Genomic DNA, 71,501 nt, shown 5'->3' on the forward strand with positions numbered 1-71,501 from the left:
GTTTCACCATGCCGTTAAAACATAGTGGTTACACTTACTCAGTGTTTTGTAACATTATCACAACATAATCACTGTTTTTCTGAAACGTAATACACTTCACAAACAAACAAAAAACAAATAATTTTCCCCGTGAAGTCCACTTCCAACATGTAGGGGGGATTTTTCACTGCGCAATTCACCCACAACCGGAGATAGTTGTGGGTGAATTGCGCAGTGATAGATCCTCCCTACATGTTGGAAAGGGACTTCACGGGGAAAATTATTTGTTTTTTGTTTGTTTGTTACTACCGGAGATAGTTGTGCTGCTGAGCACGAGATCGCGGGATGGAATCCCGGCCGCGGCGGCCGCATTTCGATGGAGGCGAAATGCAAAAACGCCCGTGTGCTTGCGTTGTAGTGCACGTTAAAGAACCCCAGGTGGTCAAAGTTAATGCGGAACCCTCCACTACGGCGCGCCTCATAATCAGAACTGGTTTTGGCATGTAAAGCCCCACAAAGAAGAAAAAGAACCGGAGATAGTTACGATCGTTCTGAAAAAACAAAAAAACGTTTGCTTACCAGTATCTGTTGCGATGTACTGCTTTGCAACCTTCATCGATTCTTGGTTATCCTGTGCGAATAAAAGCAAAAGTGAGCATCCAGCGACCGCCGCAGATGTGCAGATGCGACTGCCCAGGCATTATGCACAAGCGACCGAGGTTGTTTACTCACCTTGCGCTACGCTTTCAGAGTTTCCATGATGTTCACAGCTTCCGAAGTTATTCTCGGGCGAAAGCACACCACGGAGGCCGAGACTCATCTAATCGTGCAGCGTTACGCGCAAAGGCACACAAATGCGGGCCACGGCCCTGATCAGCTGCTTCTACGTAGCCGCCATCTTACCTGTGCACAACGAAATGGCTCGGACTGGCTCGGATGCGGAATCGACGCGTTTGTGGCTATGGCTCGAAAAATACGCATACTTGCAATTAATTGGAAACGCGCTTCAGCCACTTGCGCGTCAAAAAATTACAAAACAATTTTAGTGTCAGCAAAAAACCATTATCCATTTATTAGGAGTTTATATTTAAAATGAAGTAGCTATACAGCCCCTTTAGGAGTAAAAAGCAAGACAAACGAAATTCCGGTAAAGATGGAGGCTGCTGATTGGCCTGTTTGAAAAACGTCGTCGTGTCCCGCCCCCATAGGCATGTTCTGCGACGTCATTTTAACGTCAGGAGTTTGGAATCAAACCATTTTGGAATCACTTTACGTTATAGCGCCCCTGAACTCGCTCCCCTGCCTGCACCTACCCTCTCTATTATCACCGGTTCTACTTTTCGCATGTGTCAATACCCAAGAAAGACAACTAAACACTTTTTCCTCCTCCTCGACGCCGAAAGCTGCACCTGGGGCCGCGATGTCCTCCTCCATCTCATCCTGACACTTCGCTTGATTGTTTACCGTGGTCGGCACGTCTGTGGTATCCCCTTCGTGACACTCACTGGCGTGTCCACCACTGCTTTTCGGCGAGGTAGTTTCAGCTCCATTATTTGCTCTCACTTCGGTGCCAGCCTCGTTCACCATGCTCGCATCGAAGCGTTCGCCGTTGCTTTGCTTAATGGCGGCCCTCAGCTTCATTTCTACTTTGGCCAGATTACTTTCTACCACCTTCCTCTGCTTCTGTTCGCTCATGAATCCCTTTTCTAGCTTTCCAACCCGCTTAGCTAGCTTAAACGTCGGCTCTAGATAATCTATTCGCAACCCTAGCACATTTATCCTACAGATAAGAACTGCGCCGCTTGTTTCTCGTACTGACTCAAACCGCGTTTTTTTTTCAACGCAAGTCAACGCTCGCACTCGAATAATGGACTGTGGGTTCCTCCTAGTACTAACCGTCCTCTTGTACTAATAAGGTGTAATACAAAGGTAACCCTACTTGTAGAAACACAAAACAATTATTAAGGCCAAATCCTTAGATGGCTCATGGATCGAAAATTCCCATGTCCGGCGTTATGCACCAAAATTCAAGAGCAGCAAAATTATTGGTGCCACCATGCCAAATGATGCCATTATGTGTTCGTGCCACCATGGTGCCACCAACAAAGGTCGTATGTTCGAGTCCCTGAATTTACTCTACCTTAATTAACACAGAATTATTTAAGGCACTCGAACCAACGGTGTTTGCTGGGAGTACGACAGCGCACAGTGAAGCCACCAGCCATCTCGGCAAGCCCAGTCTATGTAGCTGCCGCAGATCATCTGTAGATAGGGCGCGGGTGGCGTATCGCCGCTAAAGCCCCAACCACAGGCACGCTTCGCCACGCGTCCGCACACGCCAATGCGTCAAAAGCGTCAGGCGTGAACGGGGTGACGCGTGCCGACGCGCGGTGATTTTGCCAGCTGCCGATGCTAGAAAATCAGCGACGCGAGTCGACGCGACGCCGGCGTCCACCAATCAGAGGCTGCAGACCGTCGACGGCGTCCACCAATCAAAGGCCGCGAAGCCTCTGGCTGCTACGCCTGATGATGGCCGCCGATGCGAAGGCACCGACACCAACGATCGTCCGAGTGCTTCGGACGCACGACGCGCGCGACAGTGTTTCTTCAAGACAATGTTGGGATACTAGGCCGACAACGACACGACCGACGACCGTGGGGGGGGGGGGGGGGTGGAAGTGCGACGAGAAATCGTGCTGCGTTCGAACGACGCCCCCGAACCCAACCTGCAGGCCCGCTGGGTTCCGCCGATCTGAATGCGATCCGTCTGCTAAAACATCCAACCGAATCACGATTGCGGCAACGCCTGTGCTTGTTGTAAGTATATGTTCTTGTGCTCGAAACGAATGGAAACATGTTTTCCAAGTGCGAAGTCGGGATAATCAACACTCGTCTACCGCCGATGTTGTTTACATTACGCGTAGGCCTGGCGCATCCGTCGAGTTCAACCGGTGGTGACCGAGCCCAGCTGAGAAACTCTGCCGGAGGAAATGAAATTTCAGTTATGTTTTGCGCTGCTGTGATTTGAAATATGACACTCCTGACTTCGTGTGGTGTGTGGTGTGGTGTAAATGAACCGTGTGGAACTTCAGGTAGTGAACCGCGGCGTGTTTCGTGTGGGAATTATGTGGTCTCAGGTGACTCGGGTTTAACGGCCGAGCTCTGCGCTGTTTCCAGCGGCAAAGATAACTTGCGAAAGCGAAAGACACTAGTAGCCGAACAATGGGAAGTACGCGTACTGTACATCTTCAACCATGCCGTCCGTTTAGCTGAGAGTGCACTCTTCGATTTGGCATGTGAAATCTAGTTCAGGGGTGCTATGCAGGATGCGCCGAGTTTCTCGTTCGCACGAGCTTTACCCGAGTTTGCTTACCCGAGCTTACCCGAGTCAGTGAACGGAGATAGCAAAGAAGGTGCAATAACAGCAGGCAAAAAGAAATGTCGAGATAAAGCTGCGTATGACAACATGAGCGCACCCTGCGCGGCCGTGTGCTTCCGCGCTTCAAGCACAGAACGCGCCAGCGCCGCGCAACAACTTCAAGGAACAAAACGCGCCAGCGCCGCGTATTGTTATCAACGTATTATCGCAATTTAATACCGTCACTGTCCCGCTGTCTATCTGCACACTTGCCGTGAGCCGTTTGCCACGCCGTTCTCGGACGCGTCAAGGGCGTTCCTCCTCTTTTGAGCATTATCTTTCTATCCTCCGTCGAATGCGAACAGGGCACATGCGGTGCATTCTTGCACCTACACTTTCCCTCAATCGAATACTTTGAAATACAGCAAATAAAATAACAAACATTTTATTCATTAAAGTACCAGTTTTTCGTTTTGAATGCTATAAATGTGTGATGACAAGCGGACATCAAGTGAATTATTAAATTTTGCACTTTTTTGCTGCGAGTGGCGACGGGTGAGGCGAAAGCTTACAAGCGGGTACATTCTAGAGGGTCACACTCCACTGTAGTCGCACGGACGGGGGAGTTCACACGGTGAGCAGTCGCCAGGGGCGCTGCAGTGCTATTCTCGATAAAGTCGATGCGATGACGACGCACGAAGTCAGTCATGACAATGATCTGCCCATTCCCTGTCTATTAAGGGAATGGCAACGCCGCACTGCGGCATGGCTGTTCACCGCAGGTGCTTTTACTTAGGCGGCTGTTAAGGCCGCCACTTTACCAACTGAAACGACACTCTAGCCGTAGAGACGGGAGCAACGGCTGTCGCTGCAAAATGGCTGTGTGGTATTCTAGGGTCCGTAGTGACGCAGCACAGTGAGAATGCACCAGTTTATCGGCGTGCGCGAAGTCTCTGCGATGCATTGCGAAGATCGTACTGCCCAGCGACACAATTCATCTACTGTCACCGCTGGCCCAGCGAAGGTGCCTCCATGCGCATGTACGCAGAATTTGAGTGTGTTGTTCACCCCAATGTGCTTGCCGATTGCCTCTGCTGCCGAGCCAACAGCGATCGCAGATGGATATCGTAACGACAGCGCAGCAATCGCATTTTGGCGGGTGAGGGCTATTGTGTGCAGCTAGAAAATTAGACTTCGAACGCAGGAAGGTGTTGCAATTGTTTAGTGTGCCGTGCCTGTGACGAAGCAATGCCATCGCACTGGGTGTGTTTGCGCTTGACCGCTGACCGTGTTTGCGACACTGCGGCTCCGATACATCACTGATGACAGAGCAGCCATCTCAAATGACAGCTGCGATACGTTGTCGTTGGAAAACACTACGTACTGCTCAGGATCGTCGTCCGCCACGGCGCATCGACACCTTGCAAGCAGCAACCAAGGTAGATATACTTGGTAGCGAAGCTTCCATAGAAGCCCATACGTTCAAAACATGGCGGTTCATCGGCGGTTCATGGGGCTTAGCGCCATCTGTGTGAGGAGGGAACACTTCCGGCGGAAGAAAAAATAATGTGACGACATATCCGTTAAAAACAGAAGTGACGTCATTTTATTCTCAAAGGCGCGAAATTTGTTTTCGGAGGCCTGCCACTACAGCTGTATATTCAAATGCCCCGCCATACGACTTGATGGGCGTGACGAGCTTTCAGCGCGGAAAGCGATGCAGGAAAAGGTCAGCCGTACGGGTGTTTAAATTGCACCCCTGCACAAAACATACTTTCTTTGGAGGCCGACGAACCCTTTGGGCGTAGAGCGCTCGTCCTTTCGTAGGACGCCAAGCCCGCCGGCCAGCGCTGTCGCACGAAAACAACTAAATTAAACAATTATTTGGCGGTCGCAACTTACTGCTTTTGACTGAACAGGTTAAGAAACAATGAGACTACGCACGTCACCAAATTCAGACAAACGTCAGCAAGCAAAACAACACAACATGTAAGGGGGGCGTATTGTAACAGGTGAGCTTTACGACCGCGCCTTTTTGCACACTTCAAGAGCTGCATTGCATTGCAGTGATAGCGGCTTCAACGCCCGCCGCTATCGGTGGGCGCTCTTACGGTGGGCGCTGAAAAAAGGTGTTTATTGATAATGATCAAGTAAAACAGAATTGTCTCTTCTTTTCTCGCCATCCTATATAAAATTGATTAGGAACTTTATTTTCGTTGAATAAATCTAACTGTGTCTCTCTTTATTTATAAAACGCTTCTTTCTTTCCCAATGTTTATTCCCTCCAAACATAGTCGCGCTTCAATCGCTGCTCACATAAGCACCCTTGCTGATGTCGGTGACAATTCGTTCTGAACCACTTTTCGTCCGAAGCTTCGCGACCTATGTGAATCGACCTTGCAGCAACAGTGACGTGCTGATAATTATATGCTGTGCGTTACGTCGTCACAATGCAGGCAATGAACCGTGTTGTGGGGCCATCACAGCCCAAAAAGATATATGCATAAGCCAGCGATAGTCCACGCTTTTATATATATATATATATATATATATATATAGTGGTGCTCAATAGATCACCGATGACAGTGCGTTGTCCGTGTTTTATTTCGCCGGTTAAGATTGTTAATGCCTCTCAGTTCCGCACCACGTCGCTGTTGCCGAAAAATAAGTTGGGCGCTTTCCAACCGTGGTGGGCGCGCACAAGAGTTACATGCCTCGCACGGGGCGTGACTATGGTTTTGAGTGACAAGCGAACTCGTGCCAAACACGTACATCGCGAAACCTCCCTCGAGTTAACTCGTGAACATGGCGGCGGCAGCAGCAGCCTGTGTCATCATATCCAGCGGCGGTAAGTGTCAATAAGACCGTCTGGACCCGTTCACCTACATGACCGACGTAGAGTTTCAGCGTCGTTTTTGCCTTTCCAAAACGGTCAGTGCGCCGGCTGTGTTACGAGTTAGGCGAAGGCCCTCGTCTTCGCCTATGCTTTCTGAGCACAGACTGGCTGTGACTAGGCTGCGGAGGAAAAGTTCGTGCGATCGCTTCGGCTCTCTCCGGCTTCAAGCGCTGTTCGTCCACCGCGCCACAGCCCCAGGCCAGGTCCGGCGGGGTCATCGGAGTACTGGGGCACCTGCGAGCACCTGGGGTTCAACCCGGACCAACCAACCTGCGAAGGCGAAGTGGTCACATTATATAGGAAGACTCAGAATCCACGCCGGCCTGCTTTCCGGTGAAACAGGTGCCGAAAGCAGTTTTTTGCAGTTACACGGTACCGCTGCACGGCACGGGCAGAGAGGTGAAGGAAGTTACTTCACCAAAACGGACCGCCTCGGCCGTCCGAACGACCACCTCTCCAGGCAGCAAATTATTTGGCTCACGTACTACGTGAGCAAAAGCATAGACATATGGCTGTTGAAGGAGATGACCGGCGACTTGTTTCCTCTATAGGAACACGCCATCGCCGACTTGGGGAACTACACCCGGAGGTGCCGAGGGACGAGCTGTTGGCGCGACCTCCACTCAGTGGCCCCGGGAAGATAGCGCAAATTTACGAGTGCCTTCTTCGCGGCGAGCAAAAGCACAATGGGGGCCGCCTAATGACGGGCGACAACGTTCCGCCAAACCACCAAAATTACGGTGGTGTTAAAGATGGTGGCCCATAATTCTTCGGCATGTTGTGCCCGACCAAAGGGGTGCTGCGACTTTTCAAGGTCGACCTACGAAAGGCGGCGACATTAGGTGCCATTAGTGCAGCCAATGTTAAACCGGGGACCATTATTATAGACGAATTGGCCACATACAACTGTATCCCAAATTTAGTGGATGCTAATGGGGCTATGCATCAATCTACATTAAGAGACAGTCAACCACAGCGTGAACTTTGTGGACTCCATCACGGGCGTTCACACGCAAAGAATAGAAAGTTATTGTAAAAAAAAGTGAAGCGCCACCTCGTCAGCGGTGGGTACACGGCAACTGCACCGATGCTGGAGTCCCACCTGAGATGGATGTGGTGGCACTCAACGGCCACGTGCGCTGCAAAGACCCTTTCTTGCGTTTGTTAGAAGCCACGGATCGCTCGCGCTACCCAGTATAAAAATTCTTTCTTTCCTGCGGTTGTTAGAAACCATCGCTCGGCGCTATCCAGTATGAAGGTGCATCATAAAGTAAAAAAAAAAATAAAGGTATCTTTCTGACCCTTGTATGAGTGCTTTCCGGCATTCCTGAGTGTTTACACGGTAAGCGCACGGCAAACCACTTCTGCACTAACCGACGCTCACTTCGTCTCGCAGCCTTACTTTGGCGCGAGCGACGAGTGATCTGTTTAAAGCCTAGTGTGAAAACCAGGCGCACACCAATCTGTGCTCGAAAATGCTAGCGCAAGCACGTAGCGAGCCGCGCCAATCCATTCCAGAGGGGGAAAAAAGAGGGCGAGCGTCCCCTCGTGGTATAACACGAAACGTATTACATACGAATTAGTCTAATACACATTCAGTGTACACCTTGTAATCTTTAAAATGCTTATAACCCACGTTATTGTGACTAATATTATTGTACTGAATGCATTTATTTCATAACTTGCTTGTGCCTGTAATGCACTCGGTGGAATGACAAACAAGTGAAAGAAGGCACGACCATGCACCGTCCGTATCATCACGTGAGCCCCAGTTTGTCGACCGCCCATATGGCAACACCCAAGGGATGATAGCCACCCAGAGGGAATCTAGATAAACCAAGATAAACCATCTGAATCTAGATAGATAAATCTAGATAAACCATCTGAAGGCGTGCCGACGGACAAACTTTCTCTTGTTACCATTAGTTCTTTCATCTTGGGGCGTCGCCAGAGCTCGTGAAGATCCCGAGTTTCGCCAAACTCAGCGCACCCTGCATAGCACCCCAGTACAAGTTCACAGTACTCCTTCACTCACTTCTTTCAAGTGCAGGTGTCTTATGGGCTATTGGGGATAAATCGCTCGTGCAGCGCTCAAGAACGCTGACACACTGAAGGAAACGTGACAAAGCACTGTCATGTTTAAGTCTTTCTGTTCTTGTACTTCAGCACTTCAAGAAAGAATGATCCGTTTGCAATATGTGCACCGTGTGCAATGCATAGGAAGACCTGCATCATACAAGATTTATGCATGCTGCTGCCAGGATTGCTTCGATGCCTGCTTGACAAGTAGCATGTACTGAGTCAGTGAAACTGTAATTGGCTTTTGATATTTTTTTTGTTTATATTTATGAAAAGAGCAGATGGTGTGAGTGCCCTGCAGGGAAGGGGTAAAGGTGTCATCAGTGCTTTGCGCAGTCGGTATGCTTAAGCTGCCCAAATCTCTTCAGCTTGCACTAAAATGCATCTCGATGTGATACTATAAACTGTAGTCAGAAAAAAGATTAACTCAAAACCAAGTTCCTAGTGCATCTTTGCAGAATGTGTTTAATTAACTAGTTAACACTTGCACTGCAACATTATGCCAATACGCAGTGCAGCATATGCGCTTGAAATAAATACATTTTGTAAAGGTGGACGACTGGGCCTACAGTAACAAACTTTGTGTTAGCACCGAAAAAAGTGCTGCCATGCATATCAGCCACACCAAAACCACTATGCACCCAATCTACTTCCTCGGTGGCACCCCCATGACGACCGTTCGGGCCCTTCCCACCCTGGGTGTAATACTTAGCCCTTCTCTCAACTTTTCTGCACAAGTCACTAGGCTCGTCGTATTCTGCGATTTGTGACCTGTCCCTTTGTTCCCTGGGGACCTGAGGTTTTCATACTCTATACTTCTCTTATACCGCCACAGCGTGAGTACTGCTCATCAGTATAGTCCCCCTACCAAACTCACCTTGCTGACAAACTTGAGCTTGTTCAGCGCCGGGCAACGCGCACCCTCTGCTCCCATCTTTCGGTCATCGCAAGCTCATGCCTGCCTACAAAGATCCCCTCGAAGCCCTTAAGTGGCGCACCCTGCAATACCAGCGCAACATTGCACTTGTCCGTCTATTCTGCAGGGTGCTGTGCGGCTCTATGGAAACACTTATATTTCTTCTTCTGTCGTCTGAACATCAGGACAGCCTGATCCCCATCACATCTGTATGGTCCAACACCACAACTCTATGCTTATAGAGAGCTTTCTCTCCACCCCCTTGGCCATTAGGACTCCCCTTCCTTGCGACCGTACTGAACCGGCACTCCTGTGCATTGTGCAACGTCGACTTCCCACTGTTGCCCTGTATGTGCGTGTGACGTGATCTGGAAGTGAGCAAGCGTGTTTGTGTGTTTGTTTGTGTGTGTGTGTGTGTGTGTGAGCGAGCGTGTCATCTAGAGGAAATTCCTGCTCTAGATGGATGAATATCAGACGCTGTAGCGTACAGGCATGAGCCTTATTTTTTAGCCTGGCGAGCTGTCTAGAGTGCCATATTACTGCTAAGATTATTATTATTATAATTATAATGATCCCTACAACCACAATGATGGTATTGAAGCCAACATGACACATAATTCAAAATATTTCTGGAGCTTCGTGCGCTGTCATTCTTCTAAAGAGAGCACCAAAGAGGTGTCTTCTTGATGAAAATGGCGATGTCTGGAACACTGTTGATGCCTTCGCAGAACATTTCTGTTGTATACATGGTGTAAAGGATGCTTCAAGTAACTTTCCTCCAGAGCCTGGCACAGTGTTTATGCTATCAGTCAATGAAGACCTTGTTTTAAAGTGTATGAAGTGCCTCAAACCTTCCCTTTCTTGTGGTGTTAATGGTATTCCTCCCACACTGCTTAAGACGTATGGAAACGTCCCTGTTGTCTCAAGCGTCTTCCATAGTTCCATAAAGTCTAGCATATTTTCTAGCACTTGGAAGGTAGTATGGATATTGCCCATGCACAAATCGGGCGCTAGGAGTGCAGTTACTACCTACCGGCCTATATCTATCTGCTGCATTGAGTCAAAAGTGTTTGAATCGGTATTGCACTGCTTGATTTCTGTTAGTGCTAAGAACATTTTAATAGATGGACAGCATGGCTTTGTATGCGGACGACTTAAGTATATTTAAGTCTGTCAACAGTGTTCACGACTGCATTGACCTCCTCACTCTCAAGCTGGTGCAGAAACATTAATGCTACTCTTAAATGCTTCCAAAACTATGATGTTAAGTTACACGCGCAAAACACACCATGTACAATTTTCATATGCCCTTCGGGATGCTCCACTGCCCAGGGTCGATGAAATAAAAGTTCTTGGTGTGTACTTCGACAAAACACTAAGCTTCTGTTCACAAATTAAACATGCACTACATGCCCTTCACGCTCTTGGAATTGTATGTCGTATATTGCATGATGACCACTCACCTGTTCTGTTTCTGAAATCGTATGCTGCTCTGTGCCTTGCACTACTAGCGTATGTCTCTGTAGATTATGCAACGTGCAAATCTAATTCTGACCTCATTGAACGCGTCGAGAATAAATTGATATCTGTCTTCAAGCACCAATTTTGCCATTCTGGCGACCATAGTCCAGCTCTCTAAAATGTACCTCAACTTACACCTTTAGACTCTCCTAAACCTCACCCCTTCGATTAATAAAGTTGTTACCCATTCATTCAAGACTTATTAAATCAGACCTTTTCGTTCCTGTATAAGGTGGTCCATGGCATTATACATTCCCAAAGCTGCGCAATTTTTCGTGCTGCAACAGTATACCAGGTGACATTCCGCATTCTTTGCCTGGCCTTGTTCCATTAAAGACTGTCCTATATATGGCTCGCCTCCAAAAAACATAATAAGAATTGTGCCTGCATTGACATATGTCAGAGTTCATTTCCAATGTATTCTACATATGTAGATAGTCATGTATGATTAACTGCAGTTTACGCTTCCTCGTTTTCTTTTTCCCTATGTGTTTCTCTATCTCACATTGTTTTGTCTTCCACATTTGTGTTCTCTTTACATTTTGTCTCACACATTGCTTTTTAGGTGCACAAGTATGTAGGCCCTCTAGCTGTTCCTGGGCCCTATAATAAACACTTCACTGATTGGTTATTGTTATTGTAGTATGAAATTGATTTTTAAATATGTACTAGTATATTAGTTTAGTTCAGTAGCTTTTGTGCAATATTGTTATAGTGTGACAGTTGTTTAAAGCATCAATTCTGTGTAATGAATTGCTGTTTGCTTGATGATATGCATTGTGCCATTAATTTCTTCTGAGGTTTAATAACGGTTGGCTACCATGTCCAGTGTTGTGCAATAAAATAATACGGCACAGCAATTGTTACATGCCTCACAGAACAAATTGAATGTCTTTCTCAAAACATCATTGTAGGCTGAAAACAGTAAACAAACTGGCATTTCTTTTTTGTGTGGTGACTTGAAGTGCATAAATTTTAAAAATAACCTGTTTACATATATTTTTATATTCTGCAAATGAGCTGCCCCATACATTTGAATAAGTGCTTCACTAGTACGACATGCCAAAGGGCAATGAAAGACGCGTATTAGAACCCTCCGATTCTCCATTTTTAGTATTTGAGGGAATGTTATTTCATGAATGTCGAGAAAGACAGACTTCACATGTTCAAACCAGTTGCAGAAAACATTTTTAGCAATACATTCAATGTGAAGGCCTCCCGATGCGGTGTTGATGCTTCAAAACAACCTAGAAAAATTAAATGTTCCATGGGAAGGATTAGACAGAAACGAGAATCAGGAGACAAGCTACGAAATTGGTAAATTTTAGCTGTTCCAAATGCCTCTTTGTGAGTGCCACAAGTGTTTCAATTCTTTCTTTTTTGTTTTTGCTGATTTTCTCAGTACCCACTTACGCGTTTCTTTCATGCACCAACAAGAATAATTATATTAATAATACATATTTTTCAGTGATACTTTGCAAACCTAATTCATACGTAGTTGGCTGTGCAACGAACTACAAAAAAAAAGAGATCGTACGAGGGCTATTGATGTGACATGCCATGCTCGTGCAGGTCGTGCAAAGCGATCTTGCAGACGACAACGCGAACGCATTCGCTGATGTCAATAGCTTGTGCAGTTGCGTTACCTAAAGGAAACCGTTGCGGCAGGCGTACATTCATTAATCAAACGTGTTTTTATATCTAAAATAGCATCTATATCATTAACTTATTGTTTCAAGCTCAGTTTACAGCAGGCTGTTTTAGGCCGCACTTGGACGGTTGAGGACAGAATGGTCAAGCAACAGTGCACCGCAGCCGAGGAGCGAGCGTCGGCGCGCGTCAGAGTGTATCCTGTGGCTGCGCGCCCTTTTCCCCCAGCCGACGCTAAGCAACGCGTTCGCTTGTCGGCGCGCGCCGACGCGTGGCAAAGCGTGCCTGTGGTTGGGGCTTAACGAAGAGGAGACGCGCGCGAATCGCCCCCTCGCATCAAGACCCCATCCTTCTCGGCACGCCCTCGCACAGCTAACATACGGTGTCCGGGGCGCAATAGCATTCTTTCGGCTAAACGGCATTCTATCGACAGCAAAAATTCGCCTGAATTGTCCGTATAATAGATATCGCAGTAATAACCCACCAGGACATCTCGGCCATCTAAACCCACGGCAACGTTTATGCATGTGAAAAAGCGCGCAGTGAAGTAACAAATCTATCGTTCTTCTTGCAGCTCTCACAATATAACGTTAGTTTCTTTACTTGGCTATACCGTGAAGAACACGGCTCCACTGATTCCAGTGAGGAGAAAGTGCGCCTTTTCTCTATAATGTTTTTTCTTTAATGTGTCAACAAGGGTGGCATTTCTAGTAGCACACTTCAAACGCTGTAGTTTCGGTAATATCGTTCGTACTTGTGGCCTTTGTAACGCTTTCATTGTAGGCTGAAAATTTGTTATTTTCGGCTGCTTTCAAGGATAAGTGCTTTTTAAGGGCTAGACATTTACTAAGGGAGCATTTACTACCTCTCTCGCTCTACATCCTCTCTCGTTTGGGGAATCTACTGTCCAGGAAAACTGCCGAAAAACGAAAACTTTTGCACTTATTTTACAAAATCCGACTATAGACCTCAGTTACAAGTCACCGTCACCTACATTGACACGTGTACTTATTTATCGTTTTTTTTTCTCGGGGACTGCATTCACCCGCTAACAACTTGTCGTTATCGTTCAGCGCATGCACGACGTGCCTGCAGATTTAGAACTTACTCGATTGTGATCGTTCATTCCATCTGGTTGGTTGTTTTTGCCGAACCTTGTATAATCAGATTACACGTGTGACAAGAATTACATGCGTGACAGAAAAGCACCTGGAGTGTCCATATAATTGCTATCGCAATAAAAGTATTTAACGGTCTGCGTTTCTGTAAGGAAGGTTCATTACAGTCAACGTATAAACATTGGACAGGTGACATCCTGTAAGCACCACTTGCCACTCGCAGTCCGAGATTATGTACTGGATGAAGTCGTCGAATGTATGACTGGTGAAGTCATAAACTACGCAACCGGAGTCTAGAAGGGCACGTACAACAGACCGGTAAATACGTAAGACACATTTCGTCGGAACCCCAGAGCTTATGAGGGAACACTTTTAGGATATTCAACGCTTTATTTGCCTTATAGGTTATTCTGTTCATGTAGGCCAGGAAGTTTAGTTTGGTGTCAAAGGTTACTTCTAAATCTTTATAATCTTGTTTTACTGGCAGTGTGGCGTCATTAAATTTCAGGACTGGGTCACAGTGTAGCCCTCGTTTTTAGGGGCGAAGCTCCTTAGGGTGTGGGTCTGTCCCTCCTCTGTAGTATGTAGTAGTAGTAGTAGTAGTAGTAGTAGTCGTCGTAGTAGGTAGCCACGTCTACTTTTATGAAAAAAAATCCGAAAGTTGTGTCCGTAGCGCGTAATCGAACCAGGGACCCCTCGCTTCCGAACGCGCGGCGCTAACCACTACGCCACGAAGCGCACAAGGACACACGCACCACGATGACAATAAATACCCAACATTAACGAAAGACTGCGCGTTTCTAACGTGTTTGTGCTAGCGCGTTACGGCCCGTGTAAGAAGCTGGTGTAAGACGCTGTGGCCTGTCCGCCTTACCCCCGTATTCATAAACGCTCCTCGACTTGAACTTGACTTGCCACCGCCTTGGGCAGCGCGTTCGAAACGCGTTGAAGGCGGTGGCAAGTCAAGTTCAAGTCGAGGAGCGTTTATGAATACGGGGGTTATACTCTCTCAGCAGTCATGTGATGGCGTCGGCAAACGCGGTGCACGTTCCGGCATGTGTAAATGGCTGCGTAAGACGCTGTGGCCTCTCCTCCTTACTAGAGAGTACTGCACGTTTCTAACGCGTTTGTGCTAGCGTCCCCTTAAGCGGGAGATGGTGCAATTATAATGAAGGACGCTGTTATAAAATAGGAATGACGTCACATATGGCGCGTGTCATTGGTGGAAGTCAATCGTTCGATTTAGTGCGGCGAGACTGGGCAAATTACACGAAAGATTCACGGTTTACCGATGATTCGCTCCGGAGCTTCGCCCACTCATCATCATTCACCCCGTGGATATGCGGTGTTTTTTTTTTTGATAAAACAAAACAATCACTGTGTTCTGGGTGGAGAAGCGGAAGCCATTTTTGTGAGCCCATTCTGTAAGTTTATTTATTGTGATTAGAAGCTGCCTCTCACAGGTTGAGAAATTCAAGCGTGGAAAGCTTGAATTTCGAGGTATCCAGAGTGCATAAGAAAGGAAGGTATAATTTTTAATAACTGTGTTCCTTTTTACTATGAAAAGTGTCGTGATGAGAACAAAGCCTTGTGGAACACTACTTTCCTGTGTAAATGTATGAGAAAGTACGGGGACGAGGTGTACCTGAAATGTTCAATCAGACATAAAATCAGCTACGCATTTTAGCATTTTACAACGAATGCCGAGGTCAGCCAGGTCTCTTAACATTCCCTATCTCCACGTGGTGTCATTAGGCTTTTTCTAAATCAAAGAAAACTGCGAGACACTTTTGCTTCTGTAAAAATCCATATCGAATTTCATGTTCTAGTCGGACTAGATGGCCAGTGGTTGCACAACCCTCTTTAAATACACGCTGGTGAGGGTCTATTAGGTTTCTTGATTCTAAAATAAATGACAGTCTTATATTAATAATGCTTTCATGTGTTTTTGCCTAACAGCTTGTCATGGCAATGGGTCTGTAACTCTTTGCGGATGTTGGGGATTTACCAGCTTTTAGAAATGGGAGTACTATTCCTTTTTTCCACTCTTCCGGCATTATCCAAGATTATGATGGAAAATTCAAGTTGAGCCTCTACGTATGTTTGGGATAGATGTGTCAGCATGGAGTAATGGACACGGTCCTGACCTACCACTGTTTTTTTACCTGCAGGAAGGGCTCTGTTTAATTCCTGCTGTGTAAGGGGGGCATTCTACAGTTCATTTGACGCGCTAATAGTGCTTCCGTTTTTCAACATAATATTTCAACTTAAAAATCCTTTTGAATAATTCACTGAGCTGGAGAGATTACAGAAGTGTTAGCCAAATATGGAAGCCTGTTCTTGAAGTGTTCCTTGTTTGCCTGATCTTGTGTGTAACGAGATTGGGTAAGATAAGCAATCTCCCCGAAACTTCCTCACCTTTTCCCACATTTGTTTAGATGTTACTCAACTGTTTATTGGCGATATGTATTTCTTCCGCGATGTTTTTTCCGCCTGCCCTCGAATGATACGCGCTTTGGCTTTGGCTGTTTAAAGCGTAGGAGGTTAGTATAGGTCGGGTATCTTCCTAAGGTACCCAGGCCATATTTTGATGTTTTCTAGCTTGTGTGCACTGAGCAGTCCACCAAGCATTATGTTTTCTGCGCACAAGGCTAGACGTTTGGGGTATTGCCTTTTCTGCCGCTGAAATTAAAGTCGCAGTAAACGTTTCAATAATTTCGTTTACACTTACTTGCGCTTACCTTTACTTGAAAATACTAGTTCGAGTTTTTATGTTTCATGATAAGCGGCTAGTCAGCACTAGTCAGCAAAATGTATTTTCCAGTGATGTGGCTTAATATATATAATGGGCAGTGATGATGCGAGTTTGATGATAGCCGGTAAATAATCACTGCCATAGGAGGTGTCCAGTGCATCCCATTTAAAAACGGTAAAGGGAGACGGTAAGCAAAAGGCGAAATGTAGGCAACTAAAATTACGGGAGCTCGGTGAAAATTATGTTGGCGCACCTGAATTCAAAATAAAAATGTGATTAGTTAAAATGAGATCTTCGATAAGTAGCGCTCCTTGATAAGTTCTATCACTACCCCAAAAAGTAGAATAAGCATTAAAATATCCGTCTAAAAGAAAAGGCTCAGACCGCTGTTCTATTAAACTTTCGAGTTCCCTCATTGTAACGTGGGCAGGAGGTGGAAGCTAAAGTGAACAGATAGTAACAGTTTTATATGACAGAACAGTGATGGCTACAGCCTCAAAAGTGTTATTCAATTATACGTTGCTCGTGGGATACCACCTTGCGCGACTACAGCAACCCCTCCTTATAAACGACTGGAATGTTCATGCTCCGTTCACGCAACGGTAAAACCTTTAAGCAGTTTACTATTTTAAAGGCCTAAATTCGTTTCCTGTAGGCAAAATGCGACTGGCCAGAACTCATTTATAATGTATTTAATGTCACCTAAATTGTGAATCAGGCCTGTAAAATTCCAGTGTATGCTAAAAGCCGTAGTGATGGAATTGAGAATGTTATTTTATGTGTATTAGCTCAAAGGTTGTAGGTGACATGCGATAAAGGCGTATTATTTGCAACGGCGACAATCGTTGAGGTTACCGGTCTTTTTTGCGGCCCACTTACAAACAGCTTGTCCTTGGCGCTCTCCAGAGAGCGCTTATCTTTTTTCGTCAATGACGTCAGAGTTGTTGCGTCGAGACCCACAGCCTTCTCCGAGGCACTGGATGAACGAGAACCAGGCGCTGAGACGCGCGTCTCAGGCCTTGTAATTTGATTTACCTTAGGGCCCTGCGAAACCGGCGCCTGCAAGCCCTTCGTTGATGATGATGGACAGCACAGGCTGCTACCACTAAAGGGGGGGGGGGGTTGGAGTTGCTACTGGGCCACTGACTGAGACCCCTTTAGACCCCTGAGACCATTGTACCGCTCCCCCTCTCCCGCCACCCTTGCATAAGTTCTTTGAGGGAAGTGTGAGAACTTTTTTCTTGCTTTATAAAAAGGTATCTTCTCTTTCACCGTGAGTGCAATTATCTCATTTTTTTTCTTCCCGCAAGGGCAAGATGTGAATACGCTGGATGATCTCCATTGCACTTTGTACAGTGAACAGGAGCATTGCAGTCGTCTGACAGGTGATTGGCACTACACTTTGCACATGTCGATTTACTTCTGCATGATTGGGATGCATGTCGGAACCTCTGGCACTCGAAACACAGCACTTGGCACTTGAACAACTGGCACTTGACAGTGCCAGCTGTCATCCTTCTTTCTGACGAGCACGACCGGGAAAGGCCACGGGCTGCAAGAAGGCTCAATGACATTTTGAGCAAGCATCTTGTCGACTTCCTTCTGCATAACTTGGCGCTCAGTAGGGGGACGCGGTAGGGCCGTCGATGAATTGGACTAGCGTCGCCAGAGAGTATCCGATGTTTCACAACTGACGTTTGACCCAGTGGTCGGTCATCGAGATCGAAAATGTCCCGGCACGAGGCCAGAAGGCATTGAAGTGCGTCCTTATGGTGGGCCGTAAGGTCAGGAGTGGTCATTATCGTGAAAGGTTGTAAGACTCGGGTTGTAGGACCCGAACCAACAGAGGCAGGTGACACAGTATCACCAGTTAAGGCTGAAATATGGTAGTCGCAAGCCGGGCCAAGGTTGCAAGAGATATGCCCTCAGGTAGCACTTGGTAACTACGGCCGAAATTCGCAACAGGAAGACAGGTGGCATTTTCTTTTATACGGAAGACCTTGTTTGGAATGCGACGTTCTGCGACAAGAGGACGGTGGCATTGGGCGACACGATGGTATCGCCATCGGCGACAGGTGGATGGGGACAAAGGGCAACATAGGTAACGGCCAGTGAGGTAGGCGAACGCAATCGGTGGAACATAGTCCACTCGGCATAGGATCAGGAGGGTCTACGTCATACGGTAGGGCGAGTTGGACAACACTCGTAGAACAGTTAATAACGGCTGAATTTGCAGCCAGAAAATCAAGGCCTGTGATGATTTCGTGTGGGCACTGCTGCAAGACATCCAACCAAATAGAAATATGGAATCCGGCAACAGCGACACGGGCGGCTCGCATCCCAGTGACAGCAGAAGTTCCACTGTCGGCTACGCCGACGACAGCGAGCGGGGCAGGACTTCGGGCTTTTTTTTAGGCGTGTACGGAGAGAGACAGACAGAGAAATGACTATTTTGCTCAACAAAATGTAGTTAGAGGAGGGGGTAATGACTACAAGCCTCCCCCTGCCCCTTTACACGGTGGCCGGCAGCCTCTAGACCGCGGTGGCGTCTTTAGCCATTTGGACTAGGCTTGCTTGAAAATCCGGGTCCGAGCTGAGCAGCACGGTCTCTCATTGCTCCTCATCTCTTATTACTAAAGCTAGTTGTTCTGTTGCTGCCCTGTTGTTGTTATTTTATTGTTTCTGTGGGCATGCCCAGATTATGTGTTGAAGGTCTGCTCACTTCTTACAATGCTTACTTATGTCTGCATATAGGCCTGGGTGATAGTGACTGAAGGCAATGGGGTTGGCGATTGTGTTGGCTTGTAATAGCCGCCAAGCCACCGATTGCCACTCGCTGTTTAACGAGCAATGCGCTGCCGGGTCTCTAGCACACTGAACACAAGATGTTTTGTAGCCGTGTTGGACCAGCCAACACGGCTACATGAACTAGAACGAACTAGAATGAACTAGAATGAGTTATTTCCTGTGAAGAGTTATTTCCTGTGATCCACATAACGATAGGCCTTTGTTATCGCAAGAATAATTATTCGCAAAGCTGAAAAGGACATTTATTATTCCTCTTGTTCCATAGACATGTGGAAATATAGTTTACAAGTCAGGCCGTATTATTGTTCCAGAGAGTAAACATTTTATTACAAAAAGAAAAGGTAGTAAGAGTGTGGGAGGGACCCCTGGTCCGGGGTCCCTAGAACGATCTCCGCGACAGCTCGGGCCCGTTGAACTAGGGCCAGGCGGACCTCGGGAGCCCCGTCGCGGAGGGCATCCTCCCGCAGCTATTTGGTGCGGAAGGGGTGCAGGATGACTGGCAGGGGAGGAAATGATTTTGCGGTGCACTCCACCGTGACATGGAACGCCTTGGGGGAGCTGCTACAGCCCGGGCAAGAGTCTGCGTAACGGTCAGGGTAAAATTTATGTAGGGAGAGGAGGTTGGGAAATGTGTGTGTTTGGAGTTGGCGGAGTGCCACCTCTTCCTCTCTCGAGAACGACAGCGGCGGCGGACCCATGGTGTGTCTAGCTCGTGTAAGTATTTAATACGTCTCTGTATGTGAGTGGGGAGCCCACCTGATCTGGACTCCGATCCTCGTCATGCCGGGCAGCTCGGAGGATAATTTTTCGAGCGATGCGTGTGCGCGGTCATTACCCCGCAGTGAGGCATGGGCCTGGAGTCCATAGCAAATAGATGCGTTGTGGGGCAGATGTGTCTGTGTTTGGTGACTGGTGTAGGATGTGAAGAGCCGCCTTGGAGAAGCCGCGTCCCGTCAAAAAGGCGCGGCATGCTTTCTGGGAATCGATTAGGATATACACCTCCCCAGGAATCTGGAGAGCGTGTCGCACAGCAAGCGCTACTCCAAGGACTTCTTCGTGTCCAGGTGTAGCACCCCGCAAGGAGGCGGCCGTAAGAAATGTTTCAGCGCCATCCAGCACTGCCGCGGAATACCCGTTGTGGCACCGAGCAGCATCCGTGTATAGGGTATTATCTCAGGGATGTGACCGAGCATGCGCACCAGGTACCGTACACGAGCGCGCCGGCGTCCCGCGGCATGCTGAGGATACATGTTTCGTGGTAGTGGGGGCACCTTTAAGGCTGTACGGACCCAAGTCGGTATAGTGATGGCGATATCCTCATCATAATTGTGCAAAACTGGATGTCCCAATCTCGAGAGCAGGTGCAGCCCAGTGGGTGTGAGCAAAAGACGTTGCCTTTGACTGGCCCACTGAGCTTCCAATAACTCATCGATAGTGTTATGCGTCCCTAGGGCTAGGAGACGTTTCGTGGCGGTGTAGTGTGGGAGGCCGTGGGCGAGCTTGGTCGCCTTTCGCAGCATCGGGTCGACCCGTATCTGCTCCGACTGCGTAAGTCTGTGCGAGGGAAGGTGGTAAGTAATGCGGCTGATCACGCAGGCCTCCACGAGGTGCAGTAGGTCCCGTTCCGTAGACCTGAGCACCTGTTGGAGACCCGACGAATCATGGCCAAAGTCTGTTCGGTATGCCGGGACAAGAGAGATGCAGTGTAGTTCACCTTCGCGTTCGCCTGAACGTGTCGTCCAAGAATGCGAGCGCGGTCTACCTGGGGGAGAGGAACGCCATCCACGTGCACCATGATTTTGGGTGGAGGGGTAATGCTACGTGCGCCGATGAGAACAAGCTCCGACTTTTGTGGGGCACAGGACAAGCTGCCCTGTCGTGCGTAAGTGGGGACGATGTTGACGGCCTGCTGCAGTCGATCCTGAATGGCCCCGTCTGACCCTCGCGTCGTCCAGATCGTGATGTCTGCGTAAATCGCATGTGCAACATCAAGGATCTGGTCGAGCTGCTGAGGTAGTCTTGCAAGAGCGATGTTGAATAGAGTGGGGGACAGAACTGATCCCTGTGGGGTGCCGCGACCTGTGAGGCGAATAGTATCCGACCGATGTGGTCCTATTCCAATGGTGGCAGTTCTGTCCCGCAGAATAGACCGATTGTAGTCATACATGCGGCCGCCGCAATGTTATTCTGCAAGATTTCGAAGAATCAAATCGTGTGCCACGTTATCAAATACTCCTTTTAGATCAAGGGCGAGGATGGCCCTCATCTAGGCACGGGACGGGGGCGCCGATAACCTCTTCCTTGAGCTGTGGAAGCACGTCCTGCGTAGAGAGATGTGCCCGGAATCCGAACTGTGAGTGGGAGAAGGACTGTCGTTCGAGAAAAGGTTGCAGTCGCCGCAAAAGCACGTGTTTCATTAGCTTTCCGATGCACGAAGTAAGGGATATCGGCCGTAAATTTGCTATGGCTACGGACTTGCCTGGTTTGGGTATTAGCGAAATGTCAGCATGACACCATGCCTGTGGGAGCGTGCCCTGACGCCAATGATCATTGAATAGGTTTGTCAGATGATGGAGGTCTGAATCACTAATGTTTCGAAGGGTGGAAAAGCTGATACGATCTGCGCCTGGGGCCGTGTTTCGATAGAGATCTTGAAGTACCACGCGAACCTGATCGATTGTAATGTCCGCGTCGAGTTCCTCGTTAGATTCTTCTGCGTGCGGGTAACTGGGATACTGTGAGGTGTGCAGGTAGGGATGAATCGTTTTTCTAGCTCTTTGATAAGAGCAGCCGCATCGTCTCGGTACTTATGTATTAGGCTGTGTAGGCGATGAAATGTTTGCGTCCTTGTAGTGGCGGGATCTATGAGTGCGAGAAGTATCGACCATGTTTTCGAGGGGCCTAGGGTGCCTGAAAGACGCTCGCAAAAACCTCGCCAGTTGTTTCGGACAAGTGTCTCAGCATATTCCTGTGCTTCCTGCAAAATTTGGGCGATACGCCGGCGAAGCCTGCGATTGAGGCGTTGGCGTTTTCAGCGTCACGTGAGCCCCCTACGTGCCTCCCACATATGCAGGAGGTGCGTGTCCACGTCCGGGGTTGCAGTTGTGGTAACGACTGTGCGCCCACACACGTCTAGGTCAGCAGAAAGGGACTCGAGCCATTGCTCGTATCCTAGACCTTCGCTAGTATTATGTCGATGCTCCCTGAACCGCGTCGAGTCCGTGATGCGCACTTTACGCTCGGGACAGTGTGCACTCTGCAGTGGTAGGGTAGTGGCCACGATATAATGGTCGCTGGCTAGATGTTCATCGAAAGGACCACGCGCAACCACTGGTCCTGTGTTTTTGGAAAAAGCAAGGTCATGGCACCTGTCACGTGTGACGTTGTTACCCAAACGTGTTGGGTGCCCTGGTTCTGTATGTAAGGTGTATCTCAAGTTACATATGTCATCCAAGAGTCGAGTTCCTTTGGCTTCAGATTTGCGGTACTCCCAAACAGTATGCGGAACGTTGAAGTCACCGCACACGAGAAGGGTGCGCCCAAGGCGTCCAAATTCAATTTAACGGCGATGAAATCAGTGCATGTGCAAATCAGTGCATGTGCATGAGCGGGGATAACTGTTCACGTTAAGTATGAAGAGACTGCAACTGTTCTTGCCCTGTGTAATGATTTCAAGAATTTGGTGGGGGATATCGATGTCAATAGTGTGGGAGTTGCACGTTAAGTGTTTAGATACCAGGGCTCGCACTAGTGGAGAGGTACTCGTAAAAGTGGTGAAGCCGGATAGAGAAGGGGAGCAGTTTGGTTCCTGTAGGAGGATAATATCAGGAGGGTTTGTGGACATACCAGCGTACCGTTGCAGGGATGCCCTTTTCCAACGGTATCCTCTGCAGTTCCCCGGCCAGACCACGATGTGCTGCTTGCTTAGGGTCACCATCATCCTCGTGAGAGGAAGCCGCCGGGTGTGAGTATGTGTGCGATCTTCTTGCACCTGTAAGGGGTGGCTGGGTACGCGCGGATTTGGAAGCCGGCAGGGGTGCGCCTATAGAATGCAAACGGCAGACTAACTCTGCGAATAGGGCGTGTGTCCTCTCCTCTGATGCATGTATGACGCTTATGATCTCCTGCCGGAACGCTAGAGACTCCTTCCGCGCTCTCTCTATAGCTGCCTGCATTCTGGCGTTTATGCGCTCTATTGCAGCATCCAACTGTGCATGCATGTGAGCGTGGCGTGCTTCCATGTCACGGCGTAGCCGCGCGATTTCGGGGAAAGAACCGGTGTGGGTGTTCGGTAGGGGAGTAGAGGGGGACCTGTTGTGCGGTGATGGTTGGGGGGGGGGGGGGGAAGCGAGCTGTGGAGAATCCCGCGGGCAACTTACCTGCCGAGGTGCCACCTTGGCATTGGTGTTCTCCGGAGCCCGGGGCTGCTGATGGTCTGGGGTAGCTACTGAAGTTGCCGGCTTGCTTAGTAGTGCCTTCCTGAAGGGCAGCGGCGCTGCCTGAGATACCGGGGCAGTCTGACGCTTCACCTGGTTGCGGGCAGAGGACGACTGGAAGCGGGATCGGGAACGGGACTTGGAGTTTGCCCGAGTCTTGGGGCGGGATCTGGACGGCGTCTTCGAACGAGGCCGGCCAGCTTTCTTGAATGATGTTCCCGAAACAGGGGTTATCTCTGATGAAGGAGCCCCATTGTTGGAGGCCTTCAGTTGCCGCTGTTCATCTTCGATGGCTTTTTTCACCCAGGCTCTGTTGAAGGGTTGTCGCTGGCATTGCGGGCACTTCGGTTGAGGTGTAGGATGGTCCCCTCCACATGATTTGCACCGGGGAAAGCATGGGTGTGATGGGGCGCGATTTGCGATGCCGCACTGTGCGCAAATGGTGACGTCCGGTGTGGGGCAGTGGTCGGCTCGGTGTCCCAGTTTGAGGCACGTTTTGCAGATCGGCTGGCGGGGATGGTGTGGGTAGCAGCGGATCTCTGCCCCAAGAAATCGGACGAAGCGTGGCACACGTAGGCCCTCGAAGGTGACCAGTGCAATATTCGTCTGATCCATCATCTGAGCCTGTAGTATCTGGATTCCAGATGCTTGCATCTCTTCTACCAGCATATGTGAGGGGGTGCCTGGTCCCAGTCCCGGAACGACACCCTTGCACGAATCATCGGGGGCAGCTATATATGCAGACACCGGGTAGGTGCGTTGGCTGATCGACAGTTCCTGGATATTCAGCAGGGCGTCTGCGACGTGCGATGATGGGGTGCTTATTACAGCCAGGTTTTGTTCTGGCCGGGTCCTTATAGGATGAGGTCTCTCCGGTCATTTGGGCTCACTCCGGCCGCTGTCCAAAGCGCGGTGGCCAACGTTGGTCTGAGCCTTTATCCAATCTGAGGCCGCCAAGAGGCCGCAGGATAACTGTTTCATCTCTGAGGGGAAGAGGAGGCCGGCGCTTTGGCCCGCTCTGCCTGGGCTCGGCGAAAGGGTGTGCAGAGGCGTTCTCATGGAGCGAGGCCGCTGCGGGCGCGTCGCTTGTTGCGGACCACCGTCCAGTAGGCACCGTTGTAGGCTTCGTCTTCTATGGTGTCCGTGTCGATGGCTAAAGGTAGGGAATCCTCGTCCATGTCCTCCCCCGGTTGCGAGTCATTCGTTTGTTCTGTGATGGGAACGCTGGCCGCGTCGCGGTCACTCAATGCTCTGATAGTTGCTGGCTTGTCGGCGGTTGTGAGCGCCTCTTCGGCGTCGCTAAGCATTGTTGGCACCGTTTGCTCGTTAGCGCACTCCGAAACAGTCTATAATAGCGGTAATGACGTTAGACGCTGCCTTGTTGCAGGGCCGTGGGTGGCAATAGTGCCAGTAAGAGGGCGAGGTGGAGCGGTGCCCGCCGTGAGCGACATGCATCGATGGAGCAGTGCCTAGGTTGGGCAGACGCCGGTTCCGTTAGGCTTACTGGGGCGTTCCCCGCGTCGAAGTCTAAATAAGACTGGTGAGTTGGTGGAAAATGGACTCACAGTGACCCCAGTGGTATCGGGTAGCTCCGGTTCACTAGGTGAGTCGTAGGGTGTCGATGAATCGGGCACTGGAGTCGATAAAAATCCAAAACACAGATCTGAAAGAGGAGCCCATGCGAAAACACGTCCGGACACCGTGGCCTCCTAGCGGGGCTTCGGCCCATTTGTTCCAGAGCGGACTCTGTGTTGCCATATACGTGGTCTTTTTCAGCGGCACATTTTTTTTTAATTGCCTGTGGCAGATAGCACAATTATAAACCTTGATCAAAAATACTTGATAAGGTGGCCGTTACTATACGAGCATTATTTACTTAATTGCGCTTATAAACACTTTAACTACTTTGAGCACATATTTTAATCTACGAATTGTAGCTAGTGGGTACGCTAGTTTCGATATAATAATTTTAAATGTGTCCACCGAAATGCATTGGTGTTCCAGTTAGTGTGTGCTTCAATGTATGAAACAGCGTTTTCTTAAAAATTAAGTTAAAAAACAGTGCATTTTTACTGCGAGTTTGATACCGCATATCTCGAAACCGTTGCCATCCTCACCATTGCTATGTATGTTCCAAGTCGATATGCCTTGCATAATCACTAGCTACAATTCGTAGATAAAGATATGTGAAAAAAAGTTATTAATAAAAGTTAATTAGTGTAACTATGTCAATTGCTCAAATAAACGTTTTGATTTTTCGTAGAATAGGCCACTTCATCGAGTATATTAGAACAATTTTGACGGCACAATTGTGCTGTCTGCCCAAATGTTCTTAAAGTTTAGTTCAGCTAAAAAAAGAAACCTGTAGAATGAGAACATACCGTGTGTTCTCATTCTACAAGGTTTTATTTTTTTAACTGAACCAAATCTAAAAAGAAAATTGTATGTGGCAGATAGAACTTGGGCAAGCGCAACGGTCCAGTCATATCAAATGCTTCAAACCATTACGTTATTAAGCTGCTTTCAGTGTCACATAGAAAGAGAGAGAAACATTCGTTAATGAGACGCTGGAGATGTTAGCCTGGCTATTCGTCTGACATGCTATTCCAGGTGCCTAATAACGTAATGGTTTGAAGTAGTGATATTACTAGCCCATGGCGCTTGTCAAGTAATTGTCATTTTAATTGAGCATGTTGTTGTGGATAAGCTGAACCAACCGCTCAGTAGGTTGAGGTTACCACTGAGGCGAGGATGACAGAAGAAGGTGAATATATCATTGTGGCCTCAATAATGACAGAACAAGATGTTGGCCTTCAGAATAACACATGGATGTAATGTCCTATCGTTTGCGACTTTAAATAAATAAATTCTAAGTGTGTCCTGTATTTGCGTCATGTATTTTTGTTCCATCATTAACTGCTACTTTGGACCGAATTTTTTTTATGCTGCTGCACTTCGTTTTTGACAAATCTATCTGTCCTAAGTTAAACCACAAGAGTGATTATTAAGTAGAATTTGGCGGTCTTCAGTTAGTTTACTCACATTGACTTGCATATTTTGAAACAAATAATAAGTTCAAATTCAATGCTGCATCTGACTTATGCCAATTCTCTTGGTTCTGGAGTTCATGTTACAGGAAGAATAAAAAAAGAAAGAACGCTGATCAAAAGAGGTTAATAAGAATTGGACGTACGGAAGCCTTGTTCATAAGACGAACTGCTCGAAACAACCGTATTCTGCATATGCAGGCGGGATATTGCCATTGTTGCGATACAGTGTTTTTTCTGTAGTTTTCTGTAGTCTGGATAGCAATTGATTCAAATGCAGTTTCCTTGGCAATGATAGAAGTTTTGTCTCGTCAGTGGAATATGCAGGTTGCCACGTACTCTGCAAGGTCATTGGAAACGACATTGTTTCTTCACTTGTGATTGATTTCGAATTCATCTCTTTGACATAGATTTCTTGCTTCAAGCGCTTTCAATATGACTGCTTTCGCTGATGTAAAGCTGGTCGTGATTCGCGCAGGCTGTTCTGTATACAACGCTTGGAACATACCTTGTCATCTTCACATCTGTCTGTTCATGCTGCAACTAGTGGGCCGAAACGTGGGACGTCCACTTCATAGGGTTTCAGAACAATTGCGATGGCCTTGCTCATTCAAGGGACATAGGCGAGGGTCGTGCGAGCTCGAGAGCGCGTGGCCGGCAATTTGGCAGGCCTCAACGATATTTCATGGAACGAATAAAAATTTCCGGTTATGGTGACTCGGGCGTAATTTGTGCAAGTCATTGTCAGAAATCTGGTAGCCAGGATTAAAGCAAAAATCTTACAGCGATCCCGGCAAAGTTTCTCTAATCAAGACGCTCAGGGCAGTAGCGTACCGGATGGGGAGGGGCGGGCTGAGCGGGCTACCGCCCCCCCCCCTTCTTTTTTTTACGGCCGGCGCCCGGTCCCCTTTTGTGCCTGCCACGTCGCCTATTAACAAAGGCGCATATCCTTCGAACATGCGGCTATTATGGGCATTCGCGTTTTAACGCTTGTCCGACGCCTGGGAGCTTAAAACGAATGAAGCACCGCAGTCAATACGATCGCGGTGCTTCAGCTCCCCAACCCCCACCCCCGAAAAAAATATCCGGGCTACGCGCCTGGCCCAAAGTACGTCACGAACATTCTGTGTGCGGTTACCACGGAAGTGTTTCATTCGTTGCGTAGAACATTGTTTGTGTTCAGGTTGGCCAGTGACCTCGCTTGGCCGCGCGTCCTTGAGTTGACGCTGCCATTCAACATGTCCCCAAGAGGAGGCCTTGCCACATGTTCTGAAAACCTATGACGCGCGGCGCATATATGTTCCTGCCTGCACGTTGCATCATGAACCGGTACATGTGAAGGATACGGCTTAGAATTGTTTTTCGCCGCAAACTGCTACTACGTTTAAATCAACGAAGGATGCAATTTCGAAATAGGGCTCGAAGCAGCATGTGTATGATGTGAAGGCGAAAAATGTCGCTTGCGACGTAATTCCGGAGCACGTGGCAGCCTCCAACCATGGCACTGGCCTTCTTGGACAAGACTGTCGTTATCGCGAAGAATCCGGATTTCACGGTAGTATTTCGGGGACTTGCTACCGAGGCTACAGATAAGGCCGAATCGCAGTGATGGCATTAGTGCATCTGTATACCGAGGATGCCTAGGTGGGATTTCTAGCAGTTACTGTTTGCAAACAAGGCTTCGGTATAAATGAGTGGGAACTTTCATCAGTCATATGCAATAAATTCTTTTTATAGGGAAGTTGAAGGGGGAGCCAAGATTACGTCATTATATTGATTACTGCCGTTCACTGCAATATGTGCGCGATGTCGTGCACAAATTTGAACTTGTATAGAAGAAGACGGCTTTTCGGCCAGCAGAACGACTACATGGCCACGTGCTCGCTGAACTTCTAATAAAACAGCAAAAGAAACTTCGGCGTCCTTAACACACCACTTTTTAGCATCTGACACGATTGCGTCTCCGATAGCTGCCTCCTGTTTCAATGTGATGATCTTTCGTTACCGCTTTTAGTTGGGTCGTCTCTAGCATCGCGAATCGGGCGAAACCGTGACGCGGTTGAATAGGTTGCACGCTGCGAAACCAACAATGTTCGTCGTGTGCGAGCAGCACGTGGTACACCCAGGGAGACGTGTCCTCCGAAATTGCACCGGCGCAATCTCTGAGGCCACGCCTATAGCTGCAATAACTAGCCTGCGCGGTGCCGCAATGAGAGAAATTGCGATGGCGATCTAGAGTCTGCTTACGCGCAACTACGCGTAGTGGTTTCAAGGACCAGTGTTCGACGGTGGATTCAACGCAAATACCTAAAAGTTTTAAACATCGGCACAGAATGTGTGATCTACCCTGCGGAAAGCAGAAGCGAGCCTGCAAGGATCGAGCATCTCTTGTTTCAGAGAAAACTCTTGGTGTATCTATTGGCGGGATAATTTTACATCGTTGAAACGAGGTTATAAAAACATGGATATCTTCGGGGATTTCAGCGGGAATGTTATTTTGCTGTATACAATAATTTGTTAAATCCCGTTTGGTTATAAAAAAAGTTTAACTGTAACATTTTTGTTAATCTTTTGTCTTACCTTCTAATTGCAGGTGCCGAATCTCAGGTCAAGCATCATTGGAACACGCTGAAGTTTCTGCGGGTGCATCTGTGGAACTGTCTAAGCCAGCTCCCTGAATCGTGAGGTGACCAATTTGTGATAACAGAGAGCCACAATGCAAAACTCTGGGAGGTGCATTAGAAACATTTTACTTGTGTAGTGGCATGGCACTGATTTATTTAAAATTCATTGAAACCTTTGGCCACTTTAGCGCTTCATTTGTGTGAATAATCATGCTTTATGTTAATCGTGGCTTCGACACGTGTTTATCGTTTTTGTGGCTTTGCCAATATTTCAGTGATGCTATGGTTGGTCGTATTAAATGGGCCATAGAGATTGGTGCTGTCGGTAACGCCAAGCTTTTTTCGATATTGCGAGGAATAGGAACATCCTCATTGATTTTTCTATGTAGCAGATAACAAGGAGGCACTCAATTCCTTTATAATTATTCCTATAATGGAAGGGTGTCTTGTGTATTTCAATTCTTGTGCTTGCCAAACATCCCTGCAAGGAAAACTACTGTAATAATGTTGGTAATATTATTTCATCTGCAAATCTAGATCAGTGTTGACAAGGTAATTAAATTGTATTGGGTCATCCCAGACCGTAATGGGCAGTGTATGCCGTTTCTAGCCAGATCACTGAAGGTAAGCAACATTTCGTTGGATAGTTGACATCGGAAAGAGACAGACCATCTGAATTGCTATATGACCTAATTTTAGCTTCAAGAGACTATTTAAAATGTCATCTCTGTGCTAGTGCTTCCGTTAGCTGACAATAGATTAGGTGTTGAACTATTGTTTGGAGGTCAAGCCTGTTGTACTTTATATGCATACATTCACAGTGACTATGTTTAATGCTTATTTTTTTTCTTCACTTTTTCTTCCTTGAAGTGAAGACTTCTTGTTGTGAAGACTTCTGTGAATACATTTTGTGTTGAAATAACCTACGTCGTGTTCAGATTTCACGTCCTTTGCACATTACACTAAGTTTATTTTCACTGTCACTATCTTTTGTGAATACTATAAATACTGTAAAACAAAATTTAAGGCTTAATTACCTAAATACAAGCGACTAGAAAAGGCCATGCTTTAGTTTACCAGTAGATGTTCAAAGCATTTAAAAACGTTTTCAAGACATCCTCAAAGCGTGCAGAAGAACGTTTTGTAGCCGTTTTCAGAACGTTCCTAAGATGTCTTGCAAGACGTCTTCTAACCGTCTTCAAGACGTCTGCAAGACGTCTTGTAAAACGTCTGATATTCCAAATTTGGCGTTGCATTAGGCAGTCGTAGAGACGGCTACAAGACGTTTTAAGACGTCCGACAAAATCGTGGTAATATGTCCTGAAGATGTATTTAATATCTTGCTAGAACGTCTCCCAGACGTCTTGAAAACGTTTAAAATGGTTTTCAAGACGTCTTGAAGACGGCTTATATACCAATGTGGGTTCAGTGGGTAGGCCTGGCTAGCCTGTAATGATCTATGTTATCCCTATAGGACACGAGCCTATCTCTGCCCGACCGACGGATTGCGAATGCGTCCCTGTTGGTGACGTCATCTCGGTCTGCAAACCTCGAGCCGCGTCATGCGCATTCGCGTTCCTTGGCAGGCCAGAGTGGGCCGGTACCCAGATTATTTGTACTCCCCTGACTCAGTCTCTGTGGAAACTGGCCTGGAGAATTTTTTGAGCCTTTGGCGAGATGCGTCCTTTAGCGTAATTTAATATGGCCGTCTTGGAATCACCTATTATTTTATATTTGGAAGTTGTCATTGCTAGTGGAATGGCCATCGCTTCTACCTCTGGCGTGGTTGTTAGGACTGTGCCTGACGCAATTACATATCCTTGATAACTGACTACTGCCACTGCGTTGGTATCTTGTTCTTCGTAGTCGGCCGCATCTACATAGAGCCCGTCTTTAGAATTTTGAAACTTTTTTCCTAATGCTTTGACTCTTTCTTTTCTTCGTTGTGCGAATGATGCATGTGTTTGGGCAACGGAGGGATATATAGGTTTCTCCTAATATCCACTTGTATATCTGTTTTGATGTCAATTATGGTTTCATAGTTGATGCACAGTGATTCTAGAATATGTCTGACGGTTTCAGTATTGTATCCGTTGTTCTGAATCCGCATACTGAGAATCTTTACACTCGTAACCAGCAGTGTGGGTTGTCCTTGGTTTCTTGTTCGTAGTAGGCCGCGTAGTCGGCTTGGTGATCTTGTTGCTCGTAGTCGGCCGCGTCTATATAGAGTACGTCTTTAGAACTTTGGAACTTTTTCCTAATGCTTTGGCTCTTTCTTTTCTTCGTTCTTCTTCGTTGTGCGAAGAATGCGTGTGTTTTGGGTAACAGAGGGATATATAGGCGTCTCCTAATATCTGCTGGTATATCTGTTATGATGTCAGTTTTGGTTTCATAGCTGATGCGCAGTGATTCTAGAATATGTCTTCTGGTTTTACTTTTGGAGAGCCTCTCCGTCTCGGCAGTTCTGTGACCTTTCATCAATTCTTCTAGGATGTTATGGAATCACAGTGCCTCGAAAAGGTTCATTCGAAGTGGAGACCCGGGATCCTGATCATGACGTTGATTCTTTGCTTGAGTTTTAAGGTCTAGGAATGGCATTACGTAGACGATCCGGCTGAGAAAAAGGCTTGAATTAGTCTGATCAAGTTATTTTCTTTCATACCACGGTGTTTATTTGCTATGCGCGAAATAAGACGTGTTGTCTGATATGTACTGTTTTCTAATTGCCAGATGGTTTCAATACTGTAGCCGTTCTTCTGAATCCGCATAACGAGGATTTTTATACTTGTAACCAGCAGTATGGGTTGTCCTTGGTTTGCAAAGAGCTGTATATTGGGGACTTTCGTTTTCTTTTTCCCTCTTGATGTTGGCTTGTATAGCAGAAGCTCGCATTTCTGCTTGGAGAATCGAGACCTCTCGACCCAAATTATGCTTCCGACTGCATCAATCGCATTTTGCGGTGTGTCACTGCCTCCCGCTATCCATAGCATAATATCATCGGCATATAGACTAATAGTTAGATCTTCAATGTTATTACGTATATCTGAGAGGCCTATCATGGCGACGTTGAAGAGGAAAGACGAGAGCAGAGCTTTGCGGCGTACCTCTGCTTCCCATGTGCAGTTCGTCCGACTCGACTCCTCCTATTGTCAAGATTGCTATTCTGTCATACAAAAACATTTTGATATATTCGTACCTCTCACGCCCAACACCTAACTTTTCCAGGTTTTCCAATATTGCTTCGTGTTTCACATTGTCGAAGACCTTGGTTAGGTCTTGGCCCAGCATGGCGCTGGTGTCCATACGGGAGCAGCCGTTTCCGTCTATTATTTGATGCTTTATTATCAGCATTATGTCATGCGTTGATAACTTCGGGTGGAAGCAGACCATTGTGTGTGGAAAGCCTTTTCTGTTCTCCATGTGTTTGTTCAATCTCTCGAGGACCACGTGTTCCTTCAGTTTCCCAATGCACGAAGTCAGCGAGATTGGTCTGAGATATTCAAGCTGTAGTTTTACAGCGAAGCTGTTAAGGGCTCAGTCTCCGATGGTCGTGTCCGCGTGTAGAAAAAAAAACACTCATTGGCCGTATGCTGTATGTGCGAGTGAAAGCACGTGAGGGACGCGCGCTTTCACGGGGAGCGAACGCACGGTGGAGAGCAAATGCAACTTCTACCGTTGCGCGAAAGGCCGTGGGAGGGAGGGAGGGAGGGAGGGAGGGAGGGGAGGCGACGTTTAGCTGCGGCACTAAATGCGTTTTTTGCGATCGGGCGCAAGGGCAACTGGCGACTTAATCGTCCACGTTCATGTTGATAAGGTTGTGATGGCTGGGCAGTGTAAGCAGATGATCTTCTGGTAGCGAAAAAACACGCCGACGTGAAAGGAGAACGAAGACATGCTCAGGCGCTAACTTCCAAGAGTTAGAAGTTAGCGCCTGTGTGTGTATTCGTTCTTCATCTACGTCCGTGTATTTTTTGCGCTACAAGATGAAAATCTGCAAACACGTTACACCAACAAGCCCAAATGTCTACACTGATAAGCAGATAAATTTAGGGTCGGGTGGTCATTGCAGGCTCACCTCTCGGAGCTGCGCCCGTTGGTTTTTCCAGGAGCAGCGGGAGTAAGAAGGAGACGGTGAGCGACAAGGCAGAGGCGGGAAAGGCGTGGGCGTGGCCAAGGGGAACGGTTTGCTCATGCGGCCAGAGATGTTGGAGAGGTGTCTTCTTCAATGATTGTCGGCGAGCGGGGACTACCGGGCGTACGCCGGGTATTTCGAAAGCTCGGCCAAGGCTGCGAGTTCAAAGAGCTGCGACAATGGCGGCAAATATGTCCAACCCGTCAAGAGCAGAAGCATATAGTCCTGTCATCAGAAGTGCGCCATTCTTCGTAGTTTTGATAACGAGGACGAGCGCACGAACTTCGTGGTAGATCGGGTAAGCCGGATGTGCGGTAGTTGGGTCTGTTGACTGGGTAAAGTGGCAGCAGTCCGACGTTGGTCAATTCTTGCCTTATAGTGGTCTGGATGAGGGATACTGTTTCGTGGGAATCGTCTGGTGCGCGAACCTTGGTAGGAACTGGAGAGGTCGCTTCAATCTCCCGGCTAACGGTGCGCACAATACTGTCGGATGAAGCAGGCACCGGTGGGAGATAGAGGTCCGGGCAGGTAGATGCCGCAGCCGTGTTAGGAAGGCGAGAAAAGTGGTGAGCAGTCGACGGCTTTTGGCTTCTTCGAAGCGGCGGCATTCAGCAATGATGTACTGCACTGTCGAAAAGCTCTTGAATACGAGCAGAGTAAACGCGTCGTCCGCGATTCCTTTGAAGATGTGCATGACCTTACCCGCTTGCGTCATATTCCCGTCAACCTTACGACAAAGCGCTAATACGTCCTGAATATGTCACATAAGACTCAGTGCAAGTCTGAACTCGGCGTGCAAGGCGTGGCACACAGGCGGCTAACAGGATTTCCAAATAAATCAATGAGCTTTTGTTTGCACAAGTCCAGCTGGTGATTCGCTCTTCGTGGGTCTCAAACCAAACGCGTGCCGTTTCCGCAAAGTAAAATATGAGATTATCAAGCATGGTGGTCTGGTCCCTGTGGTTGCTTGCGCTCATCCGTTCGCATAGTTGAAGCCAATCTGCAATGTCGGTGTTGTCCGTGCCGGAAAAGTTTCCTGGGTCGCGCAATTGTGCCAGTATTACGGTGGGCGCGGGTGATGACGAGCTTGAAACATTCTCACCTGGAGCTGGCATTGTAGATGCAGACAAGCAGCGGCCGCTGCGTGAATCCGTCGTGCGCCTTGGAGATTTCGTAACCTCCACCAAAATGTTACGGGGAGAAGAGAGGTTCATAATATATTTACAGGATATTTACAACGCTTTCACTGGCATACAAGATGAAAGACAGTTCGAGCGATACCAGAGAACGTCTTCGTCCTCTGCACTTTCTTGAGTGTCGTCTCTTTCAGTGCCTGGCAACAATATGTAAAACTGAGAAAGTGCACTGTGATAAAATCTCAACTGCTACGAAGTATGTTTCGCCCTCTAAAATTGCAAACAGCCCATGCTTACGGGAGGGGGGGGGGGTTGTACATTTGAAAAGGATGTAGCAGCAAACGTTCAACAAAATACCTTTAAGTATGTAATACAACAAGACAAATAACCGTAGTGCTAAATAAATTAAAGTAGCCTACGTGCAACCGAAACAAGTTTTATTGTGAGTGGAGGTAATAGTGCTCAAGGTGCACCTTTTTTCTGGAACAGACATTTTCTGCACATAGGAATGATTAGATGGAAATAAGGCATTTTATTTCATTGAAGGCAGTCGTCGTAGACTTGGTACTTATGGGTTCCACACAGTAGGTCGAACACGAAGTGGCAGCAACTGTTCTCTTCTGTGACTTTGTCCTCCGGCACCCAGTAGCTGCATCCAGCTCCTATCAGAAACGCGAAGGAACCAAAAAAGAAATTTTATGCTGATTTATTGAGACGTATGAGTTCCTTTGTCAAGCGTGTACTCCTACAGATTTCTGTAAGATGTGGCAGGTAATTTCCTTGGGTGATCGGTAGCGGAATACATATTATCGGCTTCAAGGAGTACATCAATATAACCCAGAAAACTAATGGTGGTTTTTTTCAGCGTACAAGCTGCAACATATATGTACATGAGCAATGATTTACCGAAGGTGTTGAAAGACTAAAATAGCGGATATACCAAAACCAGAGAAGCAGTAAAATGTAAATTATTCGCATACTGCTTGATCGTACTGTGCGGCATGCGTCTGCTTGTCATGACAATTGAGTTTGTATTGCGAATATTTAGGAGTTACTCATACCTAATCCTATAAGTTTTCGTGTAGCGGATCCTCTGATATTTGCAGTGTTTAGCGATATACAAATTGTGCTTTTACCTCGAAAGAACGTTTCTAGAATGTGGACGCTCGGTGGGCAACAGCTTCTTTGATCCACTTGCATTTTTAAGGTGTTTTTTCTGAATACGTCAGATGACTATAAGCGAAAGTAGACGGTCACTCCCAAAACTAAAGGCCGCAAGTTACGATTAGTCGGGAACCCTGATATATTACCTGTATTATAGATATGTTGCATTCAGTGTTATCAAACAACATTAGTACAGTTTTCTCTCAATTCATTCTGTGATTAAAAACTTAGAGCGCTGGAAAGACGGGAGGCGAAGCAGGCAATTCACAACGCACCTTTTTCGCGCCCCGTCTTTCCTGCGCTCTAAGGTTTTAATGATAATGAAATATCATCTAGCCCAGCCATTCATCCTATTTAGAATGTTTTTAAATCCCAACCTTGCTAACACGACGCGCGGCTACCTTCACCCACGTTTTATTTAAATTCTAAGCAAAATGTAATTGCAGCTAAACAGAACTGGGGCAGTACCTTACAGAATGAAAAGTTGAATACTTGCAACATAGTTTCTCGGCTCACAGGCCCATACGCAAAATGGCCAATATTTTATTGGCCTGCGTGTGTCCCCATTATTTATACTGAAGACTATTTACAATATATATTTTTAAAACAGCTGCGGCGCTGACCAGTTCAGACGACAGCTCGAGCCCAAGTGGCATTTAGGCTTTTTCATCTGGGCGCCTGCACGCATATTCCAAGACAATGCGCAATATGCATGTAGCAATATTTACTGGGCCCTTCTCAGACCCCCTGTGACCTCTGAATGACGTTTCCTTTCCGCACAGGAACGTTGAAGTTAACGTTACCGCTGTAGTGCACATCCTTTCGGCAAATTGCAAGCTGGTGGCTTCGCTTAATATTAAATGTCAATTCTCTGTGATCAGACAAAAAGGAAGGCTACGCGCGAAAGATAATAACTCCCAAGCTTTTGACTTGCACCGATCTCAGAGGGCTTAAATCATTGCTTAAACATGCGAGAGATGTATTTACTAGCAATCTGAATTTGTCTCAAAAACTCACGCTTCTAGAGCAACAAAACTTATAAGTCATCCATGAGGCAAAGCTTACACGGCTGCCTGAAGCAAATAGCCTAATTTATTGTTACATTGCGGAAGTCACATATAAAGATGTATTTCCACGATTTACAAAACGTCACAGGCCTGTGCGGCACACGCAGCACAGTCACAGCGTAAGCTGGTGGAGCGGCTTAAGAGGAGCAATTTCGGCACCACGCACAGCAGGGTCTTTGCGGCAGTCTCTTGGCCTCGTTTTGACGAGAGCGATCTCAACTGTCCGCCCGGCGTCGACGGCGAGCTGCGGTTTGTCATGCTCTCTGCACAGCAGTCTGCTGAGCCCGATGATGCTTGGTTGTTGCCGCGCGCGTAGCTCTACGATTCGCTTCTTCAGCAGCAGTTCGTACCTTGCGAGGAGACGCCATACCGTGTACCGAAGAGGCACCGAGAATACGTGGCGCACATCTCACTTCGGGATAGTGTTAATTGCGCGCCTCGCCTGAATCGCATCTCGCCGTCTGCGCCTGTGCATGCGGCTTTTGCAGGTGCCTTAACTAGATGGCGCCACCATACTGGCGGAGGCTCGGGTCGGCTGTGCCTGCGCGCCGGCCTATAGGGCACGTATAAAGGAATATTTTCTCCTGCCTGATAGCAAGCGCTTGCGTGGCTCAGTGGTAAACTATCCGACTTCCACGCAGCGGGCCTGGCTTCGATCCCGGAGGAGACCGGGTACTTTTTTCGCATTTCGGGCGATAGCGGTTACGCGGCGGCGAACAACGCGAACCGAAACGGCTATTATAATGAGCCCATAACAGCTTACGCTGTAAGAAGGCAACAATATATAAACAAGATGGTTGTAGAGACCGATTACACCTCGACACGCCCAATCATCGTCTTCTGACTGGCGCAATTAACCCTTGGTTGCGCCGTAACGTTATAAAAGTTTAAAGCCTGGTATAAAATAAAGCCGACGGTCGATAAGTACATTTGTTAGTACATGCTGTTTTTTTTTCAAGTGCATTAGGAATTACTGTCACCTGAGGCCAGAATCACCGGAAACAGCAGTATTACCTTCATCGACGTAGCTGTGCCTCACGATGTGGCAGTTCTCGCAGTCAATGTAGACCCCGGTCAAGTTAAAACTCTCGGTGGGTTCTGAAGAGAAAGTTTGACGTCATTGCTTACCAGTGAAGGCAAATGCATCATAAGCAATGTCCGAGCAAGCTTAAAGACTAACTTGTCGATTGAAAGAAGTTGCTTTTTAATTGACATTTTAAAAATTACATAAGCATATTAGGCACGTTGGATTTAGTGGTAGATTAACCGAGGCGGCGGACATTACTTGCCCGACAAATACCTATTTCTAGGATGCTTGGCAAGTAGATTCCCTACATAAGCTCATAGTTATTCGCTTAACGCACATGTTGCAATTGCGTAATTGAGGCCGACTAATAGTAATGACTTGTCCGTTTGGCAGAAATCTAAAGATAAGCCACCGCTTTCAAAATATTCCTCCACAAAATCTTCGAAAAATGAGTTTGCGTTTGAGATAAGTAACGTCCGCCTTTTCAGATGATCCACGTGAACAGGTCAAATTGCACTACATGCTTAAGGCGTGAAAAATAGACGGAACTAAAGAAATGCATGTCCTTGGTTAGTATTACAGCTGAAACGTCGCATTTTCGACAAAAGGGCATTGCCCCGGGCCCAACTTCAGCATCTCTGCTGTATTACTTCTGAGAGCTAAGAAAATACATGCTCTGAAATGCGCGCTGACCTTGAACAATGTTAAAGGATAATAAAGGGAGGGCGTTAAAACAACGTTTCAATGTACTTGGAACATCGGATACGTTTTGTAGAAGTTTTATGAAAGGCTACTGTGGAGGTCGTGACGAAGTGCACAAGCATGGATAGCAGGACGAATTGCATATATGGCAATATATAATGTATATATGGCAAATATGCGCAGTTGATGTTGTGTATGTTTTCTGCATTATGTTACAATAAAAAGTGCATTACGATATGTCAAATAATTTGGGGCTCCTTGCGCCCTTTGTGATCTGCTTTTGCAGAAATAGAAGATTCGTTTCGTCAGGTGGCGTTAGAGAGATTCAGTATGGGGATCTCATTTCAAAGCTACAGCGACTTTGGTGAATGCAATTTTGTATTTGCCATTCCTTACTTCAGCCATCACTGTGCTTTTGCATGTGGCAAATACATAAAAATCGGCTCTACCATTGCTTGATCAAAGTGCATATTCGATTTCAATACGTTTAAGACGTTGAAGCCCGAACAAAATTATTACGTCCTCATGATAATGTTTGATGTGGGGGCAAGCAAGGTCGCTTTGTGAAAAGGAGCGCCGCTTTCTTTGGAACGGGCTGCGCCACTTTGGGGTTGGAACAAGTCAGCGTTGCCGCTTTTTGAACGATCATGTCGACCTGGATGCACAAGGAGATCAGCATGCCACCGTACACCAAATCAGTCAGATGCTTGAAGGGCATAGATTGAATTTGCTTCCACTTCAGTTGCAAGGTGCAGGCAAAAGGCGCAGCGCATCAGAAACAGGACACAAGAAGAACACAGACCAAACATGATAGCGCCAAAGGCACATGTTTGGTACGTGTTCTTCTACTTGCGTCCTGTTTCTGATGAGCTACGCCTTTTGCCTCCATGAAGTTATACCAACAAGCCCAACGTGCAACGTTAGTTAACTTCATTTGCAAGGGCCGAATTCACTGCTCCTTTCTGTGACATTTACTGAGGGCTTAAGTCTACCGCTCTGAGTTTGAGTACTATCGCGCTGAGTATGAGCTTTACAACGCGCGACCTCTTTGCCCTGCGCTTTCACGTTGTAGCTCATACTGAGCCCAATAGTACTCGTGCGGTACATATGGCTTACAAATGATGAACTCGGAAAGAGAAAGCACCCAGTGCGGGCCCACCCACCATCTAATAGTTGCTCGCGAGCAACATTCTTCATGGTGTAGCCGGCGGATGAGTGAAATGTCAGTCTTCTCGGCCTGCAAGCGGAGTTGGTTTGAGTACTTTGAAGTAATGCGTAGAGAGACAACAGATATTTTTTGAAGTAGCACAAAGATAAAGATTTCTTGTCTTTTCATATGCCGGAATTTTTTGTAATCGATAGCCACTACCGTGGTTAACGTTGGACTAATCGCACGGGGCATGCATCGAATTTTAAGCGGTGATACGAGCGGTGATAATGTACTTTATTAGGCCGCTTCCCGAAGTTACTTAACATACACCCTGATCAAAAAATAAGCATAACAGTGACGAAACGCATCAAGATTATAACAGTACACGCACTGAATTTACCTCACTAAAGTAAAGTTTGTTCTTTCTGTTGATCAAGTCTCTTCACGGTGACAATCCGCGTTGATTAAGCAGCGAAAATATTTACACAATCAAATGCAGAGTTTGCAGAGGAACACTGATTATAAAAAAAGAACTAAAGATCGCGTCACTCTTCTAGTGTTCCTAAGTTGGAGGCTAGGACAACCGCCCCTACATACGACCAACTGAGTCTCCCTGTTCAACCATGAAGTGGTTATGGCCCAGACTAGTGTTGCATCGTGCAGAGTCTTATTGATCTATTAGTTTAGTAATAACAGCCTAGACTGAAAGAAATGGGTTCCATACAGCCTTTAAATAAATGTCAGTAAACAAATCAAATGTGGAGGTGGCAATTGCTGGCCCGCTTCTACATTCCCCTAGCCATTGAGGTTAAAAGTGAATTTAGGCCCCCACCTACTGGGTTGTACCTAATATCTTTATTAGACTCCTTAGAACTTAGGCAAGCATCCGGCACTCTTTCGTCATCATGACTCTCCCCTATTCGCACGCTCCAAGCGATTCGTCACTGTATGGGTGCCCCTAATTTCTGTAGTCACTTTTCTGCGGAATTTATCCGCAGTCCCGCTCTCATGGAATACCAGAAGTGGCACGTGCACCGGAAATTTACAAGCGCTTCCTCAGAGGATTGTTTTTGTCGAATTCTACGCTGTCATTTCGCTGGTTTCTACGCGCTTTCGATGACTGGGCTGTTCTCCCCTTATGGAATTCTCAGCACATTCTCCACGCAGGCCATTCACCGTACGAAAAGTTTTTGCAATTTTGGGTACATTGCCGTAGGTATGTAGATATCACAAACGGGTGTGCGAAATCATCGCGCCTCACATTTGGCGACGGTGACATCGCTCCCACATTCATGGGTAGCGATCTGTAGGTAATTACCCCTGCATTTGAGCGCTTGACGCACAGTCAATAACCGTGCAGAGAGATAGCCGCGAAAGTGCTTGTATACTTTAGTGCGCGACGCCTGCTATTCTGCACGTTTGAGAGATGAATGGCTCAACAACTATTTCTAAAAAAAGCCACTCAAACAAAGGACAGAGAAAATTTTGAGACAGGACCGATGCAGTGTGTAATTCTTGTGTCTGTTCTTCCACTATTTCTTTGTTTTAAGCGCCATTTTGCATAATCGTTTAAAAAAACGTGGGATACTTCCAACACAAGCCGAGTCAGTGTCATTTGTGAACTTTAACGCAATGATTTCCACGTAGTCCCAAAAGGGACAAAACTATAGCGAGAAGCCAACGGCTTGGTGTGGAGGACGTCGTCGCATGGTAGTTGCAAGTCATGGTCCTTTGAATCTTGGTATATATGTTAGACGATCCTTCAATAAAATATCAGTTGAGAGTCAGCGCCGTGTTGTCGTTTTTCCTTCCTTTTGTCCGTGTCTTTTTTTGCGCTGTTACAATCCTTACGATGAATCCCAACGAACTGGCCCAACTTGCCGTCTTGTTGCATGAGAATGATCTTTATAACACCTGAAACCTTACATTCACGGCATTCATCAAAAACGGTTCGTAAGATTTGTAAAGGGCTGCGAAGAACGTACGCTTATCAAAATGCAATGCAGCGCATTGAAAAATGTAGTGTGTTTACTAGTGTTCTATATTAATTTGCCTATTCATAACGATACTTTCCTGTGTTCCTTTTTAACAGCAATCGCTGCGCTCAAGCAATACAATTTTCTAAGTTCAGATATACATTACCACGCGTGCACTCATGCGAAAGAGGTGATCGAACCTCTCTTCCCACTACAATTTTTCTCCCTATGGCGAAGCCAATTTTATGTTCACGGTGAATTCTACTTTCCATAGGAGCAGCTGTAAGAACGAAACCAAAAAAACGGCTTAGCTTACTGACGAAAAAATTATTGGAACATAAGAAGAATGTCGAGATTTTGCTTGTGGTGCTACAATACAGTATGCCTACGAAAAGTGTTTTCTAAATAAGTGTAAAGGAACGAAGTTATGAATAAATATTCTGAATTTTTTAAGAAATGGCGTCTTTCATATAAGGCGTCTTCTTTGGGAAGTAAATTCATATCAAACAAATTATGGTAATGTTAGTCCAGGTTTACGTGCAAAACCTAATTCGAATTTATTGTGAGCTTGAGATGTTCATAACATCACCGCTAGTGCCTTTTAATTAATGAATAGTGCATTTTACGTTGCAAGGAGTCTGCCAGCAATCCTAAGTCCAATTTATTCACACAGTGTTTTATTCACGCTCTTGACCAAAGGCACACCATATACACATGTTAGGCCTACTCCATGCGGGACAATGTGAATTCTCCTACTACTTGAGCATTTACTTGAATGCATTTAACAAAACTTCCACTGATCTCATTATGCTTTACAACGAAGAGCCTCTCTGCTCTGGCGATTACTGGTGGCGGAACCAGCGCTAATTCTTCCCTAAGCGGGCGAAGATCAACGAAATCTTCGATGCGCTACTGCAAGAATGTTTTCTCTGCAGAAGGAACAAATTCACAAACGGAAGAAACGCAGAGAATATAGGCACAAATTCCAGCAATTTTTTTTCTGGCTCACTAAGCTATGGTCAACACCACTGAAAACCTCATGACACAACGAGGGCTAATATTAACAGTGATCTACATATTACATTACCGTCTATTTTGCTTCAACTTAAAATTTCTAAACGGGCAGCTAGTGTAGACTCAGTGGAAATTGTGCACTGCATAACATTGCGCACGAGGCTAAGCTCAGCAAACGTGATTTCCTTCCAAAATTTCATCAAGCTGTGACTATATATTTATAGGCTGAACAGAAGTGCTGATATTTATACAGTACGCTGATGCATACATTGTCGCACTGTACGAGAAACAGTACTGGTCTCGGCTAAAAACATGTACTTCGTGCGTCTTTAATGAAGAGGTTCACAGAGTACGGCAATAGAGCTTGAAGTATTTTGCAAGGGGACGCGAAAGAGAAAATTTGTTTTAGCTTAGCAAATTACCTGTATACAATATCATAAGGGCCCCTGTTATGACTGGAGGCTAGTTAAACCCCGGAAGCTACAAAAACAAATGAGTGACGCTGCTACCGTGAAGTGCTCGCACCAGTACGCACTGACAATTTGAATTCTGACGCCATCTGTTCGGGCCTAGTACATTTGAGCGCTAAATATGGACTACAATGTATTCTAAAAGATTAACTGACTGAGCATTTCCTTTCTTTTTCTGTTCTAGTAATGAACTTATGACCGCGAAATGAACGAAAATATGTTCTGAAAACGTACTTTTTCCCTCTTATTTCTATCAGCGCTTGTTTTTAGGGTGCATTTCAATTTGCTTAAAAGAAACACAGGCAATGCAAACCTCATCGGTGCACTCCTACAAGCTACTGCGAGGTATTTATCTCCAACTTACACCTTGGTCTTGCCGTAGCCGACGCTCGTACGAACTGAGTCTCGAACGACGGCAGTCTTCTGCGTAGCAGAAACGCACTTTGAGGTGCCTCCGAAGAAACGGTCCTCTTCGAAGTTTCGGAACATCATGTACAAGGTTACCTCACCAGAAAAGCACTGGAAGAAAAACAATCACTATTAGCGTATCTCTTAGAGTGAGCACTTTATCGACTTCGTGCATAGGTATGTATCACTGATGGGCCGTATGGGCGCGGTTTATAATTGCCTTATCCTGGTCCTGTAGGAGGAGAAGTCGGCTAGTGCAGACGCGTACAAATGGGCTCTCGTTTTTCAATGTTTTTGGGCCTTTCTCGGCAAGGAACCCTGGAAATATATTTATATATTTTATGAACCGGCAAGACGCAAGGCATCCGCTGATACCAGATTTTTATCGGTGGGTGGACTTGTCGCCATTTTCTGAGGTTTTGTTCTTCGACCACGCCAGTGAGAGAGCTAACCCTAACGGGCTCAGCCTGCTCTCGGCGCGGCGGCGCAGGTGGGTCAAGGCCTAGCCCCACGCCCGCGTTTTTCCCGCCTTTGTGCGCGACTGATTCGACGCCAAGCGTGTTCGCTAACAGAGAAGCCATGCCCGCAGTGGTAACCGTGCAGGGTATGGACGTTACTCAAGAAGATCTCAAAGGTGCGGGGTGGATTACCGCTCTCAGCACTCGGAGAACGCAAGAGACGAAGAGGCCGTCATTTTGGAACGGCCGACGTAGCACTGAGAGCGCGCCGCCTGGCTGCCGCGCTGCCAAAGGACCGGCGAAGAGTCTGATGAAACTAGTCACGGCAGCCTCGCGACTTCCGAGGCTCCCCAAGGATCAAATAAAGATCATCGTGCGCCCCAAGGGAGGCCTCGACGTATCTAGAGCCGATGTAGTACTCCTCGCTCAAGCCCTAGCCATGGCGGCGGCCCTGAGTGAGCAGCAAGCGAAGGACCACACCATGTGCCTGAACACGGTACAGAAAATTTTGGTAATTTCCACTCCGCACGACTTTAATGCGATAGCCTATTGCAAAAATCTCTATGATCCACACCAAGCACGGCGCCTATGAAGTCTCGGCGTATATTGCAGCGCCCGAAGGCACATGCAAGGGTGTTATAAGAAACATCGACCCCTCACATGACGAGGCAGCGCTCAAGAGAATGATCGTAAACGAGGGAAACCCCACAGCACTTGAAGCAAGACGAATTAAGAACTCGCACGTGGTCGTGATTCTCTTCAAAGGCATACGCGTGCCCAACAACGTGATATGTGGCATGGCCCTAGTGCCATGTTTTCTTTACAAGCGGCAAGTGAAGTTTGCTACGTGTGTGGTCACGTGGGTCATCGAGCCGACGTCTGCACCAGCAGCGTAGAAGAAAGAAGCAAATGTCGCGGTTGCGAAAAGACTAAACCCGAAAACGAAGAAGAGGAACACCATTGCACCCCCCAGTGCGAGGCGTACGAAGGACCCCATGTCACAGGGGATCAAACGTGCAAGAGGCGCTACCAGATCCCGTACATCGTACGACGACGACGACGACGACGACGCCGAAGGCGCCGGAAAGCGCAGCTAGACGTCACCGACACAAGCGACAGCTCGGCGGCCGCAGCAGCTGCACGAAGCGGCTCCATTCTCAGAACCTGCTCTGAATCCAGAGGGCGTTCTCGTTCGAGAAGGAGATCCAAGCCAAGAAAAGGCGAGAGCTTCGACGCCTCCAGATCGAGATCCCGGTCCCGCTCCCAGTCCGCCAAGCAGACCATGTGGGCCGACAAGGTCAAGGGCATGACGCAGTCGTCTCAGAAAGGACAGAAAAACATATCAAACAAAGGAACAAAAGGTGAGGAACAGCCAGGACATAGGGTCGATCCCCGTATCCAATCGCTCGAGGCAGAAAACAGGCAGCTTAGACGCAAGCTCGCAGAACTTGAAGAAGCTTTAAATAGAAGACAAGTCACAAACCGCGATGAGGCTAGCACCAACAACCCTTGGCCCTTAGACGGGCAGCCAAAACGTAAGGCACCCAACCCAGATCGGTTAAGCGACACAGAAGAGGAGGACGAGATGACGGAGGATTGTGAGAGCCCATCCACCGCCTTGGCTCCCCCCGCCAAAAATGAGGGTAAATGGGAAAAGACCCTGAATAGGATGATGGAAATGCTTTCCGCCATAGAGTCGAGGGTAACGTTACTAGAAAGACCTAGGGCTCAGCCTAAAAGTAGACAAGTAGTGCAAACAGAAGCGTCCTTAGCTACTCCAAAGCCTGACGGAGGCGCTAAAGTATTCTAAAAAATCTACAGTAAGCAAGATAGCGAATACAATTAGCAGCAAAGTCAAAATTTGGCAGTGGAACTGCGCCAGTTTCTAGAGGCGCAAGGCTATTAGGTCAACTCGTCAGATCGGTGGCGGATAAGCCACAAGTCATTTTATTACAAGAAACACTCGGAGATAAAGATATCTCTATGTCGGGATACCGCACTATCGCCTACAGAAGCGAAAAGGGAGGAGGTATAGCCATGCTAATTAAGAAGAGCGTTTCCTTCGTGGAGCAAAACGTCCCGAAATCTAAGGTCGGACTCGAAGCCCAGCTGGTCGAGATCGTGCTCGTGCGCAGTAAAACGAGCAACGCAATGCCTTCATTCTTAACCTCTACAGTTCTCCGGCGGACAGGAAAGGAGATTTTAACGCCTTATTCTCACCGCAATCAGGATAGCCAGAAACGCGCCCCTTCTGATTGCGGGTGACTTCAATGCCCCAAACACAGAGTGGGGATACGGCTTTAACAGTAAGAAAGGCACAAACTGAGCTGGTTGTGCAGCCGACTCTAGCCTCACACTCATCACGGATCCTAGGTTTCCCAACAGAAGGGGTAACTCGGTCAGTCGCGACACCACACCCGACCTCGCGTTCCTCCACGGTATCGAGGGTACGTGGGGTAATCTCCAAGAGGACTTTCGTAGCGACCACTACATTCTCGAAATCGCGGTGCAGGTCAAACCCACACCACCAGTCAGATACGAATACGTTGACTGGGATCTTTTCAGAAAAATTCGAGGCGAAACGGCCCCATCAAGTGAATCTTTAAAAGAACTAATCGCAAACTTTAAACAGGCTGTCAAGAGCGCAACCAAGGAAATCACAACGCAGCTCGAAGTCCCCAAAATGGACTCGCGGATAGCGCACCTCCTGGAGGCTAAACACGCCCTCGCGGAGAGGTGGAAAACTCAGAAGCTAAATCGCCGACTTCGAGATAAACTGACGTCAGTCAACAAGGAAATAGTCGCACTCGAGGCAGCTGGCCCTACAGCAGTGGGACGAGACGTGCAATGAAATGGACGGTCGCACGAGAAAGGGCAGTAAGTGGAACTTGCTTAAAAGCCTCCTCAACGATAAACACTCCAAGAGCACTCTCAATCTTGCCGTCGATAGACTCATTCATAAGCAGATCGCCACGGGCCTCACGGAAGCAGAAACTATCAACATACTGGCTCGCACCTATCTCCCCATTAAGGAAAGATATTCGTAAGAGGAAAGGTGGGAGCAGGATACACGGGGCAAGACAGGCCAGAGCTAGACGAACCGTTCACTGTATCAGAAATTCGACACGTTCTCTTCAACCTAAACGGAAGGTCCGCCCCTGGACCAGACGGAGTTACCAACAAACTCCTCCGAAACCTGGACGACAAGGCCATAGAAATCATAACGGCAGAGATAAACGAAGTATAGAGTTCGGGGCAGGTCCCGCTGGAATGGCGCACAGCCAAGGTGGTGCTCATCCCCAAACCGGGGAAACCCCCGCATATGGATAACCTGCGTGCCATCTCTCTAACCACATGCATTTCGAAAGTGGCCGAACATGCTATACATAATTGAATCACAGAACACATAGAGAACAACGAACTCTTCAGACACAATTTAATCGGATTTAGAAGAGGACTTTCAACACAGGACACAATGTTCCTTCTAAAAAGATCCATATTCGACAACGCGTCGCGTGACGTTAAAAGCATCCTTGCACTCGACCTCGCCAAAGCTTTCGACAAGGTGGAGCATGAACACATCCTGAAAGAGATTTCCTCCCTTAATCTTGGGCGGAGATTCTTTAACTTCACTTTTTCTTTCCTGTCGAAAAGAAAGGCGCTCCTTCGATTGGGTACGCTTTCCGGCGGTCCTTACGAACTGGGCAACTGCTGAACTCCTCAGGGCTCGGTCCTATCCCCGTTACTGTTTAACATCGCCATGCATAAACTTTCTAACAGGCTAGCCGAACTCCCAAAAGTGGGCCTTGCAATTTATGTGCACGACATTACAATCTGGTCTCCGGGGGATCTCGGGCCGAACTAGAGCAATCCTTACATGGGGCCATAGAGGTGATGGAGGAGTTCCTCACAGACACGGGACTGAAGCTATCGCCGAGCAAATCCGAACTCTTACTCCACAGTCAGACTAGGCAAGGCGTTAGGAACCTTGAGCCTCTGGAAACACTGCCAGTCAAAATTACGACTAGAGAAGGACACCCCATTCCGAGGGTGAACTCCATCAAAATTTTAGGACCTTTAATCAACGCCAAAGGATGTAATGCAGAAGCTCCAAAAAAGCTCGGAGCACAGGCGCACAATAAACTTAGGCTACTTGCCAGAGTTACAAGTAGAAAGGGGGGACTCAAGGAGGACAGCCTACTCAGGGTCTTTCAGGCCTTCTTCATCAGTCAAGTTACCTACACGGCGCCTTTTCTCAAATGAAGCAAAGTAGAAAGGAAGACACTCGACACGCTCATTAGGTCGGGTATCAATAGACTACTCGGCATCCTACAATGTGCTAGCACGGAGAAACTATTGGAGCTTGGTGTTCACAATACTATCGACCGAAGCACATCTCACTCCACAGATCTCCAGGCTTTCGTTAACTAAGCCGGGTAAGAAAATCCTTAACGAAGCAGCTATATCATCCATACTACCGCCGCTCGACAGATACCCCCTGTCCAAAGAAGCCAAGGAAGGTATAACGGTCGATCCCATACCGAGAAACATTCATCCGATATATAACGAGGGCCGCAGAATCCTACGGGCTAAAGCCATCCTTCAAAGAGTTAATCCGTACGGGGCACGTGCACTCTTCGTTGACGCGGCCAAATACAGCAGCGAAAACAGGTTTGCAATCTCGGTCGTAGACGCACGAGGAATGCTGATTAGCGCTGCGTCCGTTTGCACTAAGCACGCAAACGAGGCGGAGGAAACCGCAATAGCTTTGGCCGTTAACGCTGCCAAAGGCCCAACGACTGTTTTCTCCGACTCGCGCACGGTGGTCAGGGCCTTCTCGTCAGCCCTAGTATCTAAGCACACGGCTAGCATAGTTAACAAATCTATCCAAAGTACTGCGAACAAAGAGACGGGAAGTCACCACATCGTCTGGTTCCCGGCCCACGTTGACGGAGCAGTTAATTAAGCGGGTTGCCACTCCAACGAGCAGGCCCACTGCCTAGCGCGTGAATTCACGAACCGGCGCCCGGGCTAACGGTGCAGCTCTCTCACCAGCATTGCTCATCTCAAGACCCTCTTACCACCTTTAACGAGATCAGATCCCACTTCAGACTGAGCAGGAGGAAATTCCCACCCCCTAACGCAAAATTAAACAGGGAGCAGCAGTCTGTCTCATTTAGGCTCTTACTGACGAGAGCGTACCTCGCCCCCAGAGCGCTCAATCGTATAGATTCCAACTTCCCGTAATCGTGTTCCAAATGTGGGCACGAGTACTGCTCTTTTGATCACATGCTTTGGTTGTGCCCGTTCAACGTGGGCTCTGATCTTCACAAGTCCTAGTGGGACCCCCTAATGGAGAGCACGAACTTCACGCATCAACGACAGGCCGTCCAGAGGGCCCGCGATGTCGCCGTGAGCCACCACCTCCCGGTTGCGTATTTTATTGCGATAGCAATTATATGGACACTCAAAGAGGATTTCTGTCCGTCGTCGTCACCGTGAGGTTCCGTATGACGTCAACGGCGAGGAAATCGTCGCCACGCGCCGGACGCTGTATGTGCGAGTGAAAGGGCGCGAGGGACGCGCGCTTTCAGCGGGGAGCGAACGGACGTCGTCATTTTCATTCCGCGGAACTACCGTGGCGACCCCAGTGGTGTAGGCAGCGGTCGCACCACCTGTCGAGCGCGCCGCTGCGGATTCCCAGAGGAGATAAAGGGGGGAGCGTAGGAGAGGAGAGAGAGGGGGAGGGGACGCGCATGCGCTGTGGGGGTGTGGCACGCGGGCGCCGCTCCGTAGAGTATTCCTTGAGGAGAGAAAGGGGGAGAGCGTAGGACAGTAAAGAAAGGGTGAGGGGACACGCACGCGCTGTGGGGGTGTGGGACGCGGGCGTCGCTGCGTACAGGATTTCTAGAGGAGAGAAAGGGGGGAGCGTAGGAGAGGAGTGAGAGGGGAAGGGGACGCGCATGCACTGTGGGGGTGTGGGACGTGGGACGACAGAGCCCCTGCCAAGAAATGCTTCGCATTTAAAAAAGGAGGGCGAGGAGGATGGCACGACTTTTTTTTTCGACGACGACGACGACGTTCTAACGCCATCATATGGTTCGCATGAATGCATGCTCTAGAAGCGTGGCTGTATGGCCTAGTGGCTACGGCGCTCGCTTTGGGATCGGGGGTACGTGGGTTCCAATCGCGCCTCGGCGAAGAAGTTTTTATTGCGAGAGCAATTATATGGACACTCCAAAGCAGATTTCTGCCGTCGGCGTCGCCGTGAGGTTCCGTATGACGTCAATGGAGATGAAATCATCGCCGCGCGCCGCCGAACGCTGTATGTGCGAGTGAAAGAGCGCAAGGGACTGCGCGCTTTCACGGGGAGTGAACGCACGGCGGAGAACAAACGCGCGTTCTGTGCCGTGCTCCCTTAAAGGCTGTAGAAGTAGGCGTCTCTTTCCTCCTTTACAATCACCATATATGTAGAGCAAACGGGCCTTCTTCTGACGCACGAAAGGGCGCGGGGGGAGGGAGGGGGAGGGAAGGGAGGGGACGTTTAGCTGCGGCACCAAGTGCCTATTTATATCAGAGGCTCCGGCAACAGTCACCAACGCCGCACGCATTTTGTGCGAACGCGGGCAAAACGCCGACGGCGTCGACAACAGTTCTGCGTGTTGCCGGTGCTGCTGCATGTCCAAGTTTATACAGCTGATAAAGCTACTATCATTACTCCGTATGGCTCTACAAATTTGCTATCGCAATTGATGCTTCGCATTTCAGGTGAAACTGCGACAACTTTTTTTAGATGCGAAGCAGCTTATGGTCGGGGCTATCTCACTCCCTCCCTCCATCCGCCGTGCGGCGTCCACACCCGCACTGCGCATGCGCATCCCCCTCCCCCTCCTCTCCTTGTATATATATGTATAGTACATGTATGCCAAGCTCCGGCTTCCGGAAGCCGGCTTCTGCTTCCGCTTCCGGTTCTGGAAGCCAGCTTCCGGCTTCCGGAGAACGCTTCCAGCGCTTTGCCCGAATGATCCCCTGGTGCTTCGCCCGCTCATCATCATTCACTTCGTGCTCTCATTCTCCTCCCGCAACGCCGCGATGAGTGCCACGGACAGGGTCAGCGTCAACGCCAGTGTCAGCGCCGTGGACAGCGCCGCGGTGAAGAGGGCTCGAGCCGCTGCCACGAAACGGCAGCGTCGACAGGCCGATCTGAAAACTAATGGGAACTTGAGTCAACCCCATGGCTGCTTCGCATACTACTCAGGGTTCCCCTACTGGAAGATGGTGTAATTTTTTTCTTGGAATCACCATTTTCTTTTTTTCCGTCTCTGTTTGGCGGTGCGGTCAGTTCTGCTCCGGTGCCACGGCGGAAGCCGTGGCACCGGGCGCCGACGCGAAGCCCCAGTCTTGGGGTGTTGGTACGCTGCGCTCCGCAACACCCCAAATAAAAAAATACTGCTCCAGTCAGGTAGACTGCTCCCTCCCTGATAGTGAGAATATATTTGGATCATCAAAACAGTGATGCGTTTATTTAGGAATACCATCGATCCCTTAACAGCAGCCACAGTTGTGGGCGGGAGGGCATAGAGGCACTCTAGATCAACGTTGCCCTAGACTGTACATGTGTGTGCACGCTCTCCCACTGCGGCGCATGTGCGCAGCCCTGCCGGCCTCTGCCATATGTGCCATCGACTCTCTCTGGGCCCGCCTCTCCTCTAACAATGAAAACGGCGTAGAATGCCATTTTTTAATATTTTTGTTTGTATTTTTACTGTATTATCTTTTGTTTTTCACTCCACTCCTTTCTGTGACGCCTTCGGGCGTTGAAAGTATGTAAAATAAATAAATAAATAAATAAATAAATAAATAAATAAATAAATAAATAAATAAATAAACGGCGTTTAGCCTTTCCGTCACGTATCTAGCGTTTTAACAGTGGTTGTGCGCGGTCACACAAACAACACACACAACTGTTGTCGACCACGGCGGCGTTTTGCCCGCGTTCGCACCGAACGCGCGCGGCGTTGGTGACGTGTTTATGAAGAACGTGCCAACCTTTGCCATACACACTATGGCGGTGTACCGTAGCGAGCATAAGGCCATGTGGTCACTAAATAAATGAAAACCACCCGATGATATCTATTTCTCATTCTTTAATAGTTCAAATAACCAATTACACCAACACATATTAATAGTCATAATTGGAAATACATAATTCCCACCATAGTACAGCTTTGCTGGTCTTCCATCCCCCCACCTCCCTCCGCCCCCCGTGGAAGCGCTGACAGTCTGTCCTCAGGACGTTTCAATAAAGTTCTTGCTACAGTCAACCTGGAGTTCTTTAAAAAAACATACCCGATCGTTTTAACATTTTGCATGCTGCGTTTGGAATGCCTCCGCTGCAGTCTTGATTCCGACACGTTGCACCGTGTTAGGCAACAGAACTGCGTAGCCACTGAGACGCCAGAAATGTGGGAAATAGTTTGGGTTCAAGAATAATGCCGACAACATTAGTCTTAACGTCCTTGGGAAAGGCGGTCCATGGGAAATTCAGCGCTGTTTTGTTAACTTGCTTCTAAGATATTACGTAGTTTTTGAATAGCCTTTTAAGAAGTCCCATAATGTTTGGGCAATAAGTATCAAAATTGATTGTTTGAGCTTTTTAATATTTTTTGAGCATTTAGCTTTGCGTGAACAAATTCGCGAGGCACGCTAGGAGTCATTACTGCTCTATAACATAAAACGGACAAAAGTTTCACTTTGAGACAAACAACAAAGGTTCTCCTTGGGTACAACATAACCACCCTATTTACAAGGATTTGTTATAGCCGAAGAAAATGCTCACCTGTTCGATGTTCTGGTAAGTTCCCAGCTCCGGGTTATCCTCAAGAAAATGTTCGTTCGCATCGAGTTGTGAAGCCAATGCAAGGGTTGCTACAAAAAATATCATGAACGGCATTTTGTCGTCCAAGCAGAGCATAAGCAACGGTGCAGATGTTATATTCATTGGCGCCATTCGAGCAGCAGCAGTTCTAGCTCCGCAGAACGAATGTATTTCCTGTTCTGAGTGTGAACCACATGAGTGGAGCGGATGTAACAAGTAAAAGCTCAAAGACACTGGAAGGTCGGCATTTGTTCTTTTTTCTTTCATAGGATTCACAACTGGCAAGAGGATACTACATGCACATCTCATTGTACTCATTGTTATAGTTTTATTGCAAGTACATGTTTTACGCATCTATACAGCGGCCAGTTTTAGGCCTCTATACAGCCACGATACACTATTTAACGCTATTGATCCATCAATCACTCTAGACCATTTCTTGTCACTTTTTGGCTATACCTAGCTCTTGCGCGACCAAACACTTTACAGGGACTTTCACTTAACGTGGGCCAAACTGCCACGTATATGGACAGAACCAATGTAATGTTGTTTGCCGTCGCTTGGAGATACTCAGATTATTTTTTGCATGCTGCCTAATTAGATAATTAGACCTAATTTTAATCAACTTCTCAATTGTTATAATAATTGTAAAGTGCCAATGGCGAAGTTGTAGAGCAACATGATAAACTCCCGATACATCTTTTTGTTGCTTAATACGTGCGGCATAACAGTGTTTTTCCGAGCGCGAAAGATGCCCCCGAATACACGCAAAGTCGCGGCCAGTCGCGCACCAATTGCGCATGAATTCGCGGGCTTCTTTAACGCTCGGAAAAAACACTTTCATGTAGCACGTATTCAGCAACAGAACCCTGTATCGGGAAGTTTTTCGTGATGCTCTACAATTTTCTCATTTTCACTTTTCATCTAATTTTGACATTTAGCCTGCGGTGCCAAGGCCGCATGCCACCGACGCTGCGATGCCCATCGGGTGACGCGATGATGCACCCTGCGCTCACGCAACATCTGGCGCGCTAGCGATGAAGCAGGTGTTCCCGTCACCATCGCTTTTCACCATCGAGGACCCCTCGTGCCGAGAGCGAGGGTGACATGACGTCGTGGTTATGCCCTCTCCCCTGGCGTGCTAACGCAGCAGCAGGTGGTCCCGTTCGCATTTTTCCACCGGGTGCCTGGCGAATGCCAAGTGGATTCTCTGAGGCATTGGTTTGTCATCTCTGATGTGAAGGATTACACTGTACGAAGGGCGGCATTCTACTGTACCGTCCTTTATATGGTAGTATACTGCAAACATGACTTATAGCGCATACATATAGACAAGGGGACAGCAATAATGACGAAACGCTCACTTCCCAGTGAATTTTTATTTTGAATACACCACGACAAGTTTAATTAGAAGTCAGCGCTTGTCTTTCGTCATTCTTGCAGTCCCGTTGTCTATGTATGTGCTATAAGTCATGTTTGCAACGGAATACCAACTAGCCCGTACCGAAACCCTGCTGCGGCAGTATATTGCATGGCGGCAGACTGCTATTACTCTAACATCTTTCAAAAACACGAGTAGTAGTCCGTCAATGTACTGAAGTGGCGCGTGACGAATCTTTCCGGCACTTCTAGTGTACGAAGTCGGTATGTAGGGCTTACCTCTTAGGGCTTACCTCTTTTACTGCTACTTCATGCAGTAAAACCTGGTCTTTCGCAGATGCCATTGAGGTAACACTGACTGAAAGACTGCCGTCTCTGTTTACTCGGAACGCCAGAACTTTTAACAGCGGAGCTGTTTAAGGACGAGGTTGAACCGTACCGAGTGTGTGCACTTTCGGCGCAGAGCATTCCGAAGTTCGGCGACAAGTGTGCCGAGGACGAAGCAGCGACGCTTCAAGAAAGACAGCTTGAAGGTGCTCGAGCATGGGCCCAACGACGACGCGCCAAAAAATTCAGCGCCGCTTACCTGACTTAACGTCGCGAAGACTGATGAAATGGGCGAGCTAGTGCCTTCGACAACCACCACCCCGTACGGTAATGCTAAAGACAAATTAAAGCTAAGTAAAAGCCAAGGTAAAAGTTAAGAAAAGAGTCGAGTTAAAGGTAAGTGAAAGCCAAGTTGAAGCCACCAGCTCCGCTGTTTCTTCAGTCTTGGCGACGTTAAGTCAGTGAAGCTGCGCTGATATTTTTTTTCCTTTGCCGCCGAGACAATTTCTGAGGCAGGATGATTTGGAATCACTCGCCAAAAATTCTGTCCTTCTGACGGTCGGTGATGATGATGATGAAGAAACCTCAAATTTATGGCACTGATGTTCCGAACACCGCCGGGATTCCTTCACTTTCTTTTCTTTTTGTCGGTCACGAATGTGAAAGGTGCTTCATCAAACTCGATGGCTTCATAATCGCTTAGGTCGATTATAGTTTGAAGCACTGTCGTTCTTTTGATTGTGTGTTTATTCAAGACGAGGTCTCTTGCTCTAACCTTCGCTAGGTTCCAGGACATCATCAGGAGCAGCATGTTCAAGGAAACGCCGCGCCGACTTGATGATATCTTTCTTATGGTGTGTGTTGGAAGAATCTTGGATAAGCTCCTGCATTGCACTCATGTTCCTCAAAACACGCTGGCGCTCATAGGGCTCGTGCCGGCCGCCTACCGCCATAGCGGTCGGAGACACTCCGAGGGAAAAGGCAATAACGGTTCGTACCTGGTTTGAATGGGCTCATAGGTCACTATACTCCTCCTCACTGAATTCCTGAGCAATTCAGTCCAGGCACACTGCAAACAACTAGTTATCACTGAAGTAAAAAGTGAACAGCAAAGAACAGGGCCACCACCGTGGTCAAATTCACGTTCCTTTTATTGCGATAGCAATTATATGGACACTTCAACCGGATTTCTGCCGTCGGCGTCGCCGTCGCCGTGAGGTTCCCTATAGATAAAATCTTCGCCGGGTGCCGTATGCCCGAGCGGAAGCGTGCGAGGAGGCGCGCTATCACGGAGAGCGAACGCACTCAAGCTCCCACGCGCAAGCAAGGAAGCGGGAAGCCAGCGCCGGAGGGAGCGGGGGGGGGGGGAGGGGGGGCGCACTTCCACTCTGCCAACAACTGCGCTCGTCGCTCGCTCGCACCGTCTCTTATCTCCACACGGCTCTGACCTTTATGCGCCGCGTGTATTCGCCGCTCAGTTTCCGTTGAAGCGATAGACCGCACGTACCTTCGCCGCTGCGGCGTATCCGCTTGCCGCCAGAGTTTTGACGGTCGTTGTCTGCAGTCATTCAGTGTGATCTATTCATGTTTGTTTGTGCGCGCTCACACCACGCTTGTTCATTCAGTTAGTAATAGTCGGGCCACATTTTCCAACGCATGCTACACATGCAATGCTGCCCGGATCGGCAGTGCAGCGCTACAGGTGTGTCCCTTCGCACGCGCTGCCCACGGGAAGCGCTTCTCAACAACACCACCGTTGCACACGCGCCTTCTCGTGGTCATCGAGTCTCTCTTCATGTCGGTCTACTTACGCCGCAGCACACCTGCTTACTTAATCAGCTCATGTTTACTACAATTCATATTGCTAGCAAAGCCGCTCACCTTACTTCGTATGACATTGCTGTGTTGCTATCGCATTCATTGCTTCGCCCTTAGGGCGAAACTGTGACATTTTTTTCACCGCAACCACGCTTCTCCATTGCAAGAATATTTTGTGGTGTTTCTTACATTTGTACCAAACACAGCAGCATATTGTCGCGAATAACGTATGCCGCGCCCGACCTTGAGGAATACCGAAACGGGTTTGAACGAGTGTGTGCACGTGTAAAGCGCGGTCGCTCCGCGCGCGGCTGTACTTGGGGGGGGGGGGGGGGGGGGTCATGCCAATTTGTTGTTCACGGTCTATTGTTGCGACCATGTCTGCGTGGTCCCCAAAACTCTGGCCCCTATTGGAGCACGACGGCTTGCCTGATTGACGAATAGAGGCTTGCGTCTCCCACGGGTCCGCGGGCCCCGTGGATGCTGTGGAAACACATTTAAGGAAGGGGTTTTGGGTCATTTTAGAGAGAGCAAGGACACAGCAGCCCACGGCGCCACTTCACCACGGGAGACCAGGCCGGTCAGGCAGGCCGTCGACGATCGGTATGACATCGTTTCATGTATAATATGTGTGTACAGTTTTTATGAACTAAAGTTAATGCCAAGTTAAATAAATCTAGTTTCTTCAAACGTTACTTCTTGTCGTCGTACCTGCCGATCTGCACCTGCCGCTGCCAGAGCTCATCCCCCTTCATCGTCGTCTCCCTAGTGAGCTGATGCGTCCAAAAACTAACTGCTGCGTCACTTCGCTACAAAGTGGTGGAGGTTGCTGGGTAGCGAAGTCCACGCTCTAATATCATGGGCCGTGGTAACAAACCTCAGGAACCTACCTCTGAGAGCTCTACTATGACCGAAGCCCCTACTTTTATCGCTACCATGTCCGCCCCTCAAGTTAAACCTTTCGTCGGACCGCCAGTCTTTAGAGGCATACCAGAGGAATCAATCGCCGAGTGGCTGCTTTGCTACGAACATGTAGCCTCATTGAACAACTGGGATCAAGCAACGAAAGTTAAATTTTTGTATCTGGCATTGGACGGGGACGCAAAAAAGTGGCACACCACTCAAATTTTAACGGGTGTCCCTAATTCATGGGAAGAGTGGGCGACTCTCCTAAAAACGTCGTTTACGAGTCGTCACTCAGTCGAGATCGCCCATTTACGACTGCAAAACAGGACCCAGCTGCCATCAGAGTCCCCTGAGCAATATTACTATGACGTTGTGCAGCTGTGCGCTAGAATTAACCCGTCCATGACTGAAGAGGAGCGGTTGCGGCACCTCATGCGCGGTCTGCGTCCGGACGTGCAGGAGAAAATAATCATCGCCAACCCGGACAGTTGCTCTGCATTTCTCCAAATTTTGCAGCGCATAAATCAGGCAGCTTTGATGGCGCATGCCTACCAGCCACAACCAATTAGAACCCATTTCTCTGCCGGTCCGCAACCGTGTTTCCCGTACGCCTCAACGCCTCCCGTTGGAGTGACACCCGCTGTAGCAGCAGTGCAGCCGCCTCCGACCTGTATCGCTACTTGCGCTGCGGCGGAGCGTCATTGCCCGCGAGAGGCCACAGACCGCGACAGGGACCTAAAGGCGATCGCGGATTCCATAGCCTCGTTATCCGACCGCCTGAAGGCTATTGAAGAAGACGTACGTCGCCCTCCTGTGCCTTGACCAGCGAGAAATTCCCGTGCCGACGACGGGCGTCCACGATGCCAGCTGTGCCGCCGCATCGGCCACGTCGCGCACCAGTGCTGGACGCGGTTTCGAGATGACAGAAACCAACAGAGAGAGCCCAACGATAATCAGGGTGGGCGTCCTAACCCTTCGGGAAACGAGAACGGCCGGGCCTAGGGGGCCAGCCCGGCCGCCCCGTGTGCACTATGTCAGAAAGTCAGCTCATAGCAGTGCCCATACGAGCAAACGGCACCGACACAAAACTCGTGATCGATACTGGCTCGTCGGTAAATGTCATCTCGTCACATTTCGCTGAAAAAATTGGTGCTTCATCGAAATCAAGAAAAGACATTTTCATCAGAGGCAATTGGCGGAAGCTTGCTCTCCCCCCAAGGCGAAGCTGAAATAACTCTTGATCTTGAAACCACGCGTATTCAAGAAAAGTTTTTAATTGTCCGGGACTGTCCCTACGAGCTATTAGGTGGCCTCCCGTTTTGTCGAGCAGTGCGACTTCTTATTGATTTCTCCAAGAGGGAGCTACAACTCAACGGTGAATCTCTGAGGTTGCATTTAAACTCGAGCGCCCTCGCGCACAATGATGTACTTAGTGCACGGTGCCACGAGCACATTCGCATTGAACCTCGCACTGAAATCGCTGTCCAAGTAAAAATCGCAAGGGACGGAGTGCATCTCGTGGAACCAAACAACACGCTAAGAAACGGACTTCAGGTTGCACGTACCGTGACCAAGATCGTGCAAGGGACAGGTGTGATTCGAGTCGCGAATCCCACCATGTCGCCAGTAAATTTGCTCAGCGGAACAAAGCTTGGATGGGCCACTTCTATCCACAACGCACAATTGGCAGTCATCGCGCCCGAGGACACGCAAGTCTTTTAGGATTTTGACGTGGAGACTGGGGATCACCTGCGTCCGCATGAAAGGGATGAGCTGCTTTCGCTCATTGACAGGTTCCGTCATCTATTCACTGGCGAAGACAACCCCATTCGGCAGACGCATGTGACAGAACATGTTATCGACACAGGCGATTCTCGACCAATTCATCAGCATCCCTACCGTCACTCTCCTTTTGAAAGGAAACTGATAGAGAAGCAAGTAGAGGAGATGCTGCGCGATGGGATATATTAGGGAATCTCGCAGTCCCTGGTCATCGCCTGTTGTCCTCGTAAAAAAGCCAAACGGGACATGGCGTTTCTGTGTCGACTTCCGAAGAGTGAATGAAATCACCAAGAAAGATGTACATCCACTGCCACGTATTGATGACATTCTCGACGTGTTACAGGGGTCAAAATACTTTACTACACTTGATCTTACATCGGGCTATTGGCAAGTGAAAATCAAGGAGGAAGATAAGTTAAAGACCGCGTTTGCCTGCGGGCCCGGGCTGTACGAGTTCAACGTTGTTCCTTTTGGCTTATGTAACGCCCCGGCCACGTTTCAGAGAATGATTAACAAAGTACTCAGTGGTCTGCTCTGGAAGGTGTGCTTGGCTTACTTGGACGACATCGTCATTTTTTCTAAGACCATGACCACTCATTTGCAAGATCTGGAAAGCGTGTTCTCGGCCTTGGACGCGGCGAACTTGCGGCTGAAGCCGGAAAAGTGCAGCTTCGCTCGCCAGGAGATTAAGTACCTCGGTCACATTCTCACTGGTGAGAGCATCCGACCGGACCCGGACAAGGTGGCCGCGATTGAAAAATTTTCCCCACCCAAAAACAAGAAAGGTGTACAGAGCTTTCTCGGAATCTGCTACTACTACCGGTGATTTATCAAGGATTTTTCTCGTATTTCTCGGCCACTTACTAACCTAACAAAAAAGGATGCCCCTTTCATCTGGGATGCGGCCTGCGAAGCGGCTATGCAATCCCTCAAAGAGAAGCTGATCACGGCGCCCGTTTTGCGTCAGTTTGAACCGGGCAAGCCGATAGAGGTGCACACTGATGCCTGTGATTACGGGATTGGTGCCGTACTTGTCCAGAAACTCGGATCCCAAGAGCAAGTCATTGCCTATGCTAGCCGCCACCTTAATAAGGCTGAGATGAACTACAGCACAACCGAGAAGGAATGTCTTGCTGTCGTGTACGCCTGTGGACAATTTCGTCCGTACATTTTTGCATTTAAGTTCACAGTCGTGACCGACCAAGCTAGCTTGGCCTGGCTAATGAAAGTGAGGAATCCGAATGGTCGCCTTATAAGATGGTCTCTGCTACTTCAGGAGTTTGACATAACCTTGCGACATTGTCCTGGCCTCAAGAATGGAAATGCCGACACGCTTTCCCGCCTTCCTCATGATCCCGCACCCGCAAGCGAAGAAAGCCCCTTACCGTTGCTCGTGCTGAATCATGTGGACGTTGGGGACAAGCAGAGGGAAGAGTCGTGGATGAAAGAAGTGATACAGCACCTAGAGCAGCCGAGTGCACCCGTTGTCCGAAAAACGAAAAGAACGGCACGGAGCTTTCGGTTGATCGATGGTGTGTTGTACCGAAGAGCGAAAGGTTTTCAAGAAGATCGCGCGGCGCTCGTAGTCCCCAAGTGTTTGAGGTCAGAAGTTCTAAAGCAATGCCATGACGACCCCACGGCAGGCCACCTCGGTGTCAAGCGCACATGGGAGAAAATTCGCAGCCGCTATTTCTGGCCAAAGATGTTTTGCCACGTCAGCAAGTATGTTCCCTCCTGCCCTGACTGTCAGACTCGAAAGCTACCACCCGGAAGGCCGGTTGGTTTTCTCCAGCCGATCCCACCTGCAGGTCGACCTTTCCAACAAGTGGGCATGGATTTTCTAGGCCCTTTCACAAAAAGTAAAGCAGGAAACCGCTACATCCTCGTGATTACCGACTACTACACGAAATGGGTCGAGGCTGTCGCGTGCCCAACGGCTACCGCTACGGAAGCAGCTAAAGCCTTCGTCGGGCAAATTGTCTTACGTCATGGGGCCCCAGAAAAAGTTATAAGTGATCGGGGACAGCATTTCGTCGCTAACCTGACTGAAGAAATTTTTCAACTCGTGGGTAGCGAACATGCCACTACTACAGCGTACCACCCACAAGCCAACGGCTTATGCGAACGCTTCAACCGCACGTTGGCCGATATGCTGAGCATGTACGTTTCTTCTCATCATCGCGACTGGGACGAATTTCTTTCGTATGTGCTTTTTGCCTACAATTCTTCCACCCACGAGACAACTGGATTCACCCCGTTCTTTCTCCTTCACGGACATGAGCCAGCGCTTCCTATAGATGTAGGGCTGGGCGCGCAACGCGGTTTCGACTGCACGCTGGACGCCAGGAAAGTGGCCCGCCGGCTTCAGCGCGCTCGCGAATTAGTGAACGAATGAGAGGCGTCAGCAAGAAAAAAACAAACGCAGCTATGACGCTAAACGGCGTGGTGCAGTCTACCATGCGGGGGATTTGGTGTACTTGTGGACTCCCTTCAGAGCTCGGGGAAAGACGACAAAGCTCCTTCACCTATACCACGGGCCTTTCCGCCTTGTTAGGCGAGTCGGCGAGAACAACTGGGAGGTCGTGGATCGAACTGGCAAAAAACGCGACGTTGTGAATGTTGCGCGATTAAAACCTTGCCACGTGCGACAGGGTTCCGATGATGAGGACGCAGACGACGAGTCTGTTGACGGACATCCAGAGGAGGTGTGTGACCCACATGGTGATGTGCGCGAGTGCTATTCAAGTGATGATGTGCGCGAGTGCGACTTAAGTGGTGGTGTGCGTGAGTGCGGTCCACGTAGTGATCGGAGGCTTGACTCGTGTGATCGTGTGTGCGAGACAGAGACCAACGACAAGGTGCCCGTAGTAGAAAGCTCGGACGCTGGGACTGAACTTTACTCCGACTGGAGGACATTTCTCAACGAGGCCGAACCTACAACCATCGCTGCTTACGACACAGATACTGATGTATATTACAGCACGAGTGAATAGAACTTTAGTGTTAATTTTTGTGTGTCGCGGTTGTTCGGGTTTTTTTTTTTTCATTTTTGTTAAAACGCGCTTGTTCATTTTTGTTTTTATTTTTTCCATTATTTCTTACACGAACCCCTCATGTATGTGTTTAATTTCTAGAGCCATGATTTTCTTTTCAAGTTCAAAGTGCTCTGTAAAAACTAATGGGACACTCTTTTTCGTAGGGGGTAGGTGTCGCGAAGAACGTATGCCGCGCCCGACCTTGAGGAATACCGAAACGGGTTTGAACGAGTGTGTGCACGTGTAAAGCGCGGTCGCTCCGCGCGCGGCTGTACTAGTGGGGGGGGGGGGGGGGGGGGGGGTGTGGGTGGGGGGGGGGGGGGGGGGGGGGGGGGGGGGGGGGGGGGGGGGGGGGGGGGGGGGGGGAAGGTCATGCCAATTTTGTTGTTCACGGTCTATTGTTGCGACCATGTCTGCGTGGTCCCCAAAACTCTGGCCCCTATTGGAGCACGACGGCTTGCCTGATGGACGAATAGAGGCTTGCGTCTCCCACGGGTCCGCGGGCCCCGTGGATGCTGTGGAAACACATTTAAGGAAGGGGTTTTGGGTCCGGCTCTGGTAGCAGACGACAGCCCCGGGGGTAGCGGCCCGCAGGAGAGCAGTGATACACATGAGCACGAGGCCTCCTCTCCACGCGCCCCCTCTCTCCCCGAGCCTCGCCTCTCCCCTCTCAGCGGCGCGGCCAGCCAGGAGAAAAAGAAGAAAAAGAAGGGAAAGAACAAGGGCACCCTTCGCAATCGAGAGCAGCCCATCGCATCTGCCGATGATTTGGCGGACCACCCGAAGCCCTCCGAACCTCCTGCCTGTGGCGGGGTACAGGGCGACCACCCTACAGGGCCGAGAAGGGAAAAGCGGCAACGTTTCGTCCCTTTCGTGGCCCCTCTCCAACCGCAAGTCACTGATGACGACCTCCGGCCCCGCGAGTACACAGTACTCTACAGACCAGTGGCCCGGAGGTCGCACTTCCTGGCGGCATCGGGTGACGCGATTGCGGCGTTCCTGTCCGGAGTTCCTGGTGTGCATCGGGTCCGCCCCAACCTTCGGAGGAACGTCGTGGCCGTCGACACGCTCCCGGGCGAGGACCTAACGGCTCTGCTAGCGGTCCGCGTCATATGTGATGTGCGCGTGAGGGCAACAGCCCTCATATTGAACACGTGCACAGGCACACTGTTTGACGTGGACCCCACCTTCGATGGGGCTACCATCTTCGAGGGCCTCGAGTCTTCGGTGCCGGTGGTCGCCATCGCCAGGAGCGGTGACGTCGTGACGCTGCGGTTTGCCGGCGACGTCGTCCCCGAGGAGGTCCTGCTGTTTCGACGGCGGCGCGCCGTGCGACCACGCCTGCCGCGCCCGCTTCAGTGCGGCCGTTGCGGCCTCTTCGGCCACGCGACGGTGACGTGTTCGCGCGACCCTCGCTGCCTGCAGTGCGCCGGCGGACATCCAACGAACTCCTGCACGGTGGACAGGCGTCGGTGTCTTCACTGCGGGGGCCCGCACGCCGCCACGGAACCGCGCTGTCCCCAGTGGCAGCTTGAGAGGAGGGTCGCTGCCACTCTCGCGAGCTCCAAGCCGCGCATAACGCGTAAACAAGCGCTGGAGCTCGCGCGGAGCAGCGGCGCAGCAGTGATTGATTCCTCCAAGCAACGACCCGCCGGCCAGCGGGCCACGGAGTCGAGGCCACTTTCATCGCGCCGGCAGCCGGGGCTCTCCTACTCTGCGGCCCTCACCGGCGGCACACAAGCGGACAGCAGCATCAGCGGCGGCGTGGGTGAACCGCCCGTCACCGACAACAACCCGGTGCAGCCCCCCGGAGCGACGGCGCCGGTTACAAGCGTGCTCGTGCTGACGGCGCTTGCCTCGGCACTTCGTTCCCTTCTCGAGCTGGCCCCCGCCGACTCGCCAGCGCGTCACATGTGTGTGGCGGCATTGGCAATGCATGACGCCCTGGTTCAGCATGGCTAGTACGCCCAGGGAACAGCGGCCGCGCATCGTTCAGTGGAACGTGCGTTCGATGCGCTGCCGTCATCCCGAGCTCGCGGGTGGGGCTCTCCTCGACGGGTGCGATGTTCTTGCTCTGCAAGAAACGTACGTGCGCGCGGGGGAGCTCAACCTGCCGGGCTTTGTGGCGTACCACAGTGCCACTAGCTGCCAGCAGGCGTCATGCACGGCCAGCCCGTGTGTTGACCCCTCCCACCCGGCCGGCCGATCGCGTGCCTCTGTTTACGTGCGCGCTGGCCTCGCCCAGGCCGAGGTGAACGTATGCGACCTGCCTTGCGCGAATGTGGAGTGCGTGGCTGTGACCGTGCGCGTCGGCGCCACCGACACATGTGTTGCCAGCGTCTACGTGCGGTCTGGTAGGCGCTGGGACACTGAGTTCGTGCCGCCTGTCTGACCGTGTTGGGGGGGGGGGGGACCTCGTGGTGTGCGGGGATTTTAACTCGCACCACACGGCATGGGGCTCCAACCACATCGACTGCAGTGGCCGCGGCTTGTTGGACAGTGTGCTCCGTGTTGGCCTACTTATCGCCAACACCGGAGCGGTGACCTTCGTGCGCCGTGGCTGTGCGGGGAGTGCAATCGACCTCACGCTGGTGTCGGTGCCACTACGCCTGGCGCCGCAACCCCGACACAGGGGGGTCGGACCACTTCCCCATCTTCCTCGTGCCTCGCGCCACCGCCGACCTCCCGACGAGGTCCAACAGTGTTGTGAATTGGCCGCGTTTCCGGGAACTGTGTGCTGCAGTGCCAGTCTCGGAGTGCGGCCTTTTTCGGCACATCGCCGAGTGTGCGCGCGCGGCCACGACTCGCTGTGTGGTGCCGGCTGGAACACCCGTGCCGGACATCAAGCAGTTAAACCTGCGCGCTGCGCGCCGAAGGGCACAGCGCAAAGCCGTGCGCACCGACAAGCGGGAGCACTGGACTGTTTACAACCGCTTGGACGCCGTCTGCCGTCGCCATGCACGGCAGCGCCGCAGTGCGAGCTGGTCCAGCCTGTGCTGCTCGCTTGACGACCCGCGCGCGCGCTCGCGCCCGTGGCGCATCCTGGGTGCGGTCCTCCGGCCCCGTGTGCCGCGCTGCCCCGCACTCTCCATCGCGGTGGCACGCGGCATCACCAACGCGCAGCTCGCCGAGCTGCTCGCGGCCACCTTCTGCCCTCCAACCGCGGCTTCGACCAGACCGACGGGGATCCTCCAGCCGCACCACCACCCCCGGCGCGAGCTCATGGCCCCCCAGCGCTATTTCCCGGCGGCTGGCACCCTGGAAGAGATCTCCGCACTGTGCACGGCTGATTTCACCATCGGCGAGCTGCGCACGGTGCTGGCGTCACGGAGGCGTCGCTCGGCACCCGGCTCCGACGGCGTCACTTACCAGATGCTGCGGAATTTCGACAGCGACCAGCTCCACCACCTGCTGGACGCTTACAACGCCGTCTGGAGATCGGGCGTCATCCCGAGGGAGTGGAGCGAGGCGGTGGTAGTGCCGTTGCTCAAGAACGGCAAGCCACCGCGCGACCCTGCCTCGTATCGACCGGTGTCGCTGACGTCTGCCGCGGGCAAGGTCCTCGAGGCCATGGCTCTTCGGCGCCTCGAGTGGATCGAAGCGGTTCTCGACATCCTGGCTGCCGAGCAGAGCGGGTTCCGCCGTCTCCGTGCCTCTGCCGACTCCCTGGCTGACGTCGTCACGACGCTCGAGGAGGCCAAGCACCGCGGTGACGCTAGCTACCTCGTCCTCCTCGACGTCCTGAGCGCCTTCGATCAGCTGCCGCACGCCACGATTCTCGACGCTCTGTGTGCCATGGGGGTCTCCGGGAGGTTGCTCGCATATGTGGGGGCCATCCTCAGTGGCCGTACGATGCGTGTGCGCGTGGGGGGAGCGCTCAGTCAGCCGCGCGCCGTCTCGACTGGTGTGCCGCAGGGCAGTGCACTGAGCCCCTTCCTCTTCAATCTCGCGCTCGCGCGCATCGGCGACTACATCCCTCAGCTGCCGGAGTACGAGGTCCGTGTCGCGGTGTACGCGGACGACATCGCGCTGTTCGCCAGTGGTCCCACCGCCAGGGGCAGTGTTGTGCGCGGGTGTGTACAGTCGGCACTCGACGCAGTCGACGAGTACGTGCGCGGCATCGGCCTCACTCTGTCGGCGGCAAAGACCGAGGCGATGCTCGTCCATCCACGCTACGGGGCCCACCGATCGGCGCCGTGTTTCTCCCTTCGCGGTGAGTGCCTCCCGTGGCGGATGAAAGTGCGCTATCTCGGCCTCATCGTGGACCACCGGCTCAAGTGGCAGCCGGCAGTGGCTGCCCTGCGCAAGGGAACCAAACGGGTGGCGAGTGCCGCGCGCACCCTCTTGGCCCGCGGTCAGGGCTGCTCCCCCACCTTGGCACTGCGACTGTACAATTCGGTGGCCTCGGCGAGATTACTGTACGGCCTGCCGCTCGCTGACCTCAGCCCAGCGAAGTGGGAGGCACTGGACACGGATCACCGAGCCGTTGTTCGACAACTCCTGTGCCTCCCACACACGTCACCAGTGGGCGCCACACTCGCCGAGGCTGACGAGACCCCTATCTCCCTGCGCGCCGTGGGGAGGGCGCTGGGGCACGTTGAGCGACTGCATCGTTCATCACACGGGCAGCAGCTGATTGACCGGTTTCGTTCCCTGCCCAACTCCGTCATGGGGCGCCGCGTCGTCGAGTTCGCCAGCCTTGTCGGCGCGGGACCGTCGTGTGCGTGGCTGCCGCCCCCTGCCGCATCGCCGCCGCCGTCTCGACATTCGCATCACCGTGCCTGGGGTCCGGGGAAAGCGCAACACCGCCGCCTGCGCCCTGCGACAGGAGACGGCCGCGGTGATCGAGGAGCAGCTCGCCGGCCGCGTGCTGGTGTACACTGACGGCTCTGTGCTCCGGGACGGCGCGGCTTCGGCGGCGTGCGTTGCCCCCGAGCTCTCGGCGCAGTTCCAGTGCCGTGTCCTGAGTGCGGTGTCGTCAACGCATGCCGAGCTGGCCGCCATTGACCTGGCTGCCGAGCTGCTGCTCAGCTTCCTGTTCAGCGAGCGGCCGTCCTGACGGACTCACGAGCGGCGCTCTCCATTCTGGCCGGAGAGGATCACGGCCCCACGCTCGCTCGCCGGCTCCGGTGCAAGCTTGACGGCGTTTGCGAGCGGGGATGCGACCTCGTGTTCCAGTGGGTGCCTTCTCACATTGGCCTGCAGGGAAACGAGGAAGCAGACCGGCTCGCAAAGGAGGCCCATTCCTCGTCGGTCCCGTTGTCGCGGTTCGTGACGCGGTTTGACGTCGCCCGCCACTCCGTGGCCGGCTATCTGAGGACGCAGCACCCCGACCCTCGCGTCGCCGGCGGCATTCCCCCCAGGTTGCTGCCCCGCAGAGGCCTGAGCCGGCGAGACCGCGCTCTCATCCTGCGACTCCGCATCGGCTGCGCCCGGACGGCCGAAAGGTTGCATCGGCTGACGGGTGAGGGCTCGCCGTCCTGTCAAGAGTGCGCCGACATCGAGACGGTCGAGCACGCACTCCTCCAGTGCCCCGCGCGTGCATCGGAGCGCGACGCACTTGTCGCGGCATACCGTCGCCTCGGGTTGCCCGCGGATACCACGCAGCGACTCCTGTTTCCAGCCACACACCCCTCCATTGCCAGACACGCCTTCGCGTCGTTACTTGTTTACTTGGAGGATGCCAACCTGCGCTCTCGGCTGTGAGTCGAGCCGCCTTCACCTCCTGGCCTTGCTGCTCGGTTTTTTTTTTTCTCTTCTCCCCTCTCCCCCACTTTCTCACTAGCCTGTCACTATATGTCCCTCACCCCCTTCCCTGTACAGCGCTGTTGAGGTGCCCTCCCCCGAGAGGCAGTTACGGCGCTGTACTTTTCTCTTCTCTTCCTTTTAAAATCACTCACACACCAAGGGTCATTTTAGAGAGAGCAAGGACACAGCAGCCCACGGCGCCACTTCACCACGGGAGACCAGGCCGGTCAGGCAGGCCGTCGACGATCGGTATGACATCGTTTCATGTATAATATGTGTGTACAGTTTTTATGAAGTAAAGTTAATGCCAAGTTAAATAAATCTAGTTTCTTCAAACGTTACTTCTTGTCGTCGTACCTGCCGATCTGCACCTGCCGCTGCCAGAGCTCATCCCCCTTCGTCGTCGTCTCCCTGGTGAGCTGATGCGTCCAAAAACTAACTGCTGCGTCACTTCGCTACAATATGACGGTGAAACAGCAGGTTATCAGTAGCAAATGCTTACGTATCATTTAGGTAACTCCCACAGGAGATTCTGCGTGTAATTCCCCCCCCCCCCTTTTTATGATGATGATGATGATGATGTTATAATTTTTTGTGATCTACACGTTGTTTTGCGTCTGTCATGAGAGTGCCCAAGTTCGTCACATCCACCCCAGTGGTCACAACTTTATTCTCATGCTATTTTGATGCTTATGCATGACATTGTTTACAAGCTATGCAGACATACAAACTTCAACTCTGGCAAGTGCAAATTTTAGAAATGTACGCAGCGATCTGACAAGAACGAAGGTGATGCATGGTGTTTGTCGAGGCAAGAGTGGTGACGACAGGTGCATGCACGCACGTATCAAACAAAGTGCAGGAATGTTGTACCTCTTCTATCGCAGTAGGAAAGGCCTAATCTGAAGGATTTGCCAAGAACGGACGACCTCCATGGCCTAGCGAATGGGGAAATAACAAGACTAAAGAGCCGTTTATAGTCCGACGTAACGTGAGCGCGCGCGCGCACGCTACGTCACGTTGGCGAAAACGACCCCCTGTATAGTCGGGCGCACTGGCGCAGCCAACGTAACCGGCGGCTTCGGCGCGCCCTGACGTGGCCGGTGCCGAACTGGCTCCTGACCCATTCGCGCGTGGGTCGCGTCGACTGCGCCGACCCACAATGCATTTCGCGCGAAGAAATAAAGGCGCCCACGCCACTTCGCCCTTGCTTCGCCGACGGTCGCAAACAGCCGTTCAAAGCGCGCGTGGGCTTGGGATCGTTCTGCGCATGCTCCGAAGAAAACAGCCAACGGCGCGCTAGTCGGAGTATAGAGGAGATAGCGTTTCGGCTGGCGCAGCGTCTAACCGGCGTAGCGTGACCGGCCGCAAGCGACGCTGGCCCGCGCGCCGGAAACGTCGGACTATAAACGGGCCTTAAGTAAATCCAAGAGTCCATTAAATATAGTTCACCATTCAGTTAACAAATCGACGTGCTGTATATGTATCTTTGAGACGACAATTAATGTTGAGGTTTTATGTAGAAATGGTAGTGTGACATACCCATAGTGGGGAATACGCCACTGGGCATTCACCCAGTGGAGCATAAGGGCTCTGTTAGGGCTCTGTTATACTCCGACGTAACGTCGACGCGCGCGCACGCTGGGCGCAGCGACGCTACGCTAGCAAAACGCGAGCGCTCTATAGTCTGACGCGTGGCGCGACCGACGCAACCAGCGTCCGTCGGCGCGGCCCGGCGGCAGCCGGCGCGAAATGCAGCATGCTGCATTTCGCGCCGACGACGTTACCCAGACTGCACCGCGTCCGTGTTTCTTTCCACGCGGCGCTCACTTTCCGCGCTCTGCTCTGCTCTACTGAGCATGCGCTGCTTTGGCTACGGCCGCTGCGTCGGGCCGCGTCGCGTTGGACTATTTGCGCCTGGCGTGTCTTCGCCGACGTGACGCGACGAAACGAACCCCGGCGCGCGCGCGCGCGTTGTGAACGTCGGAGTATAACAGAGCCCTTATACTCCGACGTAACGTCGACGCGCGCGCACGCTGGGCGCAGCGACGCTACGCTAGCAAAACGCGAGCGCTATATAGTCTGACGCGTGGCGCGACCGACGCAACCAGCGTCCGTCGGCGCGGCCCGGCGGCAGCCGGCGCGAAATGCAGCATGCTGCATTTCGCGCCGACGACGTTACCCAGACTGCACCACGTCCGTGTTTCTTTCCACGCGGCGCTCACTTTCCGCGCGGCGCTCTGCTCTACTGAGCATGCGCTGCTTTGGCTACGGCCGCTGCGTCGGGCCGCGTCGCGTTGGACTATAGCGGAGGCGAATTTGCGCCTGGCGGGGCATCGCCGACGTGACGCGACGAAACGAACCCCGGCGCGCGCGCGCGTTGTGAACGCCGGAGTATAACAGAGCCTTAACAATTGGGTAAATAAATTATGCGGAAACGATTCGAAGAATTCGTTAAGTAAAATTCAGCATTCTATTAACAGATAGGCGTACCTGTAAGACGACATTATATGTTCAGGTTTTATGCACGATTGTTAAGGCCCGTTTATAGTCCGCCGTTTCCGGCGCGCGGGCCAGCGTCGTTTGCGGCCGGTCACGCTACGCCGGTTACGCTGCGCCAGCCGAAACGCTATCTCCTCTATACTCCGACACGCGCGCCGTTGGCTGTTATCTTCGGAGCATCCGCAGAACGATCCCAAGCCCACGCGCGCTTTGAACGGCTGTTTGCGACCGTCGGCGAAGCAAGGGCGAAGCGGCGTGGGCGCCTTTATTTCTTCGCGCGAAATGCATTGTGGGTCGGCGCAGTCGACGCGACCAACGCGCGAATGGGTCAGGAGCCAATCCGCCTTTTTCATTTTCCTGTGCTGCCTGCCGCGCGTCGCTGGAAACGTTTTGGTAGGGTGCTGGGGCATTCGCCGGTTGATTTGTGAACCTGCGCCCGTGTTAAGTGCGGATCGGTTGTGCGTTTCGTGGATCGCGAATAATTATTAATGGCTTCTGGGGGGCAGCATGTCGTTCCTGGAAGCCATGTAGCACTCACCAACTATATACATGTAGGGTGAGCAGGCCTGAGTGTGCTGTTTTGTTTACAGTGCGGCCGGTAAAGGCACGATGAGTTCCCTCTGCCGTAGCGGCTGCTTTGGAGTTTGTTGGCGCTAACTCCTGCACTTGCACCTCGCTTTTTTTTTCAATTCTTTTTACACACTCTTTAGACATTTCACATTGGTAAGATGTTTTCGAGTGCGCAGCCTTCCGCGTCGGATTTAGCAAAGCGATGCACTTGTTTACATTGGCATCTACAGCCACAGATCCTTGTTAGCGTCAAAAAAATGGGGGAAAGGTGCATATATGAAAAGGTGCTGATATGAAAGAATGTCAAAACGTAGAATAAAACACACATATCTGCTCATATGAGCCGCGTTGTTCCACCGTGAGACGAGTCAGTATGAGCGGCTGAGCCACTTAAACAATGGCGGCTGTGATCCAGTTACAAATATTGGGCTGTTAATTTATTACTGATTCTCGCTTTTCTTTCACTTCGCGATAGTTAGTTTGCGCGTGTCATAAAGCATTATTAGAGCAAACTGTGCTCGCATAAGCGCTCATTTAAAGGCCGTGTTGTTCTCCTGCAAAAACGCGGATGCCATCGCTGGCACCGTTGGTATATAACTGAGCGAAGCGGCTGTTTATGCTGCTGTGCCGAATGTACCGTCTCTTGTTTCGTGTTTGACGCATA

At 49.9% G+C, this 71,501-nt stretch overlaps 2 protein-coding genes across 2 annotated transcripts; both read right to left on the minus strand.

Annotated features, from left to right (window-relative positions):
• Positions 1-22,377: 22,377 nt before the first annotated feature.
• Positions 22,378-24,497, minus strand: LOC119454512 (uncharacterized). The gene is made up of 3 exons (XM_037716421.1): positions 24,407-24,497; positions 23,460-24,313; positions 22,378-22,416 (listed from the first exon to the last, which is right to left on the minus strand). Exons 1-3 carry the CDS (start codon positions 24,495-24,497, stop codon positions 22,378-22,380), a joined length of 984 nt encoding a protein of 327 aa, XP_037572349.1.
• A 10,495-nt stretch (positions 24,498-34,992) lies between these two features.
• LOC125946086 (uncharacterized) lies at positions 34,993-52,853 on the minus strand. The gene is made up of 5 exons (XM_049668544.1): positions 52,731-52,853; positions 43,390-43,544; positions 39,579-39,652; positions 37,701-37,784; positions 34,993-35,117 (listed from the first exon to the last, which is right to left on the minus strand). The coding sequence occupies exons 1-5, from the start codon at positions 52,842-52,844 to the stop codon at positions 34,993-34,995; spliced, it is 552 nt and encodes a 183-aa protein (XP_049524501.1). The 5' UTR covers positions 52,845-52,853.
• Between the last annotated feature and the right edge of the window lie 18,648 nt (positions 52,854-71,501).

This window comes from Dermacentor silvarum, chromosome 5 (assembly GCF_013339745.2).
Source record: "Dermacentor silvarum isolate Dsil-2018 chromosome 5, BIME_Dsil_1.4, whole genome shotgun sequence".
Taxonomy (NCBI): Eukaryota; Metazoa; Arthropoda; class Arachnida; order Ixodida; family Ixodidae; genus Dermacentor; species Dermacentor silvarum.

Excerpts from the sequence above, each read along its gene's own strand:
- LOC119454512 (XM_037716421.1), bottom strand. The coding sequence starts at position 24,497 with ATGAAACAGTTATCCTGCGGCCTCTTGGCGGCCTCAGATTGGATAAAG. Across the intron at positions 24,314-24,406 it reads CGCTTTGGACAGCGGCCGGA|ACGCCCTGCTGAATATCCAG; the intron begins GTGAGCCCAAAT and ends CGCACGTCGCAG. Across the intron at positions 22,417-23,459 it reads CCAAGGTGGCACCTCGGCAG|GACCAGTGGTTGCGCGTGGT; the intron begins GTAAGTTGCCCG and ends CCAAAAACACAG.
- LOC125946086 (XM_049668544.1), bottom strand. The coding sequence starts at position 52,844 with ATGCCGTTCATGATATTTTTTGTAGCAACCCTTGCATTGGCTTCACAA. Across the intron at positions 39,653-43,389 it reads GGCTACGGCAAGACCAAGGT|GCCGAGAAGACTGACATTTC; the intron begins GTAAGTTGGAGA and ends CTCCGCTTGCAG. Across the intron at positions 35,118-37,700 it reads GCACAGCTACGTCGATGAAG|GAGCTGGATGCAGCTACTGG; the intron begins GTAATACTGCTG and ends CGTTTCTGATAG.